The sequence below is a fragment of the Miscanthus floridulus genome, chromosome 16, assembly GCF_019320115.1.
Source record: "Miscanthus floridulus cultivar M001 chromosome 16, ASM1932011v1, whole genome shotgun sequence".
Taxonomy (NCBI): Eukaryota; Viridiplantae; Streptophyta; class Magnoliopsida; order Poales; family Poaceae; genus Miscanthus; species Miscanthus floridulus.
The window spans coordinates 92131388-92203476 of NC_089595.1; the positions used below are offsets into that span (position 1 = coordinate 92131388).

General features: G+C 45.8%; 2 protein-coding genes across 3 annotated transcripts; one reads left to right on the forward strand and one right to left on the reverse strand.

Annotated features, from left to right (window-relative positions):
* Positions 1–15368: 15368 nt before the first annotated feature.
* Positions 15369–20047, forward strand: LOC136511865 (phosphatidylinositol:ceramide inositolphosphotransferase-like). Of its 2 annotated transcripts, XM_066505890.1 has the most exons (12): positions 15369–15840; positions 15963–16052; positions 17452–17538; positions 17632–17700; positions 18232–18312; positions 18401–18472; positions 18570–18630; positions 18709–18811; positions 18916–19011; positions 19086–19132; positions 19219–19364; positions 19639–20047. In XM_066505890.1, exons 1-12 carry the CDS (start codon positions 15814–15816, stop codon positions 19717–19719), a joined length of 960 nt encoding a protein of 319 aa, XP_066361987.1. In that variant the 5' UTR covers positions 15369–15813; the 3' UTR covers positions 19720–20047. The 2 variants fall into 2 exon arrangements, with proteins under 2 accessions (XP_066361987.1, XP_066361988.1); XM_066505891.1 differs by lacking the exon at positions 15369–15840 and having other exon boundaries at positions 15972–16052; positions 17398–17538.
* Positions 20048–22744: 2697 nt separating this feature from the next.
* LOC136513817 (uncharacterized) lies at positions 22745–26966 on the reverse strand. The gene is made up of 3 exons (XM_066507793.1): positions 26651–26966; positions 25999–26538; positions 22745–23498 (listed from the first exon to the last, which is right to left on the reverse strand). The coding sequence occupies exons 2-3, from the start codon at positions 26511–26513 to the stop codon at positions 23276–23278; spliced, it is 738 nt and encodes a 245-aa protein (XP_066363890.1). The 5' UTR covers positions 26514–26538; positions 26651–26966; the 3' UTR covers positions 22745–23275.
* Between the last annotated feature and the right edge of the window lie 45123 nt (positions 26967–72089).

Consider the following 72089-nt stretch of genomic DNA (forward strand, 5'->3'; position numbering starts at 1 on the left):
GCACACCGTATGTACGGCACGTAACGCTCGTCCCACTAGTGCCCCCTGGTGTGCATGCGGGGCCTCAAAGGAGGCAAGGCCACCTCTGCGTCAGTGTCACTCAAGATGTGTGCTCGATGCTGGTTGTCGTACTCCACCTCAAGAAGGGGATACAATAGGTGCTGCGTGGGAGGGGCCATCCTGTTACAAATTGATAAACAAAGGGTTAGAGTATTCAAATTAACAATATTCAAATTAACATTATGTAGCATTGCAAAATTTGAACTACTTATTATGCAATACGAACACAATATGAAAGCACATGTATATATTCAAAGTAACATTAACAGACATATTAAACAACTTCACTAGGAAAATAAGCATTTGATGAAACTTCATCAAGTCATCCAAATCACCGTATCACACACTACTAAGTACTGACACTTTAAAACTAGTATCTATACTGACAACCTTTACTACTATAAACTAACTAAATAATAAATACCTAATCAATCTCTAAACCTAAAATCCATACTAACAACAACCTAAACCCTGACTACCTAACCAAACCTTAACTATACTCCAACATGTGGTAGAACCGCCTAATCTAATGCCTCATAGGAGTGCTCGTCTTCCATTAGACACTAAGCACCCAAAGGAGAACACTAAATTACTCGGTTCCATCGGGCACACCCTAGGGGAGAACCCGAAAATCCACATTTTTCCATCAAGATCACAAATGAGAGAATAAAGCCTACATCATTCTTAACCATTTCTTACATCACTTTTAATACCACATCAGAGTATAATATTCATTATTATAACAGCGAAATATAGTCATATTATCAGAGTTATGAACAATTTAATTTAACAGCGGAATATAAACATGTTATCAGAATTACAGCGGAAATAAATTTCTATACATGACATGATGAAGCTTTGATAAATAACTAGGACAACATATTATAGAACTTTTTATTTATAAAAACATTTAGTAAGAGTTATAAATAAAAATTACGATCGTAGCGTAAAGGAATCCTCGCTGAGCCCACCAGGAGGTATCCACACACAAGGGTCAGCTCTAGCATCCACCTATCGCCTGCAACAGGGGGAATAAAACCCTAAGTACTCAATTGTACTCAGCAAGACTTACTCGATAGGAGGAAAGAAAAGACTCCAAGGATATGCAAGGCTATCTGGCTTGTGGGTTTATTGTATTTGCAAGAAGTATTATTAAGCGTGCGTCCTTATATTTGATTTTTACTAATAGCCGCATTGGTTCATTAACTAACTATTCTATGTAAGCACCTGTGCTACTTTCAAGCAGGTGGTAAGCAATCAGATTTCCTCTTTCCATTCCATCTTTCATCTTTTAGTTCTTACTACGGTGATAGGCCGTAGTCAAGCCGTACCAGATTTCCCGGTGATTCACGAATCAATATCCTCAGCTGGGTACCCTGAAAACATACGCCCTGCTTGTACCCAAGGCACAAGCAGGACCGACCCATCACCCTCCTATCTTGGGGTCCTAGGTCCCTATCCAAACTGGGACTCCAAGCCGCCGCCCCTGAGTCTCAGACTCAGTGCGGTGCTAGGACCTTCTCCACCAAAAAGAAACCCTGACAGTCGGTCCAGAAAGAGCCAAAACCCACGATAAGAGAGCAACAAGTCTTCCAAGCGTCCATACCCAAGTATGTGCTCGAGATAATAAGTCTGTGACTTGCCTAGAGTCTAATGCCACGATGGGTCCTTAATCGACACAGATAGAGAAAGCAGTATAACCAAGCCATGCCCCGCGTTCATGGCGACACAACCTCTTACACCCACTAATACCCAAACCATATCTCTGCCCAGTCACTATTTTCCTGTCCACCACCTATATTTTTCCAAGTGATGATAATACAATAATATATTTCATATCTCTCGCGAGTGACAGGCAATCACTCGATTTCTATCGGAGTTCTATAGCATAGCACTCTACACGATCCTGTAGTACTAGTAAGACTCATAGGATAAAGATATATATGCAAGTGGGTTTCATTCAACTCCTTAAAACTTAATGCAAAATATAATTTAAACTATAGAAAAGTAGGGGTTATGTACCGGGGCTTGCCTGGGTAAGATATAACCAAAAGTTAGTATTTGCATCTTTAGATCCTCCATCATCAACTAGATAGAAAGCCCAATGCATCATCTCCTAGAGAGAATACCATTACACCATCTTCGAATTCCCAATCATCCTTCAATTGATCCGTTGATCCATCATCATACCTATATGACACGCATTGATGCAAATGCATAGACGTAATTAATCGACTGCAATCGTGACTTGTAAAATACGATTTACGCCTCTCAAGCTAACGAGCTAGTTCTAACGACAACCGTACTTATCTATGTATCCATGTTGTTGAATAAGACATTATTTCTCAACAATTATGTTAGTTATATAAACCCAAGTTGTTTCTTTATTCCATCAATTTAATCTTTTATTCACAATAGGACATCATTATCTATTTAGCAAGCTAATTATTCTAGAGCTACAAAAATTACAGTGAGTACCTAATACTGATAGGAGCCTACTGCATAAATTTTAGATCCAACACTATTACCAATTTACCACGGGAATTCCCACAATTTATCCTTTTAACAATATTAAGCATTTTAAAATAATTAGAGCAACCCTAAAAATATACCGAGTCTATGCGAACAAAATACACTACTAGGTAGATCATGATTTTGAGAGACTAACAAAATTAGTTTGATAATTTTTGGACAACTACACAGATTTATATTGCTTGCACAAGTTGCAGCCATTTTAAATTAAACTAGAAAAAGAAAAGGGCACCTAGGCCGACTTTGGCCAGCATGGCCCACGTGGGCGGCCAAGAGGCCTAGGCACGCGTGGTACAGCCAGCTAGCTAAGCGGCCTACCGGCGCGCACGTTGCGGCCCAAACGCGGTGCGGTAACGTACGTGGCCCACCGCGGCACGAACAGCCCAGGCGCGGGCGGCACCAGACCGGCCCAAGCGAGGCGAGGCCGGCGGCCCAGGCGGGCGTGCGAGCGGCCCACTAGCGAACGAGCGTGGCCCAGTAGGCCCACGCCAACCGTGCCAGTGGCCCAGGCGGGCATGTGGCGCGGTATATTAGCGAAACAGCCCCTGTACTTTCCTCAAATTAACGAATGGTACAAACGTACTATTTACGTGAGTCTCATATTTTACAAGAAGAACCCCTGTATAACATTTCTTCTTGGATTCTCACCCCTCTCATCTTCCTCAGAAGTAGAGTACGACCGGGGCAGAAATCCACCGGCCACAGGAGGGCTCGTCGACGGCGGTGCCGTCGTGGGGCGGCGTGGCCACGAACGATGGAGGTGGCGCACGGAAGGGCAACGCTGTGGAGTCAGAGGTCCGGTGTGGCCGTGTGCATGCGCGCGCTCACGCCTGCACACGACGGCGGCGAGAGGCACGACACCGGTGGCTTCCACGGCCCGATGATGGCCACGGCGATGAGAACGGCCGCTAGTGCTGCCGGAGGGGCAGCACTCGTGCGCTAGTGTGGGGGAGGGCCGGCACCGGGCAGACGTGGTAGGGTACGGCGACTCCAGTGCGAGACCAATGGAGTCCATGCACGTGCTCGTGATGGACTGGTAGCGGATGACGGTCTTGGCCCTAGGCGGTGCTGCAAGGCAGCGACAGCAGTCCAGAACGGCCATGGCGACGCACGAGCCACGAAGGGACCCGGCCTGGCCATGGCGTGGGAGGACGGCATAGGCCAGAGGAGGGGCGACGGTGCGCAGGGAACAAGAGGAGTCGCGGCGTGCTCGGGTGCGCTGTGCGCGCAGAGGCAGCGAGGGCGCGACCACGCTAGAGTGTAGGGCATGCGTGGCAACGTGGAACAACGGCAGCGGCAGCAAGGGGAGCCAGGCATAGATGACGGCGGAGCGCTGCGGCCCAGGCGGGCTGAGGAGCCATAGGCCCATGCGGAGCCAAGGGGCATGTGCACACACGAGGTGAAAGGGGGGAGGAAGGCGACGGGTCAGCAGGGAGGACGAGCAGGAACTGGGATTGCTACTTCCAGCACGGGACCAAGGCGCTTCGTGTGCGCTCACGAAGAGGAAGAGGAGGGCAGTGCTGAGAAAGCTGCAGGACGCTCGAGCAGCAGCATCGACCTTGGCGGTTAGAGGAAAATGAGAGGGATGGAGAGGCAGGACTGGAGCAGAGACACCTCCTCTCTGTTGTAGAAAATGAAAGGGAGAGAGAGAGAGGGTAGCAACGCTGCCAACATGGAGGTGACCCGGCCTGGCATGCCTTGGCGCGTCAGGACTTGAAGTTTTGCTCATTAGCCATGGCACACAACAAAGAGTAGAGAGCACGCCAAGATGATAGGGACAAGCCAAGGCAGGCAAGCAGAGATAGGTCTGGCACGACTAGACTCGGCCCAGAAAACACTCAAGACAGAGGTAGGCAGGGGCCATAGGAAAAACAAGAAGGCGCTAGCGGGCTCGATTACTTCTTAAACATGACGGTAGGATAGCCTGACCCAACATGGCCGGAAGGGCATACCGATTTGCACGGACAAGACCGTGGCCACAGAGGCAAACAAGGTAGGCAAGGACAAGACTGAGGTTGTAGAAAAATAGATGGAGTAGAGCAGCACGAGGCTCGGCAGCAAGTCAAGCAAAGCAGGCATAGATGATGCGACGAAGCGGGCAGATGGACGGTGACGCCTAGTGGGGACGTGGGCATGACATAGCCCTGTGCTCTCATTAGAAATTTTTTGGACACAACACAAGCAATGGAGATAAAGACAAGGGCGTAGGCAAGCGGACACGCCAGGGTGCAGAACCACGACGAAAAACGAGACGGTGCATCATTGGACAGCAAGGCGAGTACGCCGAAACCACGCCCGAAAAAGTAAATGAAGACGGCTAAGCTACTGTGCTATCTCACGTCTGTAACGTGTTTCACACTAACCATGTAAATTTATGAAGCGACTAGACAGGCAGCTGTCGCGGGTATGTTGCTAAATTATCATAGGGACTAAAACGAGTTTATACTTAAACATGTCACTAGACCAATGCTATATATATCGTTCTATTTATTATTAGATTTTATTATATTTATAAAAGTTGCTTTTTCCTACTTAATCTAATAGAACAAACCGTTCACTATTTATTGGCTAGAATTATCATTCGATATTCCTAAATATCTTTACACGCTGAGTAATTTAACTTGGGCATTGATTCGAGTCCACAACATTAAGTCACACAGGATTCACTCATCATGTCGAGTATGTTTTAAATAAAAAATCTAAGAAACTCGTTTCAAAAATTTTACTTAGGCCTAAATCGCAGTGCTAAGCAAGTTCATAACACCAGGGTTGTTACAACCAACCCCCCTTAAAAAGAATCTTGTCCCGAGATTCGAAGCAAGAACCAGGAGAGGAGAAACGCGATTACATTTCGTAGATCAGGGATTACATGAAGATTACACAACTTCGAATACTAAACCACATGGGGATCTAGGGATACATGGTCAAGACCAACCTGGTACAATCGAGACTTAATCCAGAAGTCGAGATAAATGAGGGCAATGGAGAAACAATAAGATAATGAGTATCAAAAACATGGCATTGGTCCAACAAATTCAGAAACAGTCGACTGAGAAATAAAACATCATGAATCCTAGGACCAACTAACCAAAGGAACTTTAACTTCTTCGGAAACCAGATCCTTTCTTCTCCTCAGATTACACCATCACCTCAGACTGACGACCCTAGCTTCACAATGGCGACCGGATCTCGTAGCTCTACTCTGAGTGCGAGGGAAATGGGGATGAAGAAGAAGAGCAAGGACCAAGGGTAACTTATAGAGGTGAATGAAGGTAGGGCGCAACACACTAGAAATGGAGGCAACATGAATGCGATACATAGATGAGTCATGCTGTGGGGATAAACACGGCCAGGGTGCGCTCCCTGCGCAAACGAGCGGAGGAAAAATAAAGGAGAGGAGAGGGGTCCGCTCGACGAGGCAGGCATGTGGGAGGCCATGTCCCCAAAAGAAGAAAAAGACAAAGGGGAAGGGGGGGTCCAGAATGAGGGATGAGTCAAGAGAGTCGAGAGCCGATCGAATGCTAGGAAAAGGAAAAGCGCACAGTGTACAAAGACGGCGAGTGCGGCATGATGCCGTGGACACGCGAAAATGGGGAGCTAAGGACCCGATACAGACAACATTCGCAAGGCACACAGTGAAACGACCCAGCATATGTAGCGCGGTCAACTAAACACAGGGCTTAGGACATGACATCCACTCAGTCTTTTACAATTACTCCCGACTATCCAAGGCTAACTTCCCTTACTACTCTTCTTTTTCTTTCCTTTACTCGACCACATCCATCTTTCATGTAGACTAAGACCATGTCATACGTTCTTCCTCCAAAACCACCTCCTCTTGCTTACCTTGAGAGAACACTATGTCATCCACCCGTTGTGGATTTCTCGTTTGAACACCTAAATATTTTCAAGGAGAATATTTTGTAGCAAAAACGGTATGGCAATGTAACTTGGTAAAGGTACTTGGTTAACAACCTCGATACTAGTGCATGCTGAGCAGCTTCACCATGTGGCAGCTGTTCCACAGGGAGCCCTCGGTGTCGTCACGGCACCATAAGCTATTAACCAGGCAACTACTACCAACTTACATGCTATGAAGGTGGTGGGGTCATAGACCACAGAATAAGGGGAGTATTGCAAGGAAAGATTCAAACAACAAGGGTTCCCTTTTACAACAAGGGACAAGGAATTCAAATCCAACGGTGGATTTGATTTAAAGAGATTCAAGTGTTTTATTGGGACATCCATAATTAGTCGATACAGTGTCTAATATTATCCAATCACGTCTGATCTGCTGGCTTCTCAATGTCAACTTCTCTTGTAACCCGCTTAGTATCGCCCTTGAAAACTTTAAGCACACCTAACGAAACTTAAGGTAGATGAATGCCATAAACACAGCAAAATAACAAAAATGTATATTTCAACGGTCTTATACGGTACATTATATAGGCATCCAGTCTCCCATTCACGGTACATCATTCACCTACAGTGAGACGATCTCAACAGCTACGGACGACAACAACGGCAAGAGTACAATACCAGAGGACAACAACGAAAAGCACTACTACTATGGGTACAGCATACCAAGACAACTAATCTACTCTAGACCACACATCTTTATTCCTGGCCTCGGTGAATTCTTCTACCGCCTTGGCTATGGATCTACATCTTCTCGTGGCAATGGCTGAGTGAGAGGAACCAAGGGTTCTGCTTCTAACACTTCCAAAGGTGGAGGTGCTAGCGGCTCTACATCACCGGTTCTCCTTCTTTCAGGCGGGTGGATAGGGATCCCCTCCAAGATCGGGGCATCCTGCCTTTCATCAACTAGCGTCGTCCGCTTGGCCCTAGTGAATAGATAGGCCTCACCCAACTGATGGACATGCTGATCTTCTACCTCCTTTAGAGCTTCCAACATGGCAGTCTCTCGACTCTCAGTGGCTGCAGCACTTGCATGCGCTTCGGCGAGCTACACCTAGAGCATCTAGGTGAAGATCTTGGCTTCCTCGGTTCGACGGAGGCAGCTTCTTAGTTCCAAGGCTTGCCGGTCATACTACTCATCCAGAGCAAGCAAGTACATAGTTAAGTGCACCACGGTTGGACTATCCTCTTACGCATCTCACCCTTGCAAGACCTCCATGCGAGCCTTCCATGCCCGTCGATTCTTGTCCAAGGGTGGAAAGAATCTCATGGAGGTACGGGCAACAGGCTCTTCATAGATCTGGCAGAGGTACCGCAAGGCTTTGTGGGCCACAACCTAGTAGGTGTCGATGAAGCTAAACCCGGTTGCGGTCACACTCTAGGCTTCAGTGAGGTCGGGGAACTCTTCACTCTTCCTGATGTAGACGATAACCTCACATTGATCGGTGCCATGCTTCTCATACTCATGGCCCTCATACTCGGGATGATCCTTGGCTCTGAGCTTTTGTAGGGTGGCATGCAGGATTTTGGGAAAACCCTTAACGTTCAGACAGTAACTACTAACCTAGGCTCCTACCATCCCTGGTGATGGTTGTGAGGAAGGCTGAGCAAAAAGCTAGCTCAAAGGAAAAGCTAAGCGAGCTAAAAAGCACCGAGTGGTGATACCACTGGCTAAGCCAGGCTCTGCTTATAAAGGCAGAGCGTTCAGTGGTCTTGGCGTGGTCCACCAGGGTTCCTGCGCGGGATCACTATGATGAATCAACCAAATTCCACGCGTTCAAGGCGAGCGATGTCTAAGGCTATTACTGACTAGTACGACTGTAGAGTAGGTGTCTGACAAGAGTGCAGAAAGGGGTACGAGGAGATGTGGGTCACGATAGGCGTGAACCACGAGCTAATGTAGAGCACGAAGCCATAGTGCAAACCTAACTCTAGAACAGGAACGAGTCAGTCGTGAACAACACGACACGCGTGACACCTTTGAATGGCGTATCTGCAAGCAATACGAGTACTACAATGCACAAGCAGGATATGCATAAATGCACGTCCTATACGTCCTTCTGCTGTTGCCAACATATAGGACAACCGTTCTTATATTTTTGGCACATTGTTCTCTCCCTATAGCTAGTTGATACTATCGGACTATGCTCGAGTCAGTGTACCTACAGAAAAATTGATTAAATCTACCTAAGCCAGTAGAGTGCCATCTATCCTGGATACTTAACCATAGTAATAGGGCTACTTATATAACTTCGCATACAAACATCCTATTCTTTTGGAAAGAATTTGTTGTCAATTTTTATTTTCGAAAAGGTTTTGGAAGCTTTATTTTCTCATTTGCGCTCTGATACCACTTGTGGTAGAACCGCCTAATCTAATGCCTCATAGGAGTGCTCGTCTTCCATTAGACACTAAGCACCCAAAGGAGAATACTAAATTACTCGGTTCCGTCGGGCACACCCTAGGAGAGAACCCGAAAATCTATATTTTTCCATCAGGATCACAAATGAGAGAATAAAGCTTACATCATTCTTAACTATTTCTTACATCACTTTTAATACCACATCAGAGTATAATATTTACTATTATAACAATGAAATATAATCATATTATCAGAGTTATGAATAATTTAATTTAATAGCGGAATATAAACATGCTATCAGAATTACAGCGGAAATAAATTTCTATACATGACATGATGAAGCATTGATAAATAACTAGGACAACATATTATAAAACTTTTCATTTATAAAAATATTTAGTAAGAGTTATAATTAAAAACAACGATCACAGCATAAAGGAATCCTCGCTGAGCCCAGTAGGAGGTATCCACACACAAGGGTCAGCTATAGCATCCACCTGTCACCCACAACAGGGGGAATAAACCCTGAGTATTCAATTATACTCAGCAAGACTTACCCGACAGGAGAAAAGAAAAGACTCCAAGGATATGTAAGGCTATCTGGCTTGTGGGTTTATTGCATTTGTAGGAAACATTATTAAGCGTGCGTCCTTATATTCGATTTTTACTAATAGCCGCATTGGTTCATTAACTAACCATTCTATGTAAGCACCTGTGCTACTTTTAAGCAGGTGGTAAGCAATCAGATTTCCTCTTTCCATTCCATCTTTCATCTTTTAGTTCTTACTATGGTGCTAGGACATAGACAAGCTGTACTGGATTTCCCGGTGATTCGCGAATCAATGCCCCCAACTGGATATCCTAAAAGCATATGCCCCGCTTGTACCCAAGGCACAAGCAGGACTAACCCATCACCCCCTATCCTGGGGTCCTAGGTCCCTATCCAAATTAGGACCCCAAGCCGCTGCCCCTGAGTCCCAGACTCAGTGCGGTGCAAGGACCTCCTCCACCAAAAAGAAACCCTGATAGTCGGTCCAAAAAGAGCCAGAACCCACAACAAGAGAGCAACAAGTCTTCTAAGTGCCCATACCTAATTTTGTGCTCGAGATAATAAGTCTGTGAGTTACCTAGAGTCTAATGCAACGGCCAGTCCTTAATCGACACAGACAGGGAAAGCAGTGTAACCAAGTCATGCACCGCGCTCACAACGACACAACCTCTTACACCCACCAATACCCAAACCATATCTCTGCCCGGTCATCATTTTCCTTTCCACCATCTATATTTTTTCAAGCGATGATAATAGAATAATATATTTCCTATCTCTCGCAAGTGATAGGCAATCACTCGACTTCTACTGAAGTCCTATAGCATAGCACTCTACACGAGCCTATAGTACTTGTAAGACTTATAGGATAAAGATATATATGCAAGTGGGTTTAATTCAACTCCTTAAAACTTAATGCACAAATATAATTTAAACTGTAGAAAAGTAGGGGTTATGCACCGAGGCTTGCCTGCGTAAGATATAACCAAAAGTTAGTATTTGCATCTTTAGATCCTCCATCATCAACTGGATAGAAAGCCCATTGCATCATCTGCTGGAGAGAATACCATTACACCATCTTCAGATTCCCAATCATCCTTCAATTGATCCGTTGATCCATCATCGTACCTATATGACATGCATTGATGCAAATGCATAGACGTAATTAATCGACTGCAATCGTGACTTGTAAAATATGATTTATGCCTCTCAAGCTAACGAGCTAGTTCTAACAACAACCGTACTTATCTATGTATCCATATTGTCGAATAAGACATTATTTCTCAACAATTATGTTAGTTATATAAACCCAAGTTGTTTCTTTATTCCATCAATTTAATCTTTTATTCGCAATAGGACATCATTATCTATTTAGCAAGCTAATTATTCCGGAGCTACAAAAATTACAGTGAGTACCTAATATTGTTAGGAGCCTACTGTATAAATTTTAGATCCAACACTATAACTAATTTACCACAGAAATTCCCACAAGTTCTCCTTTTAATAATATTAAGCATTTTAAAATAATTAGAGCAACCCTAAAAACATACCGAGTCTATGTGAACAAAATACACTACTAGGTAGATCATGATTTTAAGAGACTAACAAATTTCGTTCCATAATTTTTGAACAACTACACAAATTTATATTGCTTTCACAAGTTGCAGCCATTTTTAACAAAACTAGAAAAAGAAAAGGGGGCACCTGGGCCGGCTTCGGCCAGCGCGGCCCATGTGGGCGGCCAAGAGGCCCAGGCATGCGTGGCACCGCCAGCTAGGCAGGCGGCCTACCAGCGCGCACGCTGCGGCCCAAACGCGGCGCGGTAACGGACACGGCCCACCGCGGCACGAACAGCCCAAGCGCGGGCGGCACCAGACCGGCCCACGCGGGGCGAGGCCAGCGGCCCAGGCGGGCGTGCGAGCGACCCACCAGCGGACAAGCATGGCCCACTAGGCGCATGCCAACCGTGCTAGTGGCCTAGGCGGGCATGTGGTGCGGCATATTATCGAAACAGCCCCTGTAATTTCCTCAAATTAACGAACGGTACAAACATACTATTTGCGTGAGTCTCGTATTTTACAAGAAGAACCCTTGTATAACATTCCTTCTTGGATTCTCACCCCTCTCACCTTCCTCAGAAGCAGAGTACGACCGAGGCAGAAATCCACTGGCCATAGGAGGGCTCGCCGGCGACGGTGCCGTCGCGGGGCGACGCGGCCATGGACGACGGAGGCGGCGCACGGAAGGGCAATGCCGTAGAGTCGGAGGTCCAGCGTGGCCGTGGGCACGCGCATGCTCGCGCACGCACACGACGACGGCGAGAGGCGTGACAACGGTGGCTTCCATGGCCCGGTGATGGCCATGGCGATGGGAATGGCCGCGGGTGCAGCCGGAGGGGCAGCACTCATGCGCTAGCACGGGGGAGGGCCAGCACTGGGTGGACATGGAAGGGTGCGGCGACTCCAGCGTGAGACCAAGGGAGTCCGCGCACGCGCCCACGATGGACCGACGGTGGACGACGGTCTCGGCCCTAGGCGGTGCTGTAGGGCAACGACAACAGTCTAGAGCGGCCGTGGGGACGCATGGGCCATGAATGGACCCGGGTTGGCCGTGGCGTGGGAGGACAGCATAGGCCAGAAGAGGGGCGACGGCGCGCGGGGAAAAGAGGAGCCACGGCGTGCTCGGGCGGGCTGCGCCCATAGAGGCAGCGATGGCGCGGCCACGTCGGAGTGCAGGGCGTGCGTGGTAGTGTGGAACAACGGCAGCGGGAGCAAGGGGAGCCGGGCGTAGATGATGGCGGAGCGCTACGGCCCGGGCGCGTTGAAGAGCCGCAGGCCCGCGTGGAGCTAAGGGGCACGCGCACACACGAGGTGAAAGGGAGGGAAGGCGACGAGTCAGCGGGGAGGACGAGTAGGAACTGGGATTGCTACTTCCAGCACGGGACCAAGGAGCTTCGTGCGCGCTCACGAAGAGGAAGAGGAGGGCAGCGTTGAGAAAGCTGCAGGACGCTCGAGCAGCAGCATCGACCTTGGCGGTTAGAGGAAAAAGAGAGGGATGGAGAGGCAAGACTAGAGCAGAGACGCCTCCTCTCGGCTGCAGAAAACGAAAGGGAGAGAGAGAGGGAAGCAACGCTGCCGACACGGAGGTGACCCGGTCTGGCTTGCCTTGGCGTGTCGGGACTTGAAGTTTTGCTTGTCAGCCATGGCACATAGCAAAGAGTAGAGAGCACGCCAAGATGACAGGGACAAGCCAAGGCAGGCAAGCAGAGACATGTCTAGCACAACTAGACTCGGCCCGAAAAACACTCAAGACAGAGGCAGGCAGAGGCCACAGGAAAAACAAGGAGATGCTAGCGGGCTCGATTACTTCTTAAACACGACGGCAGGACGGCCTGGCCCAACATGACCGGCAGGGCGTGCTGATTTGCACGAACAAGACCGCAGCCGTAGAGGCAAACAAGGTAGGCAAGGACAAGACCGAGGTCGCAGAAAAATAGAGGGAGGGGAGTAGCGCGAGGCTCGGCAGCAAGTCAAGCAAAGTAGGCATAGATGATGCGACGAAGCGGGCAGATGGACGGTGACGTCTAGCAGGGACGTGGGCATGACAGAGCCCTGTGCTCTCATTAGAAATTTTTTGGACACGACGCAAGCAATGGAGATAAAGACAGGGACACAGGCAAGCGAACGCGCCAGGGTGAAGAACCACGACGGAAAACGATACGGTGCATCATTGCACAGCAAGGCGAGTACCCCAAAACCGCGCTCAGAAAAGTAAATGAAGACTGCTAAGCTACTGCGCTATCTCGTGTCTGTAATGTGTTTCACACTAACCACGTAAATTTATGAAGCGGCCAGACGGGTAGCTGTCACGGGTACGTTACCAAATTATTATAGGGACTAAAACAAGTTTATACTTAAAAATGTCACTAGACCAAGGCTATATATATATATCGTTCTATTTATTAATAGATTTTATTATATTTATAAAAGTTGTTTTTTCCTGCTTAATCTAATAGAACAAACCGTTCGCTATTTATTGGCTAGAATTATCGTTCGATATTCCTAAATATCTTTATACACTGAGTAATTTAACTTGGACGTTGATTCGAGTCCACAACATTAAGTCACATAGGATTCACTTATCACGTCGAGCACGTTTTAAATAAAAAATTCGAGAAACTCGTTTCGAAAATTTTACTTAGGCCTAAATCGCGGTGCTACGCAAGTTCGTAACACCAGGGGTGTTACACAACACACAACCTAAACCCTAAAAACTACCTACCTAAATAAACAAATTCACTAACCTAACTATCCTAAATCACTAACCCTAACTAAAATAATAATCATAATAACATAAAATCGAGAGAGGGAGCTACCTTAATATAAGCGGGCGGTCGGTGGCCGCGACGCGCCGACGTTCGTGGCGCGGCCGGCGCGGGCGCTGCGCGGCGGGAGTGGACGGGCGCGTGTGAGCGGGCAGCCGTCGGGGCGGCGGGCGGGCGCTGTGCGGCGTGCTGTCGGGTGGGCGGGCGGGCACGGCGGTGGGCAAGCAGACAGAGGGAGGGTGGCTCGCGGACAATATTTATCCGGGACTGCAGCGCCGTTAGGGATGACGCGGCATTGCCGCGCCAAGATCTGTGGCGCGGCATACCCTGCCACGTCACCGGTCAGCGGCCCCCGTCATCGCCACGTCATCCTCCTGCCGCGCCACCATGCATGATGCGGCATAGGTGTTTCGCCGCGCCATGACAATAGGCGCGATAAAAAATGTTAGTTTTGAAAAAAAACAGTGTTAAATTTAAAATTAGTTTAAAAAAATGTTAAAGTTAAAAAAAAAATCCCTTGGAGCAGGTGGACAGGTGGTGCCGGCCACGTCTTGTAGCGTGATCCCGTCACTTGGCACTCAGGTCGGCGTCCGTCCGCGGACCGTGGCAGGGACACGGCGTTCGATCTGGGCCTCTACCTCCCCCCAGACGGCGGGGCCCAGCCAACCGCCTGCTCCACTAGGCAAGTTTGCGTCTGAATCCTCTCGAGTGGGTTTTTAATCGGAGCAACGCTGGGTTTAAAAGATGCGACGAAATTGCTTTGTTTGTATGGCTGAGTGGACACAACAGATTCAACTACAAAGCGAATATCTTTTTTTCCCTGAATAAACTGCAGGTCTTAGAATATTTTTTTGGTTGATCTGGAACTTTAGATGCTTTGCTTTCGCGTGCCTACCAGCACCCGGCGCTCTGATCCCGCTGTGCGCGTTCTCAGGGCAACTTGGTTGATATGTTGGCTTAACTACATGGCATAGAACTTGCAAGACTGCTACTGACTACCAAACGGCACTACACTAGTATTTCAGAAAACTCACATCCATGCCTTGGGCATGACGTTGATGGATCGCAAACAAAATTACATTGCAGAAACTGAGGATCAAGCGTCAAACTTCCGTTCTCTCTCTCTCTTCCCTTTGCAGAGACCAAAGCATGAAACTTCAGCGTTCAGCACATGGCTGCCTCGCAACTGACCAGAGTTCCTAGGACACAAGAATATTCCTGATATAACTGATTAGAGTTTTGGAACGGAGGGAGCTTTGGGGCCTCGCCACATGCACGGGCAGATACAGCGGTGGGGCGGGGGGCTCAAGCCCCCCTATTTGTATCGTAGTCGTGGAATCTCTGTGGAGCTCTCATGAATTTTTAAATAAAGTTCTATAGTATAGAAATAACTAAGATTTAAAATCGAATAGCAGTGTTGTTCAGCCTCCATAAAATATTTTCTGGCCACATGGCTGCCTGCAAGAAAAACTCAAACACACACATGCAGGGCGCCTCACCACGACTTCTAACCGCCCCGTGCCAAAAGGAGCAGTTTCGTTCGACTTCCCACGATCTTCATCACACCCCCCTCGTGTTTTTTTGCATTAACCCCCTCCGCTCACTCGCCGCTTTCCTAACCCGCCCTCCCCTCCTCGTTTCTCTCGATCTCTCCAGCTCCCCCCCTCTAACCCTTCAACTTGTCTCCAAAACCGCCAGCCGCAGCCGCCGGCCCGCTTGCTCCCAGGGGGGTCATTCGCCGCTGCTCCCGACGCCTCCTGAGAAGCGAACTGCCTTGGCCGCTTCCCCTTGCCCCGCCGCGCCGAGGAGCGGGGCCAGAGTTGGCGCGCCTTCGCCGTGCGGCCTCGCGCCGATTCGAGCCGTTCGTTCCTCGCTTCGGGCAGGCAGGGCAGGGGACCGACCGATCCCGCGGCGCCCGATGCGGCGGCGCGAGGCGTGATGTGCGGCGGATCGGAGCATGGACGTGATCGCGTCGTCTCCGCCCAGTAGAAGCTGCTGCGGCGGCGGCCTGCGGGTGCCGTCGGCGTGGGAGGAGGAGGGGCGATTGTTGTTGTTGCGCAAGACTTGACGATGTACATAGCGCGGGAGACTTCCAAGGTCTTCTTCGCCCTCGGTTCGATTCGGAGGCGGCTTTGCTAGTACCGCTTGGTGGTGCATGGTTTTCGTTGATTGATCGAGCTGTGGGGATTTATGGGGGTCTTTTTTTGGGCTGTGTGTAGGTATGGAGGAAGGTGACCACAGAGATATCGGTGGAGCTGCAGCTCCTGCGCGACAAGTGGGGCCTCCTACTCGCCGGTCTGATTTTTCAGGTGAGCTGCGCAAGTTTATTGCCCTAGATTCTGGTCTCTGGTGGAATTATTAATTTCGTGCGTGCTCTGTTATTATTCTGGTCTCTGCAGTTTTGAATTATTAGGCCATATTAATATACTACTTAACATAACAGGTTCCCCCATCTAGTAACTTCTCATGCATTATATAATTTGTTGCTATTTTTGCTTCTTAGTTCGAGGGTATTTTCCCATATCGGGAGTGTTTATTTTTTAATTGGCACGATCGCGTCTAGTTGAACCAATGTGCTATATTGTAAGGATTGTTCGTGTGATTTCTATTCTTAGATTGGTCTGCATTCTGTATGGTTGTTTTCATATAGGGACTACAAGAGAGCAAATTTGATGTCAATATTGCTCTATATAACACATTTTCCCTTGAAGGAAAGATATCTTGAAACATCTTGCCTTTCTAGTTGATTGCTAAAAATCTTATGGGCTTCCAAGGTATTGGTAGCATATATATATATATATATATGCATGTTAATATACCAGAAAATGGTATGGCTAAAAATTGCATGGTTAAGCACTTTATTCAAGTCTTTGCTGGGCACTATATTGTGTTGTGGAGCCAAATTGTCACAATGGAATCCCGCCTATACTTTCCCTGCATTGGTGTATCTGCACTTGTCTTCCTTTTATGGACATGTTAAATCTGTCTGTTTTGTAATAATTTGTGAGTATTAACTTTTGTGCTCTTTTTGCCGACATGCGTTTGTTTCATTGTAGCAAGCCAGCACTAATTTGGATTTTCCTTTTGCCTCAGAAGCCATCAAGTTTCGAATGAAAAAAAAAACAGTCTTGCTCTATGTATTGTGAATATATCCTTGGCCTTAACCTATTATTGTAATGCATTAGTCAAACTCGCCTTCAGTCTAGTGATGTTGTACTTCTGTATCAACAAACTGCATAAGTATATGATAATCTGTCAGTGCCTTCTTTGATCCTGACTAAGCATTGCGTATCTCTTAGCACCCCAATTTTCGCTGCCAGCTTTGGTTCAACATTGGTTATCGATGATCCAAAGATTTGACAGCTGCTGTTTACACAATACTGAAAATAACATTTGCCAAATCTCACCAAGCGATGTTATTCTTGACTTCTGCTGTTTCACAATCGGCAATCAAAGTCCAAATGGTTAGCATGGTTACAAACACAGGGTGATTATTGCTTCGTGAGCAAATAATGCATTTTTATTGTTAATTATTTCTTCCCTAAAACTCTGCAGGTTGTCTTTTCCTGATATGATGATAGTTTTCTATTCTTTTTTTTGTTTGTTTATGTGTATTTAGTTATCTAGGATTACTTATGCAGCTATGTTTCTCAGTTGATTAATGGATTACTGTGGAGATTCATATACAATGATTTTGCCTATAAATAGTATGTTCATGGATTGGCTGCTCGAGGCGTGCACTATTTGCATCGACCTGGACCACTGCTCCAGGACTTGGGATTTATGTCCCTTCCAGTAAGTGAATTGCTTCATTTCTTTTTCTATCGGTTAGAGTGTAGTTAGTAGACACTCACTAACCAGTTTGGCACTGTTGAATCTTTTTATTAGGAGCTCGGGCAAGACAAAGGTTATCTTAGTGAGAGTATATTTTCTTCCATCTTCATCTCGTTTGTGTTGGTAGGTAACTCTTGCTGCTTTTCTACTTGATTGCTCCTGTTAGTCTTTTACTCTGTTTACCCTTCTTGTATGCATGTGTTCTCGTGTGTTTGTTCTTTCTCACATGTTAAGAAAATGGTTCAAACTAAATATGAACTGAAAAGCCAACACTGGTGGCATGTTGTATGGGCTAAAATATTAGCTCCGAGATTAATCTTGTTTTACATAAAAATTACACAGTTGATTGTTGTCATGATTGCTTTAAATGAACCTGATTGTATTCCATTATTGTGGTCCTCCAGTGTGATATCTGGTAATTTCTTATTATTTCTTGAGTTTAACATTTTTAATACCAGTAAAACTCAAGAATATATATCATAAAAAATGTTTGCTGAAAACATTAACTAACTGTTGTTCATAGTATCTGTTTGACATTCTTTTGATCACGAGATGTGTTGTTCTTCCTTTCTTTTGGCCATTTTCTATTTTTCTGTGACATGAACCATCTATACCATATCAAGCTTGATCTCACATGATTATCTTTATGTGCAGTGGACTTTCCATCCTTTTATTTATCACAGCAAACGTTTCTATACTGTACTGATCTGGCGCCGGGTGCTTGCTTTTTTAGTTGTAAGTATAGTGTTCCTAGTTTTCATCTATATATGTTTCTTCTGTTTGCCCTGAAGTACTTACTGTATTTCATATTCTTTTTATCCAGGCTTCACAATTTTTAAGGATTATTACATTCTATTCGACCCAGCTCCCAGGTCCAAATTATCATTGTCGTGAGGTAACCTTTTCATTTGATATTATGCTCTGTTCTGGATGCAGCTTGTGAACACATGCCACTTTGTCATATATGAAGTCATATAGCATTATCTCTGTAGGGCTCAAAACTGGCAACTCTTCCACCACCCAATAGTGTACTTGAAGTGCTCCTGATTAACTGTAAGTCTATTTTGTTGGTCAGCAGATTCTGTATCGAATTCTCTCTGACAAACCAGCAATTTGAATCGCCCTTTGCAGTTCCTCGTGGAGTACTTTTTGGTTGTGGTGATTTGATATTTTCATCTCACATGATTTTCACCCTGGTTTTCGTTCGAACTTACCATAAATATGGTTTGAAAAGGTAATTATGTTTTACACCTATCTTTTTGTTTGAACCCTATCAAGTTCTTACTGTCTCATGTGGTTATTCCTGAAATGAAGCTGAACTGTGTATATTGTATTCAGGTTTATTAAGTTCCTTGCTTGGTTCATGGCTATAATTCAGAGTCTCCTTATAATTGCTTCTCGCAAGCACTACTCTGTTGATGTTGTTGTTGCGTGGTATGCTAACTTCTATCCCACTTCTCTGTTCTTTGGGTACTGCCTTGCTGTTAAACTGTTTTTTTATAATGCAGGTATACCGTAAACTTAGTAGTATTCTTTGTTGACAACAAGCTGCCAGGTACTGGTTTATGGCATATTAGGACTCACGATTTCTGCGCACCTTGGTAGGTACTTTTTTAAAAGGGCCTGTTGACATTTCTGCAGAAATGCCGGATCGGACGAGCGGGCTACCTTTGCTTCCATTAAGCTGCAAAGAAAAGGAGAGCAGGCAGAAGGAGGAGAAAGACAGTAAACTGAAGGATGAGTTCCACAAGTTACTGAACGGGAACCATGTGGATCCTACTGATCGGGTAATGTATACTAACAACTCTTTACCAAGCAACCCTACTCATCCTATCTGGATCTGCATAGCCATCTCTGTCACAACTGCATTAGACTGCTAATTATTGAACTTTGTTTGGTCACTAATAACCCTTTTTCAAGGATGTATCTATTAGTCTAATTACTTCCAAGCCTCTCGTGAATCTCTTCCATCTAGGCATTGCTGCCTGTATGTGTTGTGCTACGTCCTATTGCGGCCCACAATGCTGTACTTAACCTAACATGCCTGTTCCTGGCTTTCAGCGACAGCGGGCACAGACGAATGGGAGGCACGACGAAGACATCAATCACGCGCTCTCCGAGGCCACTGCCAACGGCACGTAAGGGGCCGGCGGCATCTGCTTTTGGCCGGGAGCTTTGTCCTTGGCGCTCGGAGGAGAATCCTCGCGGGGGCCGAGAAAAACTGCCCGGTGTGTTGTCCCGAAGCCGTCCGAGATTCCAGCAATCCAGCCGCAGCATTCACATGCATATTCATGAACCTGCCGTTGCGTTGCGTTGCGCAAGAATCAGAAGAATCTTGTGGCGTTTCTCGGTACAGTTTTGCGTCATACTTCATTGCAATGACATTTCTCAGGATGGCACAGGGGGAAAAATGATCTTGTTGTACATATTGATCCGCTAAAAACATGCGTGCATTCGCCGCGGCCTTGCACCTCTGTCCTCTGACGAGCGATGATGCTTAGTCGATGGCTGGAGCCTGAAGTGTGCAGGTTGGTGTTCCTTCGTGCCAACGCACTCATGCTTGTTTCATGCGGCGCTGAATAAGGTCTGAGCAGTCCACGAGACGGCACGTTAGGCGAAGCGACAGCGCGGGAAGCCCTGCACGTGCGTTCTGTTGCGTCGCGTATACGGCGGAGCTGGGACCGCGAGCAGGCGTCGAGCGGCGCATGTGGTGAGTTGTGGGAGTCGCTTGTGCCGTTGTGCGTGGTCTGTGGGAGCTGCGAAAGACGTGCCTCTGAGCGCCATCGAGGGCGGCAGCGCGACTACCTGTTTCCTCGAAAGAATTAATGGGCAAGCAGCCAACTAATGGGCAAGCTATCGTAAACGATCGTATATTATTTATCGTTGGCTGATTTATTGTGAGAAAAAAATATTGATTCAGCTTATAATCCACTATCCGAGCAAGCGCAGGCTAAAGATTCAGATGATTTTGGCGCAGGCTGAAGATTCAGATGATTTTGGCTGTGACGCGTCCTGGGCAGCATTGAATCTGTGTCCGGTACGGCGTTCCTGCAACCCAACTGTTCAGGCGACGATTAACCTCGTTGGCAGATGTATCCTTCACGAACCGCAGCATTTACCGTGACTGAAGCAGTGCTGCATTCAAGTCGTTGCATGGGACCAGCATAGGACCATGAGTCCACAGACCAAAAAAAAAGGACTTAAAGCTCGGTTGAGCCTTTCATATTTTTTCGTTTATAACTGTTCAGCATTTCATTTGAGTCACAACGCAAGGACTCCATGGACTTCTCCAGTGAGGCTAGCACTCCGGATTGGGCTTAGGTTCGGGATTTGGATTGAGTTGCTCTTAGGTAGTTTTTGAAATAGAATTGAATGCTCCTATCCTAATTTTGGCGATGGGATTATTCTATTTCTTTTTTTTTAGTTGAAAAGTGACGAGACCGTTCATGTGATGGTCTGGAGACACAGATGCTGACATGGTGGCCCCACCTGTTAGCCCATATCATATCTTTCTCTTCGTCCCCATGGTCAGACGTCGTTGCTGCTCAACTCCTCCTTATGCCTAGTCTCCTCCCCAGGCTCGTCCCAAACTTAATTTTAACCTGAAGCGCTAGCTTTGTCACCAAGGTTCAAGATCCATTAAGAGCACCAATTCTCCACTTTGAACCGGCAGTCTCAAACCAAGCACACAATCAGGAGCCTCCCAACAAAAACTACACCAAGGTCACGTAGTCCTCCACCGAGACGTTTAGGAGCTAACAAACTCCACGAGTACCAAGTCTCCAACCTTCACTCGATCAAACTCTAATCCAAGAGCAAAAAGATGCACCCCTCTTGACTTGAATTGTCCTCAAACCCTTTACAAAGCTTTCCATTATGTGTGTACCCATCTGGGGTCGGAGAGAGCTCAAAATAAGCAGCGGAACACACATATATATAGGTCATGTGTGAGCATCAAACTATTAGAAAAGGGCTACTAAAGAAAGCGCCGCCAGATGTCCACCAGGCTCTTAAAGAGTACAGATAAATGATGCAAAGTTTTCATTGTGCAAAATTTGAGGATGAAGAAAATATACGAAAGAGAAAAAAAGAAAGAAAATCAGGACACAGTTGTGCGGGTTATGGATCGAGGAGCAACTGACCCAATTATATTATATGACTATAATTCAAAGAAAAATCATATCATCGTTTCTCTTTTTTATTTCTCCCTGTAGAATTTGTTTTATTCTATATTTTTACATGAACAACTTGCATCGTCATCTATTCTATTCATATTTTAGTTGTGTTTGTCAAGCACTTTTTTGTGTTTTTAAAAATGGAACCACGGCGCCTCAGGAGATACGTATGTATGTTCTGTGCCAAGACATAAAGAGAGCAGCACCCTCAAACTTGATATATGGCCATATGGGTGCGGTCATGTGCACGTCTTCATCATCCTTCCAAAAGGAAGAGGCTAGACAGGACCACCTTTCCGTTGGGAAAATCAAACACAGAATCACGGAAACTATAGAAGAAAGCTAATGCTCTCAAGCGCAGTTATGTTGTGATTTGTGAACTTTTCCAGTAACCACACGGAGTAGGAACTAGGAAGGCATGATCCTCGCTTGCTGTACGCACGTACCGCTGTACTGATAGGATCCGAATCCCTGCAACTCTGAACAAAAACTCATTGCGCTACAGTGGCACACGGTAGTCCCCTCTCAATGGTACTACACTTGAAATTCAAACACTTTTTTGAAACATGCACGTAATTGCATCTCTTTTTTTTTGAAACATGCACGTAATTGCACCAGCAAGCCGCGTTTACCCGATCGTGCATTTATAATCGGGCCCGCAAGCAGGAACGCATCCCGTGAATCAGATAGATCAGGTCTTTAAGGTACGCTCCCTAGGACCGTGCAAATTTATTGTGTTCCTCTGCCTCTCTGCGACGCTGATAACTGCAGGCTCCCAGAATTCTGTGAGGCAGATCGAGCTCACCCAAGGAAAGGGAGGATCATGTCACTGCTCACCCTCTGTCAGCACTTTCCACCATGAAAGAAACCAAACTAACAAGACAAACATCCTAATCCGCTGTGCACAGAAAAGCTCAGTAGTATAGTGCATCCGGGCAAGCATCAACGAAAAACGCAATACTGCACACAGAAGCGCGAGCATTTGACAACCTTTTTCTTTATTACTTCGAGAGACATGCCTCAACGACAGTAACCAGCTCACCATTCACAAGGATTAGAAGCATCGGAACAAAGCGCGATCAGAGAGGAATCCTCACATGATCACACCAAATCAACACGCCAGAACAACAAAACCGCTTGAAAGCTAGAAAATGACTAGTAGACTAACAACCCTCGTCTCCGCACACGACGATAAAACACCAACCACGAAGCCACAGACCTTCTATTCCTTGCTTTCAATCAACTACATCTAGATTGGCAGAGAAACGCTCAATCATGTTCCCTTTTTCTTGCGGGATCGTCACCTCTGATCTTTACCTTTACCTCTTTTTACCAACACAAAGGCATTCATCATCATAAATAAATGCGCTATCATCATCCCCACCATGTACTCTTTCTTGTACCATCTTCAAACTTTTGCTTCAACCCAGCCTGTTCTTTCAGATTTGCTAGATCTTACCGACATGTTTGGAGTAATGGCTTTGGAGCTTTTTATTCAGGGCCCATGTGCGTCAAGAACTTAATTAGCCAGGGACATTGAAGTGGAAGAGCCAAGAAATGACAAAGGCGAACACCATGCAAGCAAGAAGGAAGTTGAGAAACCGATGCCCTTGCCAGAACCTCCGAGTTTCAGCCGGTGGCGCTTGCACAGCAGCTACGTTGTTTGTTTCACTCCACTGATCACTGAACTCTGGATCCCCCAAAACTACGACGTTGGATGCAGTTGAGCTACATATCTCACAGATCCTACAGCAAAGAACAAGAGAGACATTTAGTTCGTATACAGTATCAAATCGCATACAAATCATAACCGCAGATAGCTTGGCCTCGAAGAAAAAAATATAAGAACTATAGCGGTACTTCATTTTTAATTTCTTTTTCACAACAAAAGGGTAATAAATCGATGTCTCTAAGCATGCAAAAGAGAACAAGGTAGCAAACCTTAGCTTCATATCATGCAAAGGATTAAAAAGCAAAGATAATCAGCTGTGGCAACAAGTACAAAAGCTGATATTCCTCTGAAAGAAAGGCTTACGCCACATTGCTTTGAAACAGATCTATGCTCCAATTCTCCAAATGGATGCACCGATTAAAGTGTTTTATGTTCAAAACAACGGGCATAGCCATCTCTGCATGCATTATTTGGATGTTTGCCTAATTTGCATGTGGTCAAATCAGAGCACAACTTTTTTTTTGACAAAATGGCATAAACACATTGAACAATAAACACAGGAACTCAACATAGATTCAATATAGAAGTTGATTATAGACCTACTGTTGCATTTCTTTGCCTGAATATTCGATTTTATAGTAATAATTCCAGTGAAATCTACGCATTTGACATTGTGTGATACAAACAAATGTTGACAATGAAAAAGTGCTATAGCTACCATAAGGTTCATTTACTTCTTTTTGTTAACACTGTTCCTCTCCTTAATTGTGACTGCTGATTCAAACTAAAACTACCAGTATGTGTTACAAGTTTGAACTAATAACAAAAAAAAAAAAACACATCCTGCCTGTTTTAAGATTTGTAATGTAGAGAGAAATTTAACAGCCAGACTGAATTGCAAGGGAAACCCTTGTTGTGATCAATTCGTGACTCCTAAGCCCCAATATTGATTAAGGTGACAGTTCTTGTTTCCAATAACTAGAGATAGCAAAGTACTCCTATCCTTCTTCTGCAGTACAAAGTTCGATAAAGCTAAATAGGAGTATACATTATGAAAGCCGCTCTTCTCTATAAATATCTGCACCTACTTCCTGTAAGGGAAACACTTAGGCCTTCTTGTTTAGATCCTCCTTCTAAACTTTACAACCTAATATTTAGACACATACATGAAATATTAAATATAGATTAAAAATAACTAATTATACAGATTGCGACTACTTTGCGAAACAAATCCTTTAAGCCTAATTAGTCCATGATTTGACAATAAAGTGCTAAGTAACACATGCGCTAGTGACTAATTAATTATGCTTAATAAATTCGTCTCACGGTTTACTGGTGGATTCTGTAATTTGTTTTTTATTAGTATCCGAACATCCCATGTGACACCCCTATGTAATATCCAATGTGACACCCTAAAACTTTACACCCTGGATCTAAACAAGGCCTTATCAATGAGATTTAAGTGCAACACTTTATGATTGCTGACTGCTGCCCACAACAATTTCATGAAAGCATATACCTTGTGTAGTGGAAAGTGACACAACTACACTACCCCTATGCCACCAAACAAAAAACAGTACCCCTATATCACAAGTACTCAAACCAGACCACGCAATCTATCAAGAACAGACTTGGTCAACACAATAATCCATAAAGCTCTACAAATTCTTAAAGAAAAAACAGCACATTCCAAGTGCAAACAGATAATGCACTGAATCTGCTGAAAGAACAAATGCTAACTTTGGTCCCATTCGGCTAGTAGAATTTTGGCTGAAACTGGCTGAAAAACACTATTCTGGCTAGATTATTGTGAGAGAAAAATACGATTCCAGTTAAAAAAAGAAGCCGAACAAGCCGGATATGGGGTAAGCCGAACGGAGCCTTTATCCACTTCAATAACTCAACATTCCGGAATTCATACAAGCCTACTAATTAATCATTTACTTTGTCTTTTCCTCCCCATCTGCTACCTTTACCTTTGGCCAGGGGGTGTTTGGTTTCTCCTCTTAGACTTTAGTCGCTGTCCTATCGGATGTTGAATACATGCATGAAGTATTAAATATAGACTAATTATGAAACTAATTGCACAACTTGCGACTAATTTACGAGACGAATCTTTTAAACCTAATTAGTCCATGATTTGACAATATAGTGCTACAATAAACATGTGCTAATGAAAGATCCATTAGGCTTAATAAATTCGTCTCATGGAGTACTGACGGATTCTGTAATTTATTTTTTTATTAGTATCCGAACACCCAATACGACATCCTCAAGTGACACGTCGACGAATCCAAACACCCGCCACCTGCTAAGATTCCTTAATCATGTGTTCATGCACCACCAAATGCATTACCTTTCAGATAAAACCTATATCTGCAGTTAGTAAACCCTGAAAATCTGTGTAGCGTTCGTAGGGTACATTTAATGTCTTACATCTGCACTGTGTATCTCCTACTTAAAAATTAGGAGGGCAATTTTAGAAGGAAAAGAAAATGACGAGCTTGCACATTGCTCCTAAGGAACTAATCGAATCGGACTGAATCGCCGAGAGTTCAATGGACTGGGACTTACTTGTTGCCTCTGATCTTGAACCAGGTGTCGGCGCACTGCTTGTGGGCGTAGGATAAGTCCCCCTTGCAAGAGCAGCCGAGCGTGATGCCGGCGCCGGACTCAGCCGCCGTGCTCTCCAGGCCAAGGTGGCAAATGCGGCAGTTCTGTTCGGCCTTCTCAGGACTGGCCTTGATGATCTCGCTCAGTCCGGCCTCCAGGTCAACATCCTCCAGCGAGCCCTCTGACACGCACGACGACTTCCTGCAGTGTTCTCTGGCGGCCTCGCCATCGGCGTCGGCGTCGACGGAGCTCGCGCGGGCGGAGGCGCACGGCGAGATGCAGTCCTGGTAGGCGGTGGAGTCCTGGCGCGAGTGCGACGCCCACGACCGGTCCTCCGCGTCCGAGAAGTACTGGGTTTCTGCCTCGTCCCCGTCGTCGTCGTCCGCAAACTCAGGCGCGTCACGGCGCAGCTCGCCGCGCTCGAGGTCTTCGGCGTCAGGGTGGTCCATCGACGAATGGCCTCCGCCGCCCACCATCTCGACGGAAACAATCTACACCAACCTAAACATCAAGGAATGCAACCAGACGAAAGGAATTAGTCACGAAAACCAGAACAGATTAATCTAGCGCTTCCCAAGATCAAAAGCCCAACTCATCAAGAACAGAGATTTACCAAGAACACATCCGCCGCCGCCGCCGCGGCACCGCTCTCGGCTCTCCGAATCCCGCCTCGACCAAGAATCAAGAACGAACCAAGACGGCCAAAAGAAAGGCGGGCAATGCGATCGCGAATGGAATGGAACCCACTAATGCGGTAGTGGACGGGTCCTCGAGGGGTGGGGTTCCCGTGAGGTTTCTTGGTCCATCGCCGCAAGAAGACGAGAGAAACCGGGGGAGAGAGAACGGATTATATGTGCTGCACACACACAGTGAGGGGAAAAGAAGAGCGAAAAAGAGAAAGAAAAGCCTGTGCTTGCCGGTAGGAGAGGGTGTGAGAGCAGGAGGTCGAGCTCTGAGGTCTCAACATCTTATGGCCATGACCACGGCCCACCCATGGGTCAAGGATGGACAAAGAGTGTAGCTCAAGACTGCTTCCTGTGATCTGTCATATGTGGATAATGGCCCCGTTCGGCTTACTTCATATTCGGCTTCTTTTTTTAGCTGAAACAGTATTTTTCTCTCCCAACAATTCAACTAGAATAGTATTTTTCAGCCAGTTTCAACTAAAATTCTACCTGCCGAACCGGACCTAATGGGCGGATAGCTGGATACAGTGGAGTTGGCAGCGCAGCGGCAGTTTTCTTTTTAGTGGTTTTTGCCACTTCTTTCTTTCAATAAAACATCCTATTCTTCCTATATCATTTTTCATGTATAAAAAGTACAAAATAGAAAATGCCAATTCCTCGTTGAAAGAGAAATGTCTTGCATTTACGCATATATAGTAGAAAAAGACACCTTTAGTTATATAGAAAAACAATACTCATGTTACGCATAACTAGTTCGGTCAGAGATAAGGGATGCAAGTTCTGATTACTTTGAGTCATTGGGGCTGAACCAAAAACTTACTTCAATGAACTAGAATGATATTTTACTTAAGTTGTAAGTTGAGTGAGGGAAAAATAAACTAGAATAATATTTATCCCTAATTAGTTAGCTGACCCAAAAAAAAAACATCAAAGACATCTTCTCGTCATTTATCAGCCTGTTCGCTTGCTCGTAAACGATCATAAATTTCCAGCCGGGAACAGTATTTTTCTCTCACACCAAACTAGCCTGCAGTAAATAATCCACGATACGATACGGCCTCCCATACAGGAGATACGACAACCGCACATAAAACATACCGTAGTATCAATGTTCGTTGCTTGCAGATGCTTTATTTCTTTACGCCTAACACGTATAGAAGATTTGTCCGTCTTTCTCATCATTTATGACAAGTGCGCATAAAAACATGTCACAGTATCAACGTCAGTTGCTTGCGGATATGGTTACGCCTAACATGGTTTAGCAAAAAAGAGAAATGTTTTTGATTTGTTGGATATCATGAAAAATCCCCTTCACATATAAGTAATGTGAAAAGATAGTATCATATATAATTAACAATCCACAATGACGTATAAAGTTCTCGATCGATCTACTTTATATGTCTATATATCTATTTCCAAAAGCATAGCATCAATAATGAGGTACTAACACTAGCAAAACTAAAGGAGAACACTTTAGGTCAGAGGTTTTCATATTGCATGTTTTAGCAAAGATATTTGTATGAGCTATTAAATCTCTTTTGTGACATGGAAAAAAATAGGAAACAATCGTATTGTGTATACCTATAACTATAAGTATACGACAAACACACATAGAAACATGTTACTACTGTAACACCCTAGTGTTACGCAAGCATTTAGGCATTGCAAATCATGAACATAATACATCATCAAGCATCATAATCATACATGCATAATCATGTTAAATAATAACTGAAACAATGCTTTGAAACATATGAAACATGCTCGTAAAACATGTATGTTGCATTACTGTTTAAATGAACCCGGGTCGTGTTTGTGCTTGTAATGATGTTTAACATGATTGTTTGGGAGTACAAATGACTTAGAAATGTTTCACATGCATTTTGGAGCAAGGTTGGTATTCAAATTTTCTCAAATTTTGCTTTTAAAAATATTATTAAAAAATGGTCAAAATACCCTTTATTTAGCTTTTAACTTCCATCTCAAAATCTGTTTGGATTTAGACTTTGCACCTTTTGACAAAGTTGTAGAGTTTAAATTTTTAAACAACTTTTATTTTTACCCCAAATCCTGAAAACAGTTTTGGTTGCTCAAATTTGTGATTCAAATCAGTTGGGAAAACAAAAATTAAAAAAAAAAGAAAAAAAAGGAGAAAGGCTCTCCTCACCTTGTTGGGCCGACGCCTTGTTTCCGGCCCACAGCTGCATCCGGCCCGGCCCCGTCGCTTCGGCCGCGGCCGCTCCCGCGCGCTCCCCGCTCACGTGCGTCGCGCGTGACGCGCCCGCGCTCCGACCGCGCCAGGACGCACGAGCCGCGTGGCGGCCATGCGTCGGTGAGCTCGCCGCGCGGCACCGCCGGCCTGCCCCATTCCGATTGGCCCCGCCCCGCTTTCAAGACCCCCTGTCCGAGCCTCCCTCTCTCTCCCTCTCGTTCTCCTTTTCAAAATCCCGGGCGGGCGCCCGAGCTGCCGAGCTCACCGACGCGCTTCGCCGGCGTCAAGCTCCCTCACTGCCACCCCATTTCCCGATTCTCGCCGCCAGCAGCTCCGCCTTGGACCCCTGCCTCGCTTGTGCTCACTCGCGGCTGCTATTGTCAAGGTGAGGGCCGAGCGTGGCCGCCCCCTTTCTCTCCGGCAAGAACACTGCCACGGTCGCGTGGGCCGCCATGGCACCGGGCCATCCCACCCTTCCCGTCGGTGCGGCTCAGCGTGGTGAACACGCTTGCACCGCCTGCACCACCAGGGGGGCTCGCCGTCGATGAGCACCGGTCGGCGGAGCTCCTCCCCTGCTTTTGGGTCCCTAACCCGTGGGCCGTAGGGCCCAGCCATAGTGGCTGGTGGCAGCTCCGGGTGCACAGCACCGGGTGCACCTAGCGTTTACGCCCGGCTGGATTTTCGTTTTAAAAGAAAAAGATTTCTAGAAAATGCTTTTAAAGGATTCTAAAATACATAGTTGCTGCTATGGTGCCCCAATTTTGGTGAAACAAATTTCTATATGCTTCTTATAATTGGATCTACAGTAGAAAAATATTGCATGTGGTTTTTGTGATACTTTTGTATAGGGTTTTATTTAATTCTTGTATTCGCTGTTATCTTAGAAAATGTCTAGTAAATAGAATAATTATCAGAAAAATATGGTTCTAGTTTTATTAATCTCCTTTAGTGATGTACTTTGTAGGAAAAATATATGTCATGCATGTTCTGTAGAGAAATATTGATGTGTAGTTCAAGTGCCTTTAATTGATGATTTTTGTTATTTTGATAGAGAGCAAAAATTTTATAAAACATGTGTATGGTAATTTGTGTGCAGTGATTGTTTACTGTGTAGAACATAGGAAAAATATTAAATCTATTGTTTGATACTTCTCATAATACAAAGTATTTTATGCTCATATTTATGCCATAGCTTGTCATTTTTGTGTATGCTATTTTACTTATCCAAATGCCATGAAAATTTTATGGTAGTCTACTTAGAGCAGTACTATGCTACCGTAATTTTCTTAGATTTTTCTGTGCTACCGAAATAGGTGTTGCTGTTCAAACCTAGTTTCAATTAGGGTTTAATTAACCTTTTTAATGCATGTTTAGTTAATAATGTTTGCTTTGGTGTATCTTTGAAGCATCTTAGCTTATTGTGGTGACTTGGCATGTCAGTATAGTGGTTGTAGTAGTAGTATAGTAGTACATGTTCTTGGATGATGTTGGCTACCTTGTAGAAGAGCTTTACTGCTACTATGTCCAATAAAGTTAAACATGTTCATCTACATTCTATGCATCATGATTATTACATGTCATCTCTTTGATGCACCTATACATGAGCACTTATACATCTACATCATACAGGATCACTGGAGGAGTTGCTACTAGTAGTTCAGGAAGAGCAGACCGGGACAGATCCACAAGAAATCCAGGCACAGGAGGTGCTAGAGGAAGAGGAGCAAGAAGAGGGATTGCCCGAGTGCGTGGATCATCAATCTAGTTCGTTCGAACGAGGCAAGCCCTAGAGCATTCTAAGTCTCCTACTTTATAAAAGCAATTCTTTCTATATATGAGTTTATATATTGTTGCATTAAGTTGTAGGAGTTGATTGAAACCGTTGATGCATTTATTACTATCATTGCCTACCTTATTACCTTTTTACCCTGTTAGGTCGGGATCGAATAACTTCTTAGCCTTGCTTAGACCGGTAGCGATCGATGATTTCCGATCACCTATATTTATAGGTGGTTACTGGAAGAATTTAACTATGAAAGAATGATATCCTAGAATTAACCATGTATGATGGATAATTGGAGACCGGACAGAAAAGTTGGAGGCAACCAGACAGGGTTCTATGGTGCTGTTAGTTTTCCATCTGTGTCGATTAAGGACCGATCGTTGCTCGTCCCTCTTGTCATGTTGAACATATGCCTCATATTTAGCTGGCCGAATAAAGTACCTTTCGACCGCGAAGCTAGTGACACTATTCGAGCTGGGATAAACTCAGATTGGCAGACTGGTGCTGAAGGGGGTATGACGGGGATGCGAAGAGTGAGCCCAAGGTGTGTCCTGGCTGTCGAGCGGTCCCTAGATAGTGCGGTCCATGACTGTTATCCCGTGGCTACTTGGAAAGTGTCATTAGTGATTTGTAGCTCACTTGATCGATGAGTGTGGTTTGTGTGAGGAATAAATCACCAGCTGGTTAGGAATCGATTCGAATCGCCATCACTCCTGGATAGTGAGCACTTGACTCGGGCTACAGCATCATAGTAATTATGATGGAACACTGATGGTTATCTGGATGGTATGGGATATGCTAAATCTAAGTTGGTAACTGGATGTTATTAGTTAATCAAGTGATTGCTATAGTATAGGTGCTTACCTAGATGGATAGGTCATAATAAAGATGATGCAAAGTACTTAAAATGGTTTCTTCATGATAGCTTATGCTTTTCGCAAATGAGTCAGCTAGCCCACTAAAGAAAGCTTTGCATAATCCTTGGTGTCGCTTTATTTTGGTTTAAGACGGGTAAGTCTAGCTGAGTACCTTCTCGTACTTAGGGCATTATTCCCATTGTTGTTGCAGATGGTCAAATGTACTACGGTTATTGCATTAACTGCTTGTACCCGGCGACGGGTGACAACTAGGACCAAGGGCAATGGTCATTCCGTATCTCTCATCTGATGCTTTTGTTGGAGATGACTACCTACTGGCATTGTATCTGAACCAAAAGTGTGTGTGTGTGTGGCTTTAAAACTATTTGCTTCCGCTATTTCAGTTTGAACTTGGGTTGTAATAACTTTATGTTCTAAACTCCGATGTATCCAACTGTCATTGTGAACTTTATGTAACATGTGACGGTGATTGCTAAACTTGTACGATCTTGGTTTGTATATTGATTGGTTTGAAATCCTTCATGGTTTCATGGACTACTGAGTTATACAGGCTTAAGTTTGCTAAATTATCTGCTTTGGCGGAAGATTTCCTTACTTAATCTCATATAATTGGTCGGTTCTGTTATAGCTGGTATCAGAGCAGGTTTAGCAGGTTACTGTTCCCATGAGTATTTAAAACCAAAATTATGTTTAAAATTGAGTTTTAAAACTTAATAGTGTACCAGTGGTCATATCCTGTATGCCCAGTTAAGGACTCTAGGTGGCTTATTTAAGTACTGACTTGAGGGTCTTTGCATCATATTTCTATTTCGTTGCTCATACAGCGTGCTATTGTATGAGTGCCATTCACTTGAGTGGTAATGTATGGATCCATTGCCTCTACGCCTCGGTAAGTGAGAGTTGTGAGAGCATGATCAGATACACTGCTGATCTAGGGAAGTGCTTATATGATGCTGGATTATTTACATGCCATACGCGTGTTTGTATGAAGGTATCCAATGTGTGGGGAATTTCGTCCTGTGGTGACGATGCTGTCGATAGGACGATGGTTCGGGTAGTTGCTACCGTTGTACGCGTATCTAGGGATACGTGTAGAGCGAGTAGATTACTTTACTGCTTTCGTGCATATTTTTCATACTGTCAGGGTTTGGGCTGAAGTGGATCTTTTGCAGGTACATAACAGCGCTACCGTGTAGTATGTATTAGCTACGTTTATGAGAGACCGTTGTATACCACCGTCTATGCCGCTAGCAATTGTTATTTTTCCTAAGTTTGTGAGAACGTACGGAACGTGCATGCATCATGTTGTTACATATCATTCATGGCATTGTTCCTCCCCTTATAAGTTGATTATCTCATTTTGATAAAAATGACAACTTAACCTTGTTCTCACGTGGGTAAAAAAATTGCTACAGATGGCACGCACAAAACAGACCGCTCGCAAGTCCACCGGAGGCAGAGCTCCCCACCATCAGCTTGCTCCACATACCCGTCAGCACCACACGTTTCTTGGAGAGTGCTCAGTGGAGCCCCGCTATTTCTATACAAATGAGCAGTTGGGGGAAGGTCTCTTGGTTACTGTGGAGGCCATTGTTTGTCCTCGAGGTGACGGTTCTGAGTGGACTGGTTGGCGTTATGAGTCAACTGGCAGGACCGTTGAAGAAGCTATAACACCCCAGGTGTTTGTCACCAGTTAAGCAATGGGTTTGAGCTCAAACATGATAGATTGAGTGACGATGAAGATGTCAAGGTCAAACCTTTGGAAACGAGCCCCAACCTAAACTCGGATATTGCACCCTTGCTTTACATATAGGCCCTTTTCAGGATATATGCTTGGCTGGTGTTATTGGAATATCTTCATGTGTCTCACATCAATATCCATCTATATTGATCACTGGAAAAGTTTCATGAAGTTTGGAATCAAAAAGTCACATGAAATGATAAGTTATATCCTTATTGGAATGATTTTACTAAGTGCTTGAATTGCACTATTAAGTGAATGGAAATGTAGGTCATCAATAAAACCTTGCAACCTTGCCCAAATGACTCTAGATGAACTCTACAACAAAAGTCATGAAAGGTTCATGTTGAGCAGAAGTCAAGAAAATGCCTCAATCGGTCAATAACTCTAATTTAAGCTTTATAGTGATGATACTTTGACCTATGATGACCAACCACTTATAGTGCTTGCATGGAGTTGCACCTTAAATAAAAGTTGAAGATTGAGTAGAGTAGAACAAACTTTGTTTTTGGAACAAGAGCCAGATCAACTTGGAACTAATTCAAACAGAGGCTCGAAAATTGAATCATCGGCTGTTTTCAGACTTAGAATTTTTCTAAGTCTGGAATTCATCGTCGTCGCCATTGGCATCTTGCGTTCTCATGATTTTGTTAAGCAAAGTGAGCAGGTCCCAAAATAAAAGTTGGAGTATACATGATGGAGAAGAGCATGTATGAAGATGACACTCAGTTGACTTCATTTTGCCCATCAATTTCTAGAGGTTGTTAATCGCCGTTAATGCATTGACACTGCCATCTTGGAGTGTCATTAACGGCTAATCTATTGCCCCAATGGCTATGATCCCTTAATAAAGTTTGTAGATCATTAGAAGTGGAACAATTTTTATTCAAGGGCCATAGCCCAATTCAGCACGCAAGCATCCCTATCATGGCATCCAAGTCGAGCACCGCGACGCGTGCCACGTATTCGACGAAATGGCGTCGTGGCAGCCATGCACCGGAGTGCACCCCGCCATGGCTAACACACGTCCAAGCTCTATGCCCCACGTTGCCTCACACCCTGCTCCTCCATAATGCATGCCAGAGCTACCCTGCGCCTTCCTCCCACTCGCGCTGTCGCTCCTCGCTTCGCCCGGTCGCTCTGCGTCGAGCTGCGGCCAGGGCCGCCATTGCTGGGCAGCGAAGCTCCTGCGCCACAGTCGTTCTTCCACCCCCGTGCGCCTCGTAGCCCTAACTCCACCGCCACTAGCTCCGCCGCCCTCTTCTTAGCCTCGCGTGTCCCTCCCCGGCCTTCCTTCGCCGCCGTAGCGTGCGGCCACCGGTGCTGTGGCCGCTGCGAATGCCTATACGTGCGGCCAGGCCAACCTGGCCCGCCTCTGGCCTAGATGAGCAGCCTCACGTGACTGCGCCGGCCCTTGGATGCTCCCCCGTAGCTTCTCCGACGCCGACGACGACCACCGCCGCTGGAATCATGAGCTCCGGCGAGGTTTCCTGCTTCCGGCCGGATGAAGAGAGGCCAAGGACCACGCGCATGAATTTGAAGTTCTCTAGGGGGTTAAGTGAATAAGTTGTGACTCACATGAATAGTGCTCATGAGGACCTTTTCACTGGAGTTTAATTTGTGTTTACTGCATGGACCTCGAGGCAAGATTTAAGTTTCCTTTCTCTGATTTTTTGCAGATTTGAATGCTCCACTTTGAAAATTCATAATAATTCATACAAAAATCGTAAAATAGAAAATGAGGACTTTTTGGAATCCTTGTGAAATTATCTATGCAGTAGATCTATAATATGGCATGTTTTAGTTTAAATAGTTTGCTGTAAAAATAGATCTATGCAGCTAGGTTATTGATACTTGCCATGTCTTGTCTTTTTCATAACTACAGTTTTTATGCTCAAATAAATGTGAAATTTTTGTGGAGTGCTACTAAGGTGATTGTTGTTGTCTGATAAAAATTTCAGGAGCTTAGGTTTTATAGTTTAAGAGTTATAAAAATAACAAATGCCCTGTATTGCTTTGCTTCTACTCTGAACAGTTCTACGTGTTTGAATTAATTGGCTTAGTTAAGTTATGAATCATGACTTGGTGAAAATACATGAGTTGTGGTAATTTTCTTAATCTTTCCAAAAAGTTAAATATCATGATTTTTGGCTAAGTATATCTTGAGTTATACTTGCTTAAATCTCTGTGGCTGTTTCTGCCCAAAACCAGAGAGGGTTTCCTAGTTCTTATTGTGGGGGCCTTCTTAGTAGTAGAATTAGCTTTAGGTGCTTACAACAAAGTTGTTTATATTTTTCTAAGATTTCTAAAAAGTCTAGAACAACATTTATTGGACATGTATAACTCCATTTATAGCTGTTTAAAGTGGCATATCAGTTTCTGTCTAGGTTTTGGACAGAGGTGCAATTATTGGATTAATTGACCCTTCTAACTGTAGAATCATCTTAATATGAGAATAAGAAAGTTGTAGGTAACTTCCTAAGATTTTCAAAAAGTTATGGTTCATATTTGTTGGAGGTCTAGAACTCCAGTTATGCTTATCTGAAGTTTCTATTAGTTTTCTGTACCACTGTTGTTGGGCTGCATTTGCAGTTTTGCTTGTGCAATCATTTTCGTGGTGTAAATGATGTTTGCTATGGTTGTAGTGAATACAAAAGTTGTAGAAAATTTCATAATATTGCTTGTGTTCAAATTGTAAGACCATAGGCCTAGTAGTTTAGGAGTTACATGACTTTTAAGTCTTCTGTCAAGTTTTGATTGTATTCGGAGCAGATCCGAAAGATGCTAGTGTTTAATTTAGTTAGGATTTGAATCACACCTAGATAATAATAAGGAAGTTGTAGATAATTCATGTATCTAGTTGCTGTTAAAATTTGGTGGTATTTGGCCTGGTGGTTTGTGAGTTATGCCTGTTTAAAGTTGGGTTTCAGAAATGACTGCTCTCTGTCAATTGTTGATCAATTTCTGTAAATAGGTATATTTGACTTCGTTAACTTGAGAATCATGCTAAGATGATTAAAGGTGAATTGTATAAAATTCCATAAGCTTTCTAGATTATCTTGTTGCATATCTTTTGGATTAGTACAACTCTTGTTATGAGTAAAATTAGCTGCTGCTGTTTGCAACCTTGACTCTGTGATTGCCGTGAATAACTTGTTGCTTGATATGAGTTCATGTGATGATTTAGATCCTAGGCTAATTAAGATAACTTGTTAGTTGCAGGTTCTAGGCCCTTAACTGAAGATGAGCAATTGTGTATCAAGTTGTCTAAACTTGGTAAGTTAAAGTGATTTGAATAGAACTTGAGTAAACTAATATGCCATGCTTGATGTACTTGCTATCTTGATGTTTGGTTTGATGTGAATAGCTTGCTCTCTAAGTACTCATGTCATGTGGTATAGCCTTGTGCTTGTCTTGAATGTTCTTATGTGATGCATCTTGTGTTACCATTCATCACATTCATACACATGCATCTTGCATCTCATTTAGGTACGCTAGATGAACCACGTGAAGGATGTGAGATGGAGCCGAACTCGAAGATTTGGTTTGGTGGATATATCCTGAAGATGGAAGGACTAAGCAAGTGCCAGGACCAAAGATGTCACCAAGACGGTGCAAGCTAACTGAACTGACTTGTGTCGGATCCCAGGCAAGCCTTGGAGCATTCTAAGTCTCCTACTTTATAAAAGCAATTCTTTCTATATATGAGTTTATATATTGTTGCATTAAGTTGTAGGAGTTGATTGAAACTGTTGATGCATTTATTACTATCCTTGCCTACCTTATTACCTTTTTACCCTATTAGGTCGGGATCGAATAACTGCTTAGCCTTGCTTAGACTGGTAGCGATCGGTGATTTCCGGTCACCTACATTTATAGGTGGTTACTGGAAGAATTTAGCTATGGAAAGAATGATATCCCGGAATTAACCATGTGTGATGGATAATTGGAGACCGGGCGGAAAAGTTGGAGGCAACCAGACAGGGTTCTAGGGTGCTGTTAGTTTTCCGTTTGTGTCGACTGGTGCTGAAAGGGGTATGACGGGGACGCGAAGAGTGAGCCCAAGGTGCGTCCTGGCTGTTGGGCGGTCCCTGGGTAGTGTGGTCCCTGACTGTTATGCCATGGCTACTTAGAAAGTGTCATTGGTGATCTATAGCTCACTTGATCGGTGAGTGTGGTTTGTGTGAGAAATAAATCACCAGCTGGTTAGGAATCGATTCGAATTGCCATCGCTCCTGGATAGTGAGCACTTGACTCGAGCTATAGCATCGTAGTAATTATGATGGAACACTGATGGTTATCTGGATGGTATGGGATATGCTAAATCTAAGTTGGTAACTGGATGTTATTGGTTAATCAAGTGATTGCTATAGTATAGGTGCTTACCTAGATGGATAGGTCATAATAAAGATGATGCAAAGTACTTAAAATGGTTTCTTCATGATAGCTTATACTTTTCGCAAATGAGTCAGCTAGCCCACTAAAGAAAGCCTTGCATAATCCTTGGTGTTATTTGTTTTGGTTTCCGACGGGTAAGTCTGGCTGAGTACATTCGAGTACTCAGGGTTTATCCCACCATGTTGCAGGTGGAGTTCTTGGCCTACTGAAGATGGTGGCTAACCGCCGGTGGAATCGGTGATTCTATATTTAGTTCTCATCTATATGCTTTTGTCTAAGGACGTCACTTATGCTAGCAATGTATTTAGAACTTATATTAATGTAATCATTTGAAAGCTATGTTGTTTTCAATAATCGGTTTTGAAACCCAAACTTTTACTATTATTTGTGAATCCATTTGTAATATTATTTCTGCTGTAACTCTGCGTATGTGATGTGTATTTGCTTAATCACGCGATCTTGATTGTGATGTTGATTTACCGAGGTCCTGCGTGACACTCGGTGGACTACCAGGTTTATATAAGTAAAAGTATGCGCGTGTCAACGTGTTAGCAGGGACAGCCGTACTTGATCTTGTATAAATTGGATGGTTCTATTACAGCTGGTATCAGAGCAAGGTTAAGCATAATACTATCATGTACGTCATTTTAAAAATAAAGTTTTGGTTTTAAAAAGCCTATTTTGACTAAAACTTTAGCTACAAACAAATTTGTCAAAACTTATTTGCAAAACTATGCTAGCGACATCCTCCTTTATGCCCAGTTAAGGACTATTAGGTGGCTATATAAGTACTAACATTGGGATTTTTACTTTCATCATCCATACGGTATGCTATTGTATGGATGCCATTCACTTGAATGGTAATGTATGGATCAATTGTCTCTACGCCCAGGTAAGTGTGAGTTGTGAGAGCGTGACCATCCAACTATCGGTCTAGGGGAGAGTTAGCTATGGTTACTGAAATATTTACATGTTACACATATGTATATATGAAGATACTTAATTGTGGGTATATCTGTTGGGTAGCTATGGATACCGAAGTATATATATCTGGGGATGTATATATGGAGAGTATCTTAGTTTACTGCTTTCATTGTGTGCTTATTTATCTCTTTGTGGGGATGGGCTGCAATGAAATTGCCTATAGGTACGCTAACCATGAATGCGTAGATTGAATGTAGCTAATGACTAGCTATATATCGAAAGAGCACGTGTTATGCCACCGACATAGAACGTGATTGCCGCCTTAGGCTGGCAATTTTGTAAGGACAAATAGGACGAGCATGCATCATGATTGTGCTTGTGCATAAATATGCTTCCCTCACCTTGTTCTAATGCTAAGTAACTTGTGATCAATGTGATGTCACTATTTTTCCTGAGTGAAGCTAGCCAAAATGCCTTGTCCTATGCTGCTTGAATAGCTATGCTTGAAGTTAGTGTGTGATTAGCTTTGCCTCGTATGTTGGCTGCCAAAAGAAATATATGACAAGTTAATAGTTAACAAAAAGTTCACCCCTTGAAAACTAAATTGCTAAATGTAAGTAAAACTTGTTTTGTAGAGATATCCACCTACTTAGTAAAAAGGAAATGAAAGATAACATTACCTTACCACTAGGTTCACATGTTTATGTGTAGTGGTGTTATTTTAGGTGACTGCTTATTATGTACGAGCTTTGTGCTTCGTAATAGCCATTTAAGCTAATTGGATTGAGTGTTTCGAAATGCTTGCTTAAGACCGTGATGTAGGTGTGGATGCTCGTTATCTAGGTAGTGCCGTAGTTGTCACCCTTTTATCCTTGGTAAGCGTATGAGTGTTGAAGAGTGCTATCCTAGAACAGCGTCCAAGTTTTGATAATCTCATAGTAGCCGTCTCCAATTAAGTTCTCTCTTAGGAGCCTAAGCCTGTACACGTGGTTGCTAGCCTTGAACATTGCACTACGAAGACCTTTATCCATGCCTTTGCTTGCCCTTAGGCCCAAGCTTAGTTCTCTTGAATGCTTGCATGTTTCATGGTTGTCCTGCTCTTGTGTGGGAGTACCCTGCTCAAAAATCCTTATCGGACCTCATTGCTCTTTCTCCTACTGATGAGCTAATGCAACGCTAATCGCTATCTGCCCTGGCTTTGGAACCTTTTCCTCATAGATCATGTCATTGCTTTATCAACTAAATCCCTAGTCAGTGCAATGGCTTTGTCCCTCGAATCTCATGTATTTTGTCTCCAACTCTTTCAAGTCTCTAGATGTTTATCAGTCGTGATCTCATGTTGCTCCTCGGCAAGACCAAATCTCATGTTAATCATTATCTGGTAATCACTTTGGTGGACACGAGGCATATATGGAAATTAGACAAGAAGTCCCCTACACAGTTGTCTTTGGCAATTAAGCTATGTTCTCTTGTGCTGTGTTTTGATCTTCAGATCGCCTCCTTGTTGATTCCTAACCTTGTGACTATCCTTGTTTGCTATCCCTCTTTTGCACAATGCTTGTTCTTACAATCTAATTGGTGCCACTGGAAATTTCACTTTGGTTGTCAGTTCAGTAATGGTGTTACGATTAACATTCTATGGTGCCGCGACAAAACCGAGAGCCTCCTATGGGCACACACACAAGGTTGTGCTGCTCAGCATGCGCTGGTATCAGGGTTGCTAGTCATGATCCATTATGAAATGACAGCCGATGTGATATTTTCTTGTGATCCTTTCTTGGTTATCTCCCTATATCTTATCAAAAGATCAATCTATTAGGACCATATGTAGTAGAGCTTCCTTCTGAGTCATCCAGAGGATAACCTTTGAAGAACAGGTCACTGATAGGAACATAAACATTAACCAACTACAAGAGGTGGTAGACAAGTGACTCCACTTGGTTGTCCCAGTATTGACGTCCGTCACCTAGTGAACAACTTATGTCATCATTGTTGGATTAGAAAGGCACATAACAATTAATGTTGGACAAGTTGCTAGTCAGATAAGAATCGAACATCACATTATGATTATGACCTGGCTATCCAAGTCTTGACCTTTATGTGCAAGGTGATCAACCGACCTTCTTTGGTGTGACCCCTTTCTGCTGACTTCAATGGCGACCATCGGTTTATGCTTCGACCACAATTCTTATTGTCAAGAGTGAAGATTTGGGACCTTTTTAGTGTTGAGAGCCAAGTGATTAGTTACTAGTATGAAGCTTCACCTCTCGCTAGGTGACAACATTTTGCTAATTATGAAGGCTATGTCTCGCAGAGCAATGTTAAACAATGAAACAGCAAGCCGTTAGCAATGCAACTACTGCTTTGTTTTCCAAAACCTATGCTATCAAGTCAATTCCATCTTGGACAATCACACAGATAGTACAAGACGTTGTATCGGTTATGTAGGAGCTAGCGAAAGCACATCCCTAGTTTTAGTCAGCATCTTTATGCCCCAAGGTGCCACTAATACATGTGTCCGAACTCTATTGGATGAAGTGCCAAAGGATATATAGGATTGGTTCCTTATCTCTGTAGGACAGTCCCTCCATGTAGAGTATGCTTTGTGTCCCAAAAACATAGTCGCAAGTCCAATGCTTGTGCATCATCCAATTGGTGCCTAAATCAAATGATTTAAGTTGTTTCCTGAAAATCATATATGGAAAACCTTAGTTTACATCCTTAGAGAAAAGGCTGTTGCTGCTATGAGAAAGGCTAGAGAGTGCAAAACACACACCTCAACGTGTGAAGCAAAGAAAAGGGAGAACACGAAATCTGTCCAGATTTTGTGGCACTAAACCGGTTATCTTCAAGCCAGCGATTAGTGACTCAAACGAAGTTGGATTGACCCCAAACTTGGTGAGCTCATTCCTTGCTTAGGACCCTTCAATTTCTTAAGTCAGTTTGAGTATTGGTTGAGTAAAACATCGGATTTGAGAGATATCTTGTCGGCTCGGTTTGCTACCATTTCAGAAAAGAGCAGTTTTGGTAGATGAATTGTTTGGATGGTCAAACGGTGTCCGGTTGAGTTGAATTTTGGTGAGTAGTTAGAAGGCCCATGGATCTACATGCTCACCAAAATTTGTGCATTTTGGAGCAGTAGTTTGTGAGATATGAATAAAAAACAAAAGAGTACAGAATCTGCAATTTCGCTATGACTGCGATCATCCTTTGCATTAGACGGTTGTGTTTGTAATTCATGACAAGAAATTACAACTTGTAGGTGTATTGCTGTTAGACAACCCTCCATACCCTTGAGAAGATTAATTGCACCCCTATGTGCCTTGCTTTTGCCCTCTTAGATAAGCAATGCGTGAGCAGTCAAGGTGTTCTAGAAGTCAAATTGTGCCCTTGCAATTCGAAAGTAATTGGAAAGGTGTCAAACCATAGATTTTTGGATTATGGTTTTTGAGATATTGATTGGCCTAAGAATGGAAGCCTCAACATCAAATATAGTTTAGGAAAGCTGGTTTTGCTACGATGCAAGTCAACCCAACTTGCTGTGCAACTGCACCACGAAGGCAAATTCTACTTAACCTGCTTGGTAGTGAACTAGTCCCTAGTTTTGTGATTTCTTGCAACTTGTGTTGTCCTCCAAGCCTCGCTAACATCCTTCTGCATCAATGGTTCTCCAATGCTAACATGCCTAAGGTGTCCTCCATGTGTTTTACCCAAGGGGTTGCCTCAGATACAACTCAGATAACTGTTGCCGCTTGGATACGAGAATTCCCTTAAATAATGGTCATCGAAAACACTGAGTCAACAGAGTCAGCTATCACATTCACCGCTCACTCAATAGACTCAGGTAATACAGTATTGTTATCAGAGAAAGAGCACTGCACACATGGAACATTATGTAGCTTTCCATCATTTGACATCTGAGTGATTGCACCGCTACAGTCGGCTTGGATATTGGTTAGCTAGCTTCTCATACCCTCAAAGGATGTTTACCCTGTCTATGACACATCCTTTACAGAAAGTTGTGCTCAAGCCACTTTAGTAGAGAACTGCTTTTTAAACCTTGTGAACAAACATAGCACCGTTGCAAGGAATATCCGTCAATCAACTATGATCTAGTGCAAAGTCCATAAGTTCTGTGCTATATCCACTAGGGAAGTAGAGGCTACAAGTATTTAGTCTACGTTTAAATTACTCTTCGTACATCGAGGACGAAGTACACAGGACAATGCTATCTTGGATTCCTCCCAATGTAATAATGCTTTATGGAAGCCAATCCACGAAATCATTTTGACAAAAATTTACTACAAAGACCAAGTATAGAAAGTGTCTCGACCAATTTGGTCCCTCTGATGCTTGAAGCCAGGTAGCCTAAAGCTATTGCTGATATTAGAAACTGGTAACATGTCCCTCTTCCATAAGTCTTTCGTCCTGAATCTCGGGACACGATTCCTTTAAGGGGGGAGGGTTGTAACACCCTAGGTGTTTGTCACCAGTTAAGCAATGGGTTTGAGCTCAAACATGACAGATTGAGTGATGATGAAGATGTCAAGGTCAAACCTTTGAAAACAAGCCCCAACCTAAACTCGGATATTGCACCCTTGCTTTACATATAGGCCCTTTTCAGGATATATGCTTGGCTGGTGTTATTGGAATATCTTTATGTGTCTCACATCAATATCCATCTATATTGATCACTGAAAAAGTTTTATGAAGTTTGGAATTAAAAAGTCACATGAAATGATAAGTTATATCCTTATTGGAATGATTTTACTAAGTGCTTGAATTGCACTATTAAGTGAATGGAAATGTAGGTCATCAATAAAACCTTGCAACCTTGCCCAAATGACTCTAGATGAACTCTACAACAAAAGTCATGAAAGGTTCATGTTGAGCAGAAGTCAAGAAAATGCCTCAATCAGTCAATTACTCTAATTTAAGCTTTACAGTGATGATACTTTGACCTATGTTGACCAACCACTTATAGTGCTTGCATGGAGTTGCACCTTAAATAAAAGTTGAAGATTGAGTAGAGTAGAACAAACTTTGTTTTTGAAACAAGAGCCAGATCAACTTGGAACTAAGTCAAATAGAGGCTCGAAAATTGAATCAGCAGCTATTTTTAGACTTAGAATTTTTCTAAGTCTGGAATTCATCATCGTCGCCATTGGCATCTTGCGTTCTCATGATTTTGTTAAGCAAAGTGAGCAGGTCCCAAAATAAAAGTTGGAGTATACATGATGGAGAAGAGCATGTATGAAGATGACACTCAGTTGACTTCATTTTGCCCATCAATTTTTGGAGGTTGTTAATCGCCGTTAATGCACTGACACTGCCATCTTGGAGTGTCATTAACCGCTAATCTATTGCCCCCATGGCTATGATCCCTTAATAAAGTTTGTAGATCATCAGAAGTGGAACATTTTTTATTCAAGGGCCATAGCCCAGTTCAGCACGCAAGCATCCCTATCACGGCCTCCAAGTCAAGCACCGCGACGCGTGCCACGTGTTCGATGAAATGGCGTCATGGCAGCCATGCACCAGAGCGCTCCCTGCCATGGCTGATGCATGTCCAAGCTTTGCGCCACGCGCCGCCTCATGCCTTGCTCCTCCATAACGCGTGCCAGAGCTGCCCCGTGCCTTCCTCCCACTCGCGCTGTCGCTCCTCGCTTCGCCCGGTCGCTCTGCGCCGAGCTGCGGCCAGGGCCGCCATTGCTGGGCGGCGAAGCTCCTGCGCTGTAGTCATTCTTCCACCCCCGTGCACCTCGCAGCCCTGACTCCACTGCCACCGGCTCCGGCGCCCTCTTCTTAGCCTCACGCGCCCCTCCCCGGCCTTCCTTCGCCGTCGTAGCGCATGACCACCGGTGCCGTGCCCGCCGTGAATGCCTGTGCGCACGGCCAGGCCAACCTAGCCCGCCTTTGGCCTAGATAAGCAGCCCTATGTGACTGCGCTGGCCCTTGGATGCTCCCCTATAGCTTCTTCGACGCCGACGGCGACCATCGCCGCCGGAATCATGAGCTCTGGCGAGGTTTCCTGCTTCCGGTCGGATGAAGAGAGGCCAAGGACCACGCGCATGAATTTGAAGTTCTCCAGGGGGTTAAGTGAATAAGTTGTGAGTCACATGAATAGTGCTCATGAGGACCTTTTCGCTGGAGTTTAATTTGTGTTTACTGTAGGGACCTCGAGGCAAGATTTAAGTTTCCTTTCTCTGATTTTTTGCAGATTTGAATGCTCCACTTTGAAAATTCATAGTAATTCATACAAAAATCGTAAAATAGAAAATGAGGACTTTTTAGAATCCTTGTGAAATTTTCTATGCAGTAGATCTATAATATGGCATGCTTTAGTTTAAATATTTTTCTATAAAAATTGATATATGCAGCTAGGTTCTTGATACTTGCCATGTCTTGTCTTTTTCATAACTGCAGTTTTTATGCTCAAATAAATGTGAAATTTTTGTGGAGTGCTATTAAGGTGATTGTTATTGTCTGATAAAAATTTCAGGAGCATAGGATTTATATTTTAAGAGTTATAAAAATAACAAATGCCCTGTATTGCTTTGCTTCTACTCTGAACAGTTCTGCATGTTTGAATTAATTGGCTCAGTTAAGTTATGAATCATGACTTGGTGAAAATACATGAGTTGTGGCAATTTTCTTAAGCTTTCCAAAAAGGTAAATATCATGATTTTTGGCTAAGTATATCTTGAGTTATACTTGCTTAAATCTCTGTGGCTGTTTCTGCCCAAAACCAGAGAGGGTTTCCTAGTTCTTATTGTGGGGCCTTCTTAGTAGTAGAATTAGCTTTAGGTGCTTACAACAAAGTTGTTTATAATTTTTTAAGCTTTCTAAAAAGTCTAGAACAACATTTATTGGACATGTATAACTCCATTTATAGCTGTTTAAAGTGGCATATCAGTTTCTGTCTATGTTTTGGATAGAGGTGCAATTATTGGATTAATTGACCCTTCTAACTGTAGAATCATCTTAATATGAGAATAAGAAAGTTGTAGGTAACTTCCTAAGATTTTCAAAAAGTTATGGTTCATGTTTGTTGGAGGTCTAGAACTCCAGTTATGCTTATCTGAAGTTTCTATCAGTTTTCTGTACCACTGCTGTTGGGCTGCATTTGCAGTTTTGCTTGGGCAATCATTTTCGTGGTGTAAATGATGTTTGCTATGGTTTTAGTGAATACAAAAGTTGTAGAAAATTTCATAATATTACTTGTGTTCAAATTGTAAGACCATAGGCCTGGTAGTTTAGGAGTTACATGACTTTTAAGTCTTCTGTCAAGTTTTGATTGTATTCGGAGCAGATCCGAAAGATGCTAGTGTTTGTTTTAGTTAGGACTTGAATCACACCTATATGATAATAAGGAAGTTGTAGATAATTCATGTATCTAGCTGCTGTTAAAATTTGGTGTTATTTAGCCTGGTGGTTTGTGAGTTATGCCTGTTTAAAGTTGGGTTTCAGAAATGGCTGCTCTCTGTGAATTGTGGACCAGTTTCTGTAAATGGGTATATTTGACTTAGTTAACTTGAGAATCATGCTAAGATGATTAAAGATGAATTGTAGAAAATTCCATAAGCTTTCCAGATTGTCTTGTTGCATGTCTTTTGGATTAGTACAACTCCTGTTATGAGTAAAATTAGCTGCTGTTGTTTGCAACCTTGACTCTGTGATTGCCGTGAATAACTTGTTGCTTGATATGAGTTCATGTGATGATTTAGATGCTAGGCTAATTAAGATAACTTGTTAGTTGCAGGTGCTAGGCCCTTAACTAAAGATGAGCAATTGTATATCAAGTTGTCTAAACTTGGTAAGTTAAAGTGATTTGAATAGAAGTTGAGTAAACTAATATGCCATGCTTGATGTACTTGCTATCTCGATGTTTGGTTTGATGTGAAGAGCTTGCTCTCTAAGTACTCATGTCATGTGGTGTAGCCTTGTGCTTGTCTTGAATGTTCTTATGTGATGCATCTTGTGTTACCATTCATCACATTCATACACATGCATCTTGCATCTCATTTAGGTACGCTAGATGAACCACGTGAAGGATGTGAGATGGAGCCGAACTCGAAGATTTGGTTTGGTGGATATATCCCGAAGATGGAAGGACTAAGCAAGTGCCAGGACCGAAGATGTCACCAAGACGGTGCAAGCTAACTGAACTGACTTGTGTCGGATCCCAGACAAGCCCCGGAGCATTCTAAGTCTCCTACTTTATAAAAGCAATTCTTTCTATATATGAGTTTATATATTGTTGCATTAAGTTGTAAGAGTTGATTGAAACCGTTGATGCATTTATTACTATCCTTGCCTACCTTATTACCTTTTTACCCTGTTAGGTCGGGATCGAATAACTGCTTAGCCTTGCTTAGACCGGTAGCGATCGGTGATTTCCGATCACCTACATTTATAGGTGGTTACTGGAAGAATTTAACTATGGAAAGAATGATATCCTGGAATTAACCATGTGTGATGGATAATTGGAGACCGGACAGAAAAGTTGGAGGCAACCAGACAGGGTTCTGGGGTGCTGTTAGTTTTCCATTTGTGTCGATTAAGGACCGATCGTTGCTCGTCCCTCTTGTCATGTTGAACGTATGCCTTATATTTAGCTGGCCGAATAAAGTACCTTTCGACCGCGAAGCTAGTGACACTATTCGAGCTGGGATAAACTCGGATTGGCAGACTGGTGCTGAAGGGGGTATGACGGGGATGTGAAGAGTGAGCCCAAGGTGCGTCCTGGCTGTCGGGCGGTCCCTAGGTAGTGCGGTCCCTGACTGTTATCCCGTGGCTACTTGGAAAGTGTCATTAGTGATCTGTAGCTCACTTGATCGGTGAGTGTGGTTTGTGTGAGGAATAAATCACCAGCTGGTTAGGAATCGATTCGAATCGCCATCGCTCCTGGATAGTGAGCACTTGACTCGAGCTACAACATCGTAGTAATTATGATGGAACACTGATGGTTATCTAGATGGTATGGGATATGCTAAATCTAAGTTGGTAATTGGATGTTATTGGTTAATCAAGTGATAGCTATAGTATAGGTGCTTACCTAGATGGATAGGTCATAATAAAGATGATGCAAAGTACTTAAAATGGTTTCTTCATGAAAGCTTATGCTTTTCGCAAATGAGTCAGCTAGCCCACTAAAGAAAGCCTTGCATAATCCTTGGTGTCATTTGTTTTGGTTTAAGACGGGTAAGTCTGGCTGAGTACATTCGAGTACTCAGGGTTTATCCCACCATGTTGCAGGTGAAGTTCTTGGCCTACTGAAGATGGTGGCTAACCACCGGTGGGCTCGGTGATTCTATATTTAGTTCTCATCTATATGCTTTTGTCTAAGGACGTCACTTATGCTAGCAATGTATTTAGAACTTATATTAATGTAATCATTTGAAAGCTATGTTGTTTTCAATAATCGGTTTTAAAACCCAAACTTTTACTATTATTTGTGAATCCATTTATAATATTATTTCCGCTGTAACTCTGCATATGTGATGTGTATTTGCTTAATCATGTGATCTTGGTTGTGATGTTGATTTATCGAGGTCCTGCGTGACACTCGGCGGACTACCGGGTTTATATAAGTAAAAGTATGTGCATGTCAACGTGTTAGCAGGGACAACCGTACTTGATCTTGTATAAATTGGACGGTTCTGTTACAGAAGCAGCTGACAAGGTAGCCTTTGGGATACTAAGGGATATCATGGATCGTTTTCCTTAGGAGTTAGCAGCCGCTATAGTTGGAGTCTTTCCGAGGGGCAACCCATCCACTAACTCATGGCAGCAAGCAAGAGGAAGATCTCTAGAGATTGGTGCAGCAGAAGGATAGAATAGTTATAACCCTGCTATGAGCGCCATGTTCATAGTGATGAAGGTTTTCGATGGAGTAGAAGGTAGCCTGCGATGTGTGTCTAGTGCTCTTGGTCAGGCCCGCGATGATCGACGTCAGCGTCAGAGGGATCACGACATCGAGATTGAGAGGCTCAATGCAGAGATGGCTCGGTTGACTCGTCAGAGGGATCAGGCGACCCAGAGGACTGGAGTCTATGAGGGAGATGTACGTGCATTGAGAGAGCAGGTTGAGCGTCTGACCACCACCAATAGGAACGCTGAGCGCATGTTGATGCATGTGCTCCACTAGAGGAATGAAGCCTGGTCTGCAGAAGATGTTTTGAGAGCTCAATAAGTTGAGCTAGAGCAGTAGCTGGCCAATGCAGAAGAGTACAATGACAACCTACATGAGGAGGTTCATCAGCTAAATAACCAGCTCCACCCTTACGTTCCTCCTAGAGCAGCAGAGATGGATCTAGATGAGGATAAGGATCCCGAAGAGCCTAAGGCACCAGCTGATAATGACAACGATGATGTGGATAGTGACAATGTCGACATCTCCGACTTAGACAGCGACCACGATGAGTAGGCTAGTAGTTGTTGCGCTAGCTACTAGGGTTTCGTTTGCGATGACCTTTTGCATGGTTGGCATGTCTGGCATGTAATAATGAGTAGAAAGACTAAGACCTTGATGTAATGTTGGAAAACTTGGATGTGTTTGTGACGATATCTGAATGTCAAAAGTCCAGTGTATGTATGCTGGCAATTGGGTTGTAATGGACGTGATGTGTGCGCTTAAGTAATCTAATTAGTGATGTTGTGTTAATTGGAATGACTTATTGTGCCCCTATTTTATTGTATGAATTTATTCTCTCCAGTGAATTCAGTACGGCATAATTTTTCATTCACCTGCAATTTCTACAACATCGCCTAATAATTATTGTTGCTGAAATATGCAGATGCCGAACACTCGCCGTACCATGTATGACGCTGCTGAGGCAGGTGGCAGTGCCACTAGGAATAAGAACCATGATCCACCACCACCTCCTCCTCCACCGTACACCGTGGAACAGTTCTTCGCATAGTTCCTTGGAAGTCAACGCAACATGGAGGGCATGCAGCAGAACATGAAAGCTACATTGCGCCACATTGCTGACAACACCCGCCGTGGGTTAAACCTAGGTGGACATGAAGCGAATTAGTATAGCAGTTTCAAGGACTTTATGGACACCAAACCACCAATTTTCAAAGAAGCAGCAGAGCCATTGGATGCAGAAGAGTGGATAAACACCATGGAAGATAAGTTTCATGTTCTAAGGATGACAGAAGTGTTGAAGACTGAGTATGCAGCTCATCAGCTACAAGGCCCTACAGGAATGTGGTGGAAGCACCACCGCACCACTTTTCCCCCCAATGCCCACATTACTTGGAGTGAATTCACTGAGACTTTTCGTGGAGTTTACATTCCACCTGGTTTGATAGAAATGAAGTTTAGAGAATTTCTAGCACTGAATCAAGGCACCAAGACCGTGACACAGTATCTACATGCATTCAACAATCTAAGTCGCTATGCCTCTGACATGGTGAATACTGATGCCAAAAAGATCGCTAGTTTCAAGAGAGGTCTTAATCCCAAGATAATGAAGCACGTGGGGGTACCAACACGAGAACTGGTTTCAATGACTTTGTTAGTGACTGCTTAAAGCAAGAAAAGAACAACAATGTATATGCTACATCCAAGACTCACAAGAGGGCTTTTGAGTCAGGTCCATCCCAGCCAAGGGCCTCGATGGCAAATCGTTCTATGTATCATCCGCCTGCCCCTGGTGCAAGGTTCAGGCCACCCTAGTGGAGGAATCAGAATGCCTAGCAACCTTAGAGGAATCAGAAGCCATTCAAGATGGCAGTGCCACAAGCCAAGACTAGACAAGGTAGTTCATCTGGAGCTGCTACTCAAGTAAGAGGACCATGTTTCAACTGCAATCAACCTAGGCACTTTGCAAAGTTTTGCCCATATCCCAAGAAGCAGCAGAATCAGTACCAAGCTCGTGTGCACCACACCACCATTGATGACATCCCGGAAGGAGAGCCCGTGATAGCCGATATGTTTTCTATCAACAATCATCCTGCAGTCATTTTATTTGATTCTAGATCATATCATTCATTCATAAGTCAAGCATTTGCAAGAAAGTATGAGCAAAAGATAGTTAAATTGGAATGTGCTTATCGGATAAGTTCAGCTAGGGCTGATCTGTTAACTAATCAGATAATCCAGGGGGTAACCCTGAGTATAGCAGACAAGCAATATAAGCTTAACTTGATAATTATGCTAGGGCTAGTTCTAGATGTGATTATGGGAATGAACTGGATGAATAAGATGGGAGTAGTAATTGATGTTGGAGGAAGAAGCATTTCTCTCAAGGAACCTGTTGGAGAAGGTACATTTCAAGTAACCTTACCTCGAAGAATAGATCTGTCCAGTACAACTTGTGCAGTCCAAACTACTCTTCTAGCCAAGATTCCAGTAGTGTGTGAGTTTCTAGATGTGTTTCCAGATGAGTTACCAGGTCTTCCACCGAACAGAGATGTTGAGTTTGCCATTGAGTTAATCCCTAGAACACCACCGATCTCAAGAAGGCCTTATCGAATGCCTCCAAATAAATTAGCCGAGTTGAAGAAACAACTCCAAGATCTATTGACTAAGGGTTTAATTCATCCAAGTTCATCGGAATGGGGATGTCCCGCACTATTCGTGAAGAAGAAGGATAACTCCTTACGGATGTGTGTGGACTACCGGCCACTGAATGTGGTGACAATTAAAAACAAGTATCCTCTACCTCGGATTGATTCTTGTTTGATCAATTGTCAAAAGCCAAGGTGTTCTCCAAGATAGATTTGAGATTAGGGTACCATCAGATCAAGATTAGACCACAAGATATACCCAAGACCGTGTTCTCCACCAGATATGGTTTGTACGAGTATCTTGTTGTGTCCTTTGGTTTGACAAATGCTCCTGCATACTTTATGTATCTAATGAATTCGGTCTTTATGCCAAAGTTGGATAAGTTCGTGATTGTGTTCATTGATGACATTCTAGTATACTTAGAGAATGAATAGGATCATGCAGAGCATCTAAGAATTGTCTTGACTAGACTCAGAGATCACTAGCTGTATGCTAAGTTTAGTAAATGTGAGTTCTGGCTAAAGATAGTTCCTTTTCTCGATCATGTGTTATCTAAGAATGGAATCTCAGTGGATCCTAGTAAGGTACAAGAGGTTATGGATTGGAAGGCACCAAGCATAGTTCATGAGGTTCAGAGTTTTCTTGGATTAGCCGGTTACTATCGTCGTTTTATACTGGACTTCTCGAAGATTGCCAAGCCAATGACAAGTTTGCTATAGAAGGATCATAAGTTTGTTTGGACAGAGGAGTGTGAGGCAGCTTTCTGCACCTTGCGGAATTTGCTAACCACTGCTCCTGTTCTGGCGCAACCGGATATAGAGAAGCCATTTGATGTGTTTTGCGATGCATCAAAGAATGGTTTAGGATGTGTTCTGATGCAAGATGGAAGGGTCATTGCTTATGCCTCATGTCAGTTGAGGAAGCATGAGGTTAACTATCCTATGCTTGATTTAGAGCTTGCGGCCATTGTGCATGCTCTAAAGATTTGGAGACACTACTTGCTTGGGAATGTGTGTAATATCTTTATAGATCATAAGAGTCTCAAGTACATATTTACTCAGTCTGAGTTGAATATGCGACAGAGAAGATGGTTAGAGCTAATAAAGGATTATAATCTGAATGTGCACTATCATCCGGGAAAAGCAAATGTAGTAGCAGATGCCTTAAGTAGGAAGTCACATTCTCTTGCTATGCAACCGTTGTTTGAAGATGGGTTCAATTTGTTGCATCCTGTTGTGTTGCATAATATCCAGGTTAGTTGTACCTTGGAGAGCAAGATCATTGAGGGTCAAAAAATAGATAAGGGGATATTCCATATCAAGGAGAAAATGAAGAAAGAACCGACCAAGCACTTTAGAGTGGATGAACAAGGAGTGTTATGGTTTAAGGACTGTCTGGTTGTACCTAAAGATCGAGAGCTCAAGAACAAATTGATGGATGAAGCTCATCACTCTAAGTTGTCTATCCATCCTAGAAGTAGCAAAATGTACCAAGAATTGAGACCTCGTTATTGGTGGATGAAGATGAAGAAGGAGATTGCAGCATATGTTGCTCGTTGCGACATGTGTTGTAGAGTGAAAGCTCTTCACATGAGACCCGCAGGAATGTTGCAACCTTTGTTAGTACCAGATTGGAAATGGGATGATATAAGTATGGATTTTATCACCGGTCTTCCCACCACACCAAAGGGGAATGATTCGATTTGGGTGATTGTAGATCGCCTTACCAAATCAGCTCACTTTTTACCAGTCAAGAATGCTTTTCGACCCCCTCAGTATGCTGAGAAGTACATTGTAGAGATTGTCCAATTACATGGTATACCAAAGACTATCATGTCTGACCATGGGTCACAGCTTACCGCTCATTTTTGGGAGCATCTTCATAAAGGTTTGGGTACTAGCTTGGTTCATAGTACAACTACCACCCATAGACAGATGAGCAGACAGAGCGAGTTAATGCTGTTCTTGAAGATATGCTTAGAGCTTGTGTGTTATCGTCTAGGGGTTCATGGGAATCATGGTTACCTTTGGTAGAGTTCACTTACAACAACAATTACCAAGAGAGTATCAAGATGGCTCTATTTGAAGCATTGTATGGCAGGAAATGTAGGACACCGTTGAATTGGGTTGAGCCTAGAGAGAGAAAGTTTTACGAAATCGATTTTGTTGACGAGGCTGAGAAAAAGGTCCGTATTATCCAACAAAACATGAAAGTGGCACAGTCACGCCAGAAGAGTTATGCAGATAAGAGAAGGAGACCGCTAGAATTTCAAGTTGGTGACTATGCTTATTTAAAAGTTACCCCAATGAAGAAGAAACGGTTTGGAATCAAGAAGAAACTTGCTGCTAGGTTTGTAGGACCGTACAAGATCATAGAGAAGAAGGGTCCCGTGGCTTATAAGTTACAGTTACTAGAAGCGATGGGTTCGATCTTTCCAGTCTTCCATGTATCACAGTTGAAGAAGTGCTTGCATGTTCTGGAAGAGAGAATAGAACCTCAAGGCATTCGGATCAAATCAGACTTGGAATACCGTGAGCAACCGGTTCGAGTTTTGGACACTAAGGACTGAGTCACTCATAATAAAGTGGTGAGAACATATAAGATACAGTGGAGTCATCACGATGATGGTGATGCGATGTGGGAAATAGGAGAATATCTGCAAAACACTTATAAGGATTTTTATAACAAATGGTTCGTAACTCAAAATCTCGGGACAAGATTCTTATAAGGGGGAGGGCTGTAACACCCCGGTGTTACACAAGCATTTAGGCACTACAAATCATGAACATAATACATCATCAAGCATCATAATCATACATGCATAATCATGTTAAATAATAACTGAAACAATGCTTTGAAACATATGAAACATGCTCGTGAAACATGTATGTTGCATTACTATTTAAATGAACCTGGGTCATGTTTGTGCTTGTAATGATGTTTAACATGATTGTTTGGGAGTACAAATGACTTAGAAATGTTTCACATGCATTTTGGAGCAAGGTTGGTATTCAAATTTTCCCAAATTTTGCTTTTAAAAATATTATTAAAAAATGGTCAAAATACCCTTTATTTAGCTTTTAACTTCCATCTCAAAATCTGTTTGGATTTAGACTTTGCACCTTTTGACAAAGTTGTAGAGTTTAAATTTTTAAACAACTTTTATTTTTACCCCAAATCCTAAAAATAGTTTTTGGTTGCTCAAATTTCTGATTCAAATCAGTTGGGAAAAGAAAAATTAAAAAAATGAAAAAAAGGAGAAAGGCTCTCCTCACCTTGTTGGGCCGGTGCCTCATTTTTGGCCCATAGCTGCATCTGGCTCAGCCCCGCCGCTTCGGCCGCGGCCGCTCCCGCGTGCTCCCTGCTCACGTGCGTCGCGCGTGACGCGCCCGCGCTCCGACCGCGCTAGGACGCGCGAGCCGCGTGGCGGCCATGCGCCGGTGAGCTTGCCGCACGGCACCGTCGACAAGCTCGCTGCGTGGCACCACCGGCCTGCCCTATTTCGACCGGCCCCGCCCCGCCTTTAAGACCCCCTGTCCAAGCCTCCCTCTCCATTCTCGCTCTCTCCCTCTCGTTCTCCTTTTCAAAATCCCGGGCGAGCGCCAGAGCTACCGAGCTCACCGACACGCTCCACCGGCGTCAAGTTCCCTCACTGCCACCCCATTTCTCGATTCCTGTCGCCAGCAGCTCTGCCTTGGACCCCTGCCTCACTGTCCACCGGCGTCAAGCTCCCTCACTCGCGGCTGTCGTCGTCAAGGTGAGGGCCGAGCGTGGCCACCCCCTTTCTCTCCGGCAAGAACACTGTCGCGGTCGCATGGGCCACCACGCCGCCGGGCCATCCCACCCTTCCCGTCGGTGCGGCTCAGCGTGGTGAACACGCTGGCACCGCCTGCACCACCGGGGGGGGCTCGCCGCCGGTGAGCACCGGTCGGTGGAGCTCCTCCCCTGCTTTCGGGTCCCTGACCCATGGGCCGTAGGGCCCAGCCACAGTGGCCGGTGGCAGCTCTGGGTGCACAGCACTAGGTGCACCCAGCGTTTGCGCCCGGCTAGATTTTCGTTTTAAAAGAAAAAGATTTCTGGAAAATGCTTTTAAAGGATTCTAAAATACATAGTTGCTGCTGTGGTGCCCCAATTTTGGTGAAACAAATTTCTATATGCTTCTTATTCTTAGATCTACAGTAGAAAAATATTGCATGTGGTTTTTGTGATACTTTTGTATAGGGTTTTATTTAATTCTTGTATTTGCTGTTATCTTAAAAAATGTCTAGTAAATAGAATAATTATCAGAAAAATATGGTTCTAGTTTTGTTAATCTCCTTTAGTGATGTACTTTGTAGGAAAAATATATGTCATGCATGTTCTGTAGAGAAATATTGATGTGTAGTTCAAGTGCCTTTGATTGATGATTTTTGTTATTTTGATAGAGAGCAAAATTTTTATAAAACATGTGTATGATAATTTTTGTGCAGTGATTGTTTACTGTGTAGAACATAGGAAAAATATTAAATTTGTTGTTTGATACTTTTCATAATACAAAGTATTTTCATGCTCATATTTATGCCATAGCTTGTCATTTTTGTGTATACTATTTTACTTATCCAAATGCCATGAAAATTTTATGGTAGTCTCCTTAGAGTAGTACTATACTACTGTAATTTTCTTAGATTTTTTTGTGATACCAAAATAGGTGTTGCTGTTCAAACCTAGTTTCAATTAGGGTTTAATTAACCTTTTTAATGCATGTTTAGTTAAAAATGTTTGCTTTGGTGTATCTTTGAAGCATCTTAGCTTGCTGTGGTGACTTGGCATATTAGTACAGTGGTTGTAGTAGTAGTATAGTAGTACATGTTCTTGGATGATGTTGGCTTCCTTGTAGAAGAGCTTTACTGCTACTATGTCCAATAAAGTTAAACATGTTCATCTACATTCCATGCATCATGATCATTACATGTCATCTCTCCGATGCACCTATGCATGAGCACTTATACATCTGCATCATACAGGATCACTGGAGGAGTTGCTAGTAGTAGTTTAGAAAGAGCAGACCGAGACAGATCCATAAGAAATCCAGGCACAGGAGGTGCCAGAGGAAGAGGAGCAAGGAGAGGACTTGCCCGAGTGCGTGGATCATCAACCTAGTTCATTCGAACGAGGCAAGCCCCGGAGCATTCTAAGTCTCCTACTTTATAAAAGCAATTCTTTCTATATATGAGTTTATATATTGTTGCATTAAGTTGTAAGAGTTGATTGAAACCGTTGATGCATTTATTACTATCCTTGCCTACCTTATTACCTTTTCACCCTGTTAGGTCGGGATCGAATAACTGCTTAGCCTTGCTTAGACCGGTAGCGATCGGTGATTTTCGGTCACCTACATTTATAGGTGGTTACTGGAAGAATTTAACTATGGAAAGAATGATATCCTGCAATTAACCATGTGTGATGCATAATTGGAGACCAGACAGAAAAGTTGGAGGCAACCAGACAGGGTTCTGGGGTGCTGTTAGTTTTCCGTCTGTGTCGATTAAGGACCGATCATTGCTCATCCCTCTTGTCATGTTGAACGTATGCCTCATATTTAGCTGGCCGAATAAAGTACCTTTCGACCGCGAAGCTAGTGACACTATTCGAGCCGGGATAAACTCGGATTGGCAGACTGGTGCTGAAGGGGGTATGACGGGGACGCGAAGAGTGAGCCCAAGGTGCGTCCTGGCTGTCGGGCGGTCCCTAGGTAGTGCGGTCCCTGACTGTTATCCCACGGCTACTTGGAAAGTGTCAGTAGTGATCTGTAGCTCACTTGATCGGTGAGTGTGGTTTGTGTAAGGAATAAATTACTAGTTGGTTAGGAATCGATTCGAATCGCCATCGCTCCTGGATAGTGAGCACTTGACTCGAGCTACAGCATCGTAGTAATTATGATAGAACACTGATGGTTATCTGGATGGTATGGGATATGCTAAATCTAAGTTGATAACTAGATGATATTGGTTAATCAAGTGATTGCTATAGTATAGGTGCTTACCTAGATGGATAGGTCATAATAAAGATGATGCAAAGTACTTAAAATGGTTTCTTCATGATAGCTTATGCTTTTCGCAAACGAGTCAGCTAGCCCACTAAAGAAAGCCTTGCATAATCCTTGGTGTCGCTTTATTTTGGTTTAAGACGGGTAAGTCTAGCTGAGTACCTTCTCGTACTCAGGGCGTTGTTCCCATTGTTGTTGCAGATGGTCAAATGTACTACGGTTATTGCATTAACTGCCTGTACCCAGCGACGGGCGACAACTAGGACCAAGGGCAATGGTCACTCCGTATATCTCATCTGATGCTTTTGTTGGAGATGACTATCTACTGGCACTGTATCTGAACCAAAAGTGTGTGTGGCTTTAAAACTATTTGCTTTCGCTATTTCAGTTTGAACTTGGGTTATAATAACTTTATGTTCTAAACTCCGATGTATCCAACTGTCATTGCGAACTTTATGTAACATGTGATGGTGATTGCTAAACTTGTACGATCTAGGTTTGTATGTTGATTGATTTGAAATCCTTCGTGGTTTCACGGAGTACCGGGTTATACGGGCTTAAGTTTGCTACATTATCTGCTTCGGCGGAAGATTTCCTTACTTAATCTCGTATAATTGGTCGGTTCTGTTACAACTACGACCTCGACACTCGACGTGGTTTATTTTCTTTACAATGTAATGTGGTTTAGCACGAAGACAAATGTTTTGCACTTATTAGATATCGTGAAAAAACTCTTTCGTAAATGTGTGAAAAGATAATATCATATATAATTATGAATTCAGAGGACGTGTAAGTCCATCTATCTATCTACCAAGAACAAATTAGAAAGAGGTACACTTGTCTTTTATGTGCATATATATACTTATATGCCACAATTTATGGTGGAATTTTAGTAAATGTATCAATTTTTAGATTTTTGAGTGGATGCATTTGCACTCCTTGCCCTGTTCGCTGGTTGGTTTCTGGGCTGGTTTGGGCTGGCTGATGCTGGTTTATTGTGAGAGAAAAACACTGTTGGCTGGCTGGTTTGGGCTGGCTGAAACCAACGAGCGAACATGCTGCTTAAATACAATATATCCTGGCCCGTGTGCTTGTCTATCTATCTACCTAATGATAGCGTCAATGAGATGTAAAACTTTTAAAAAGGACTATGACAGAGGTCTTAACATTGGAATTGAAGATATTTGACGTAAGTACTGAATTTGTTGACTTGGGGTACCAATTGCAAACCGAGAGCATGGGCTTGGTATCGTTAGGTTAGATTAGATTAGACAAGGACGAGATGCGTGCAGTGAAGTTGTTCATACCCCTAATGGAAAAGAAATTCATCCCGTTTGCTTACGTTGAAATTTAATTTATATTGATGCTTATAATAATTAAAAAATACTATTTGGTAGCTGGAAAGTAGTTCTAAGGTAGTGTTTAGATGACGAAATTTTTTACAAAATGCCACTGTAGTACTTTCGTTGTTATTTAATAATTAGTATTCAATCATGAACTAATTAGGCTTAAAAGATTCGTCTCGTGAATTTCGTCTAAACTGTATAATTAGTTTTTATTTTTTACCTATATTTAATACTTCATGCACGTGTCAAAGATTCGATGTGATAGAAAATCTTAAAAAATTTAGCAAAATTTTCTGGAACTAAACCTAGGCCACATGTGATTCCCGTGTCTGTTCCGTCTGCATGAGTAGGCGGCAAGCCTACAATGATTTCACCTGCCAGGATATGAATTAGGTAGTGTTTAGTTCCCAAAAATTTTCAAGATTTTCCATTACATCGAATCTTTGACGCATGCATGAAGTATTAAATATAAATAAAAAATAAAACTAATTACACAGTTTAGACAAAATTTACGAGACAAATATTTTAAACCTAATTAGACTATCATTAAACACTAATTACTAAATAACAACAAAATAGTACCGTTTCGCTAAAAATTTCGTCTTAACTAAACAAGCCCTCGTTTCCATGGTTTCAGTGAGGCGCCCTTATTTAACATCTGACGCCACGGTATGACAGCTTTGGCAAATACCGCAGCTTTATTTTGACTGCCTATCGCCATCACAACTCTCACTCACCAGCGCTGCTGGCTGCAGCGTTTCACCAATGGGAGCACGCGCCAGCTCTGTGAAGGCTTCTGAAGCGCGACATGATGCGACATGAGGTATTCTCGGCACGCCCTGCAGAAAAATCAGTGAAATGCTCCTCCATGCGCTACTCTCGTGAAGAAACGATGATGGCCTGGCACACAGACACAGACGCAGATGGGGCCTGGCACACAGACACAGACGCAGACGCAGGCATGGAGGCACAATCGAAATTGTAGCCGATCCGACAGTCACGTACGATAAGATGTGACGATTCCAGGTAGTACTTAGATAGCGTAGCTATTGCATCGCCGTAGGCTCCCAGAGCTTCGATCCATAATTCCTCTCGAGAACATGTGAAACTTTTCTTCAGTTGCCGTAGTAGTTAAGCTAGTTCCTGTCAAGCCAATAGCTATTAAGATTAATCTTGCTGTACTTTTGTGCAAGAAAATTGACCATGTAGTAACCCTTTAGGTCTAGAAAAGCTAGTCAATTTTTTACCGCAGAACGTGGCAAGCCATAGTGTGACGAACGCTTAACCTTAAGCGTGTTAAAATGTGGCTAACAACCAAACAAATCCTTTTAAGTTGGCTCAGCTGTGCCCTTAGATTGTCTTCAATAGTTGACCCATATGGATATCTAAATCTAAAATAGATAGTAGGAGACTTAAAATCAGTCTCCAACAGAGTACTTATACGAGAGATTTATTTTAGTTGTCTGATAGGCACAACCCAAATATGAGTATTCTCTTTTCTGAAAACCTATTTACAGAAATGATTCTCAACTCATTCTCTTTTAGGTCCTGTTGTTGGAGATGACATTGAATGGGTATCGAACCCTGTGACTGTAGCGCTATTCAAAAGTTGAATGGATCTTATATTTTAGGTGTTGTTGCTGAAAATAGTCTTAGCTGTCATGATCTTACTCGCCCTGGGTCTGGAGTCGCATCGCCCGCCAGCGTTTGCTCTCCGGTCTGCGCTCCGCCACATCGATGATGCCGAACTGGCGATGGTTGCACAAAACCATGATTCATCTCCCCGCAGGCTTTCGTTCCAGCAAACCGGCTCCGATCCGACCCCATCGGTCAATGCAAGATCCAATGGCGAAAAGGATGGTGCGGTGCCTGAACGATCGCTAACACACGTGTTAACCTGCATTTCCCGGCTAAGGCCCGTTCGACTTACCTCATATTCGGTTTGTTCGGTTTTTTAGTTAGAACAGTATTTTTTCTCACACCAATTCAGTTAAAACAGTATTTTTAGCCAATTTCAACCAAAACTCTGCCAGCCGAACGGGGCTAACTGTCGTCTCGTTCGAGAACAAAACTAATCGGTTTTTGCAGCCTTGCTGGTAGCAAGCGGCACGTAGCTGTAGTCAGGCCAATGTGACTCTGCCTCTCTGCTCTCCGGTAAGCTGCATTTGCAGGGTAGCTGCCACTAAGCATGGCCACCTCAGCGATTTAGGCCGCACTGTGTCGATTTGATAGGCTCATTGCCAGCCGAGCAAGCACCGAGAGTGCTCCTACTTTTTTCTGTGTGAGCTGATAATGCTCGCAAACTCTAAGATAATAGTACGTTCCCAACAAATCCAAGATACTAGGCTCAAAGGAAAGGATCCGAAATACTAGCACATCAGTATGAGTTGGTTGTTCTCCATGGCACGAAGCTGAAAAAACAAGTCGAAATACTGTTCCGACGGTTTTTGTGTGAGAGAAAAATACTATTCTAGCTAAAAAATAAGCTGAAAAAACATATTATAAGATAAGCGAAATGGGCCATACTAGCACATCAGTATGAGTTGGTTGTTCTGCTTCATTCCCATTACCTTCCCGGCCGTGCTTCCAAAGAGGAGCAGCTAGCTAGCAGTTAGCATCACCAGGACGTTTGCTCCATGACACGAAGCTGGTGAGCACAAGTACACGCCAAACTTGGTACTAGGCAGAATCTAGGACCATAATTGAGGCTCAACCGCCGAAATGCAACGTCAACTACTACCACAGATCCAGATATCCTAATCACAAACAAAGCGCACAGTATCTATCTCTCATGGTTGCTGCGTTGTCTCCATGTGGGGTCAATGGATGGACACGTTTGGTCCCACCAGCCATTGACCCACCACCCTTTGGAGTGACTGAGGCTGGGGCTTGCTTGTACAAGACACTCCTATCCTTATACTAGTATACTAGACAAGAAAGATGCCTGGATGGAAGGGGTATGACTTTTGTTGAACCAAAGCAACACACATACCCTTTGGAGTGACTTGAGCATATTAGCTTATTGGTTTCAGTCAGGACTTATGAGCCAGCCAACAGTGTTTTCCTCTCACAACAAACCAGCACCAGTCGGGCTTATTAGCCCAGAAACCAACTAGCGAACAGGCGATGGTATCACCGGTCTCTGGAGGCCAAGGTTTAGGTGGCAACCTCCTCCCATTCTAGCATTAACAAAGGATAAGCACATACTATACTGGCCTGATAGCATCAACCAGTCCCAACTTGCCTTTAAACAGCTGCTTAGACCCATCCTTTATGATCCAGCTACTTTTGGAGGCTTCAGAGGCACTCTTCTTCACATCTTCGGTCAAAGGTTAGCGAACTCGATGCAAGTAATCAATCTGGAGACGGTTTTGGTTTCAAAGTGTCGGTGTTTCGGACGGGGGGGGGGTCCTCAACCAACCAGTGAATTTGTTCTGCGTGTTCCCGATCCTGGATGGTGATGCAAAGAGACACAAGGTTTATACTGGTTCAGGCAATCGGTGCCCTACGTCCAGTCTGAGAGATCGATCTTGTATTCCTTGCACCGAAGTGCTTGTAGTAGGGGGTTACAAGCTAGGTGAGAGAGGGAGCTAGTCCCAGGTCTCGGCGAGGAGCGGTTTGGGCTGCTTGAGACGTTGCTCTCAGGCGGCTGGGATGTGTGCGTGTGTGTGTTACAAGGTGTTCTTCTCTTCGAGTCCCCCCCTCTAAGTGGCCAAGTCCTCTCCTTTTATAGTTGAAGGGAGGACAAGGACAGTACATGTGCTGACTATACGGCGTCGTGCCAATAGAGGCGGTGTGTCCGAGCCCTGTGGCCTGTTCCTATGGCGGCGTGGTCGTCGGAGTAGTCCGTCCTTGGAGCACTGGGGCGACGTGCTAGTCACGTCCGACCCTGTGCGTCGTGGGAGCCCCGGGACTGCCTCGAAGCGGGTGCGGCGGTGGACGTGCAAGCCGCTGTGGACGGACTGTGCGCGAGGCCGAGGCTTGGTCGGTGCCGAGGCTGCACCGCAGTGGGGGGTCTCGGCGAGCACAAACCTCGAGATAGCCAAGCCCCTGGTGCACAGTGCCGAGGCCCCGAGTGGGCGGCTGATCTAGAGCACCGGCTTGGAGGCGGTGATGACCCAAGCCAAGTTGTCCGTGCGATGTTGTTTTCGAGGTGGGGATCGCGGGACATAGTGTAATGTGGGCGCTGATCGTGGGTGCAGCGTCAGAACACAGTGGCCGATAATCCCCGCCGTGCCCTGCCCTGGCCGGTATGGAGCTGATGCGACCTCAGGTCCCGTTGGCCATTCTGTGGCGTAGAGCCATCGTCCAACTGAGATTGCAGGAGTGGTTGAAGTATTAATGAGACATAGCGTGCTGTCGGGAAGACCGACCGAGGCAGGGGTGACGGACTATGGATAAGCTGGCCTCGCGTGATATGGAGAATGAGGCCTCGCGCGAGACGAAGAGCGGAGCCTCGCGCGAGATGGAGATCAGACTCCTTGCCGAGGCCTTCTGTGAGAAGCCTCACATGATACGGAGAATGCACCCCCTGCCGAGGCCTTCCGTGGAGAGCCTCGCACGAGACGGAGATCGTGTTCCCTGCCGAGGCCTTTCGTGGAGAGCCTCGTGTGAGGCGGAGATCGTGTCAGGACACCGAGACCTCCTGCGCGAGGCTCGAGGCGAGGCTGTGGGCCTGGTGGGCTCGGACGTGGTGGGTGAGGGACCCATGACTTACCTTCTAGCTTTGTTTTTTGATGGGACTTAAGTGACCCCTTTGATGTTCGCTCGGGGTACCCCGTTCTAAGGTACCCGACAGTAGCCCCCCGAGCCTCTGGGGGAGTGCGTGCACTCTCCCTGAGGGTTTGTCGAGGCTTGGTTTATACCCGCTCCCGTAGGAATTGGGTTTTGTTTCTTGAGGTTCCGGTGGGTGCACACGAGCGCACCCGCCGGGTGTAGCCCCCGAGGCCCTGGAGGAGTGGAGTTACTCCTCCAGGGGCTTTTTTCATTTTTGCGTTTTGAGTGAGGAGCTCTTATCGTATTTGCCGAGCCCACAAGTGCGAATTCGAGTTGCAGGGGTCTCGGCGAGGTTGCAGGGAAAGTCCTCTAGCCTCCGCACGGCGCGAGAGGTTCGTCAGGGCTCCCCCTGGCTTCTGGTACGACCCTCACGCTTCCTTTTTGCTTGGAAGGAGGGGTGGAATGTGCCTCGCTACCCTCGGTGGGCACGAGCGGTGGCACTTCCGGTGAGCTGTTATCGGGTAGTCCGAGTGGAGGCCCGAACCCCGTTCACTAGGGGACGGCTAGCGGTCTAGAGACACACTCCAAGAGTACTAGAGGGTTTCTCTAGTGGGTGCCAAGGCCGTTCGCTAGGCCTCGGTGGCTCGGTGCCTCCCTACGGTGGGATCCCATTCGGAGACTTCCCTGCCGGTCTCGGACATGACTTAGGACGCCCTGAGCGATTGTTCACTCGGGCCTCGGCCATTCGTAGGCTCGCCCCAAAGTCGTCCCTGACTCTGTTGCCCTGGGGTGGCTGTCGAAACCTCTAGAGGCCCAGTCTTCGAACCCCTGGACTGTAACGAGCTCGGTGCCCTTTATCGTGTTTGTAACGAAACCTCTAGCGTGGACCTGGACCGTTTGTCTTTGTCTTGGGTGCAAGAGGAGCCCCCGAGCCTCCACCTAGAGCAAGAGGGCGGTCGGGGGTCCTCTAACCTTTCCATCCGACCCTCACATATCCTTTTCGTTCGGACGGAGGGTTTGTTTGCTGAGCCCATTCTGGTCTCGGCAAGGTTGCAGGAAGAGCCCCTAGCCTCTGTGCGGAGCGAGAGGGCTGCCGGGAGTTCTCCTGGCTTTTTATACACCCCTCGCGCATGAGGGTTTATTTGCCGAGGCCCCTTTGGGCGCGAGCCCGGGTCGTGGGGTCTCGGCGTATCTACAGGAAGAGCCCCCTAGCCTCTGCACAGGGTGAGAGGGCCGTTAGGAGCTCCCCTGTCTTTTTGTATGACCCTCATGCTTCCTTTTTGCTCGGAAGGAGGGTTTTATTTTACCGAGCCCCTTTGAGTGCGACCCGGGGTCGCTGGGTCTCGGCAAGGTTGTAGGAAGAGCCCCTTAGCCTTTGCATAGAGCGAGAAGGCCGTCGAGGGTTCCCCTGACTTTTTGTACGACCCTCACGCTTCCTTTTCGCTCGAAAGGAGGGGTGGAATGTGCCTCGCTACCCTCGGTGGGCACGAGCGGTGGCACTTCCGGTGAGCTATTATCGGGTAGTCCGAGTGGAGGCCCGAACCCCGTTCACTAGGGGACGGCTAGCGGTCTAGAGACGCACTCCACGAGTACCAGAGGATTTCCCTAGTGGGTGCCGAGGCCGTTCGCTAGGCCTCGATGGCTCGGTGCCTCCCTACGGTGGGATCCCATTCGGAGACCTTCCTGCCGGTCTCAGACACGACTTTGGGCGTCCCAAGCGTTTCGCTTGCTTGGGCCTCGGCCCCGTATAGGCTCGCCCGCGGTCGTTCCTAACTCTGTTATCCTAGGGCGGCTATCAAAACCTCATGGGGCCCAGCCTTCGAACCCCTGGACCGTAATAGGCTCAGAGCCTGGTTCCTTCATATGAAAGGAATAGGCCATGGGGAATATCTTCCCTATTGGCTCGGCAACGGGTGGTGCGCCTTTTGAGGCGGTTTCCTAGGGAAGCGAAACGACGCATGCTGCCATAGTGGCCGAGCATGACGTGGTGGATGGGACGTAATTGTTCTCGCATTTAATGCGGGAGACGTGGGCGTGTGGGCCAGTGAAATCGGCTCGCAGTTAACTATGCCGGATCAGGGGGGAAACTTCCCCAATTTCATCGCCCGTTCGTTTCGCCTCCTCCCTACATAAATACCCAAAGAGTCTCGCCCCTCCTCGCCTTACCTTGCCTGCATTAGCACTGCCTCTGTTGAGCCATTGCTAGAGCAACGGGTGCCAGGAAGAAGAGGGGAGAAGAGCAAGCCTAGGGAGAAAGCGAGAAAAAAGCGAGAGCGTGGGAGAGAGAGAAAAACTCACCGCCACACCCGATTCCTCCATCACACCCATGGCCGGCGACATCGTCGTTGTTGAGGCAGACCCCTAGGATCCGTCGGACGTCACCAAGGAGATGCTTCAGTCGCTTGTCGACGGTGGACTCCTTTGCCCGGTGACAGATCCCACCAGGCCGGAGTGGATTGCTCCGTACAGCGAGCCAGAGCTGAGGCCTCGCGATGGCTATGTCGTAAGCTTCATCTCCTTTCATGAGCGTGGCCTTGGCGTCCCAATGGATCAGTTCATGCGGGCGCTCCCGCACTACTACGGCGTGGAGCTTCACAACTTCAATCCCAACTCCATCGCTCAGGCGGCTATCTTTGTTGCCGTCTGCGAGGGGTATTTGGGGATTGCTCCCCATTGGGAGTTGTGGCTCCACCTATTCCGGGCGGGGCACACTACCAAGCCGACGGGCATGTCGGGTAAGAGGAAGGCGACGAGGGCCGGCGGCTGCACTCTCCAAGTGCGCCAGGACCGCCTGCACCTCTACATCCTGGCTCAACTCGCGTCGTCCAATCGCCGGTGGTACATGAGTTGGTTCTACCTTCGCAACGACGACGGAGGACTTCCCCCCTACACTGGGTAGATTGTGGGGAGTTGCCCAGAGAGATGGAAGTACGACATCCCAAAGGACGACCAGCCCAAGCTGCAGCCACTTCTGGAGGGGCTGGTGAGGCTGCGGGGCCACGGTCTCACCGTAGCTATCGTCATGGCCGCCTTCCACCGCTGGAGGGTGCTGCCGTTGATGGCTCGGCAGTGGCGGCTATTCGAAATGAAGCCAGGTGAGCCCATTGAGGGCACCCGGATGTCCTCCTCTGCCCTTTCGGACGAGGAAATTCTTCATCGGGTGGGGGAGACGGTAGAGGCGAAGCTGAGGGACGACAACTTGACCCCTATCGTGATGCGGCCGTCGCGGGGGTTCCTCTCGCTGGTAAGTCGTGTGCCGCTATAGCCTCTGAGCCTCCTCAATCTCCCTTACCCCTTGTTTCCTTATGCGCATCCGTCGTTCCTACAGGGGATGAGGGACGTGTGCTCCTCTCTGCTACCCATTCCCGAGGACGTGAGGCGGCAGGTGATCAACCGCACGCACGCCGACGCGTAGAAAAATCAGAAAGACGCCAAGGCGGCGAAGCGCACGAAGCAAATCCTCACGCGCGAGGAGCTAGATAAGCGTCGCCGTCAACAACGGAAGGATGGTCTCCCATTGGAGGAATCCCCGTCGATGTCACTATCGACGGAGGCCTCAGACGGGGATGATGGGGGCGAGGTGGGGCGAGGTCCCCTGGACCACCTTCCTGACGTAGTGGAGGTGGCGCCCGGGGCGTTGGCAAGTAGCCCGGCACTCCCAGGAGGAGGAGGAGAAGCGGACCCGAGGCCGGCGGTTGCCCGCTCCGAGGCCGAGGCCGACACGCCCGAGGCGCGGGCGTTGGGCAAATGCGCTGTCAGCCAGGTGGGCTCGGCGGCCGTGGTGGAGCAAGTGGCGGTGGAGACGACGCCACTACCCCCATAGAGGACTGAAGGGGCGCCGGGGTCCATTGAGGACTGACCGGTGCCGATGGATACAGAGGCGACGCCTCTGCCGCCGCCTCCGCCATTGCGGACGAGGTTTGCCATGGCGAAGCGGCTTCCACCCCATTCAAGGTAAGTGTATTTTTGGTAGGGTCATAGTGCCTTCCGTTCGATTTTTTGGTCTCGCGCTGACCCTGTAGGTTATTTTTCCTTAGTCGGAAGCGGCCTATGGACGAGCTCCCCTTGGCGCCCCTTAAGGCGCTCAAGGCGAGCCCCGACTCCTCCGCCCATTGGGTGGTGGAGGCACAAGCCGCTATCCAACACGGCGCGGCGTCGGTGAGGGTCGACCCGAAGGAGCCGGCCGCCCAAGGAGGGGCTGCCGAGGCGACCCCTACATAGATGAGGGAGGGAGCGCTTCTGCCCTATGGGGGCGAGGCTCACGAGTCGGATGGGGCTAGTGTGCCCTTGGTTGCCGAGGCCCCCGGGGTCTCTGAGGTTGAGGCGATGGAGGATAGGGCCCCTAAGACCGCCGAGACCGTAGTGGCCGTGGTCGGTGTTTCTGCGTCCTCCGAGGCCACGATGGTGGAGGCTGGAGCCCCCGAGACCGTCGAGGCCATAATTGCAGAGGTCAGAGCCCCCGAGATCACCAAGGTTGTTGCAATGGCGGTGAGGCCGTCTATCCAGGAGGTGGAGATGAAGGCAGCGGAGGCCTCAGTGGCGCCCTTGGTTCAGGGGCTGCCGTTGTTGCGAGAGAGCGCCCGGGAGGTGGAGGTCTATCTGATCTCCTCCGACGATACTTCCCGGGCGTGGGAGGTGGTTGACGCCGAGGATGCCGGTGCCGTGGAGCAGCCGGCGCCGATCTTGGACGAGGGAAGCTTGGCCCTTGTGCGGGCACGACCCAAGCCTTGTGGGTGGGATCACCCGTGGGTACTATGGCGGAGCTGGGACGACCCTAAGGGGGAGCCTCTGTTCATCCTCGAGGATGCAGCCGAGGGCAGGTGCTAGGGCACCTTTGAGCAATACCGCCAGCTGGTAGAGCGGTCGCTATGGACGGCCCTGTCCGTGGTGGCTGACGAACTGCCCGGAGTCGCCCAGGTTCGTGTTTTCGTTTCTCGCGTGACGTTGCCCTTTTCTGGTTCTGCTATAATTAATGACCCCTATTCTGCTTCCCTAGGAGCTCGAGACCTAGTCCCTTAGGAAGTCGGTCTTTCTCCGGTGGGAGAGGGGCGTCTGGGACCAGCTTCAACGGCAGAAGGGCCTTCTTGCCGGCGCCAACGAGCTCCTATCGGCGCGGAGCGCGGAGGTAGAAGACCTCCGCCTTCGTTGTGCCGACGCGAAGGTCGAGGCAGCCATGGCCCAGATGCAACTCGTCCCTCTGGCAGCGCGGGTTAAGGAGTTGGAGGAGGAGCTCACCCGCACGGTCAGCGACCGGGATGCCTTTAGGGGCCGAGCCGTTGAAGCTATGGCCTCGGCCGCGGCTCTCATAGGGCAGCTAGGGGTGGAACAGAGGGCGTACCAGCTGATGAAAGGTGCCTTGGATGAGGCCCTTGCTGCAGCTGAGGCCTCGCAGACTGAGGCTGTAGTTTGGAGGGGGACGGTCGAGGGTGAGTTTTAGTCCCATCATTTTGTTTTCTTTTTCTTATGTTCGCTCCCTAACTCCCTTGTGTGACGCAGAGCTGGGGAGTGAAGCTTCTAGGGTGGCCAAGGCTTCTCGGGTCGAGGCCCAGTGCTTGAAGGAGGAGGCCGAGGCTTCCAGGGCTGAGGCCCTGCGCTGGAAGGAGAAAACCGAGGCCTACCAGGTCGAGACCTGACACTGGGAGCTGAAGGCCAAGGGTGAGTTCCGTGGGCTTCCTCTCCTAGTTTAGGTTATTTTTTCCCTCGCTCAACCTTACTCTATTCTCCATGGTGCAGAGTCAGAGGCGAAGGTTACTTAGGCAGCTGAGGCTTCCAGTGCGGTACAGACGGTGCTCGAGACTAAGATCGGGGAGCACGAGGCGCTGAAGCATGCTGCCCTTTTCGCCTGCGAGGCATTGGAGGTTGAAGGGGTTCAGTCAGGCAGCTCCCTAGGGAGCCGTTTGATCGCGCTGAGCAACCAGATGTGCGAGTGGCTCCGAGGAGCGCTGCACATGGGTGTCAAGCGCACGCTGGCCGTCATCTCTTCTCACTATGTCGGCGTCGACCTCTCGGCCATTAGTGATGGGTATGTCCTGCCTGATGATGACGAGGAGGCTGACGCGGTGGTCACAAAGCTGATGGTGGCGGCGGAAGGTCCTGGCACGGTGCTAGCAACGCTCTTCGAAGAGGAGGTGGTTCCTCCCCTACCATCCGTCGGTGTTGAAGGCCCTAAGCCTTGATCTAGGCCCCAGGGGCTATGTAAAAATAGAATAGGAGTTATTTTTGTATCGTAACGCTTGTGGCCATTGAGGCCTTTATTTTTGAAGTATTTGTGTTTCTTAGTTGTTTTTCTCATGTTTCCGTGCCTCTACCCTCTATTGCTCCTGATTAGATTTCGTTTGCAAAACACCCCCTTGGGACCTAAGCCGTCCCTTGGGCGAGAGGTAGTGAGGGAGTGCCGTAGCTCAGAGGCGTAGGCCGTCTCGCGACTCTACCGGCCTCTTGCTTAGGAAACAGACCTTGGTCCGAGGGCTTTTTACAACTGATTCGCTAGAGCATGCTAGAGTCTTGGCGTAGGAATTTTTGCGAAAAACAACTGAAGAATGGTGCGTGGGACCTAGGGGGAGTCCCCCATCTAGCCCCCAAGGGAGGCTAGGTTCTGCCGAGGCAGTGTCGAGTCTCCCTTGCCGTGTTACTGTATTGCCGAGACCTACGATGGGCTCGGGGGGTTTCTCAAAAAATTAGACCAACTAAAGAATGCTTTTTAATTGTATTTCGAGAAACGACATATACAATGCTTGGAAATTTAGGGATAAAAGCGACGTAGCTGTTCTATGTTCCAAGCGTTGGTGAAGACTTCGCCCTTCTCATTGGCCAGCTTGTAGGTCCCAGGCTTCAGTACTTGGGCGATGATGTACGGTCCTTCCCATGGCGGGGTCAGCTTGTGGTGGCCCTTGTTGTTCTGTGCTAGCCTCAACACCAGGTCGCCTACCTTCAAGTCTCGGCCTCAGACGCGTTGGGCCTGATAGCACCGTAGGCTCTACTGGTATTTGGCCGAGTGTAGTAGCGCGATGTCTCAGGCTTCCTCTAGTTGATTGAGGGCATCCTCTCAGGTGGTGCGGTTACTTTGTTCGTTATAGGCTTGTAGCCTTGGGGAACCATATTCCAAGTCGGTGGGGAGGATGGCCTCGGCCCCATAGACCAGGAAGAAAGGCGTGAACCCCGTGGCTCGGCTTGGAGTGTTCCTCAGGCTCCAGATGACTGATGGGAGTTCGGCGAGCCATTTCTTGCCAAACTTTTTCAACCAGTTGTGAATCCTTGGCTTGGGGCCTTATAGGATCATGCCGTTGGCACGCTCTACTTGGTCGTTGGTCCTTGGGTGTCCTACGGCCGACCAGGCCACATAGATGTGGTGGTCGTCGCAAAACGTCAGGAACTTTTTGCCAGTGAGCTGTGTCCCATTGTCGGTGATGATGGTGTTGGGACCCCAAATCTGTGGATAATGTTAGTGAAGAACAACACTGCCTGCTCGGATTTGATTCGATTGATCGGATGAGCCTCGATCCATTTGGAGAACTTGTCGATTGAGACTAGTAGATGGGTGTAGCCCCTGGGGGCCCTTTGCAGAGGCCTGACCATGTTGAGCCCCCATACGGCAAACAGCCACGTGATGGGGATGGTTTGGAGGGCCAAGGCCGGGAGATGTGTTTGCCAAGCATAGTACTGACATCCTTTGCAGGAGCGCACTAGCTTGGTGGCATCGGCAACCACCGTTAGCCAGTAGAACCCTTGGCGGAAAGCGTTCCCCATGAGCGTCCGAGGCGCCGCATGGTGCCCGCAGGCGCCTACGTGCAAGTCCCAAAGTAGGGCTCAGCCCGCCTCGGCAGTGATACATCATTGGAGGACACCTGAGGGACTTCGCCTGTACAATTCGTCATTGTAGAGGACATAGGTCTTGGCTCAGCGCGCAAGCCGTCGTGCTTTGGTCCTGTCGCCCGGAAGCTCCCCCCGATCAAGCCAATCGAGGAATGGGATTCGCCAATCCACGTCTTGATCAGTCTGCGGAGGCTCGGTGTTGACTTCCATGACCTTGGGCTCGGTCGAGGGGGTCTCGGCAATAGAGGGGGCATCGAGCTTTGCCGTGGGTCCCATAGGTGGGCCCACCTCTATCGTCGAGGTGTAGTCAATGGAAGGTTTGTGGAGGTCTCTGGCGAAGATGTTCGGGGGGACCGAGGCCCGTGTCGAGGCCATCTTCGCCAGCTCATCGGCGGCCTCATTGTATTTCTGCGCGACGTGGTTTAGTTCGAGGCCGTCGAACTTGTCTTCTAGGCGATGTACCAATTTGTAGTAAGCCTCCATTTTGGGGTCGAGGCAATTTGACTCCTTCATCACTTGATTCACGATGAGCTGCGAGTCGCCTCGGACGTCGAGACGCCGTGCCCCAAGTTCGATGGCGACTTGCAAGCTGTTGATGAGGGCCTCGTACTCGGCCACGTTGTTGGAGGCGGCGAAGTGGAGTCGCACCATGTAGCGCATGTGTACTCCGAGGGGCGAGATGAAGAGCAGACCCGTGCCTACCCCGGTTTTCATCAGGGATTCGTCGAAGTATAGGGTCTAGCACTCCATCTAAATTTGAGCAGGTGGCAATTGGGTGTCTGTCCACTCAGCCACGAAATCGGCCAAGACCTGAGACTTGATCGCTTTTCGAGGCGCAAACATCAAGGTTTCCCCATAAGCTCGACGACCCACTTGGCTATCCTGCCTGAGGCCTCCTGGTTATGAACTATCTCACCCAGGGGGAAAGATGACACCATAGTCACTGGGTGAGACTCGAAGTAGTGACACAGCTTGCGCTGGGCCAAGACTACGGCGTAGACCAGCTTT

Bases quoted from the DNA above. Each gene is read 5' to 3' on its own strand.
- LOC136511865 (XM_066505890.1), top strand. From the start codon at position 15,814: ATGTACATAGCGCGGGAGACTTCCAAG. The intron at 17,539-17,631 runs GTAAGTGAATTG...TCTTTTTATTAG, and splicing joins TGGGATTTATGTCCCTTCCA to GAGCTCGGGCAAGACAAAGG. The intron at 18,812-18,915 runs GTAATTATGTTT...TATTGTATTCAG, and splicing joins CATAAATATGGTTTGAAAAG to GTTTATTAAGTTCCTTGCTT.
- LOC136513817 (XM_066507793.1), bottom strand. From the start codon at position 26,513: ATGGTGGGCGGCGGAGGCCATTCGTCGATGGACCACCCTGACGCCGAA. The intron at 23,499-25,998 runs GTAAGTCCCAGT...TCTTTGCTGTAG, and splicing joins TTCAAGATCAGAGGCAACAA to GATCTGTGAGATATGTAGCT.